This window comes from Sapajus apella, unplaced genomic scaffold (assembly GCF_009761245.1).
Source record: "Sapajus apella isolate SASKATOON/1434 unplaced genomic scaffold, GSC_monkey_1.0 scaffold40, whole genome shotgun sequence".
NCBI lineage: Eukaryota > Metazoa > Chordata > Mammalia > Primates > Cebidae > Sapajus > Sapajus apella.
The window spans coordinates 13,492,521-13,564,609 of record NW_022436980.1 but is presented as its reverse complement, the minus strand read 5'-3'; the positions used below and the strand labels follow the sequence as shown (position 1 = coordinate 13,564,609).

The 72,089-nt window shown below is 38.3% G+C and overlaps 1 protein-coding gene and 2 long non-coding RNA genes across 3 annotated transcripts; 2 read left to right on the top strand and 1 right to left on the bottom strand.

Annotated features, from left to right (window-relative positions):
* The first annotated feature begins 28,069 nt into the window (after positions 1 to 28,069).
* On the top strand, positions 28,070 to 28,545 carry LOC116565521 (cytochrome c-like). The gene has a single exon (XM_032299207.1). The coding sequence runs from the start codon at positions 28,136 to 28,138 to the stop codon at positions 28,451 to 28,453; it is 318 nt and encodes a 105-aa protein (XP_032155098.1). The 5' UTR covers positions 28,070 to 28,135; the 3' UTR covers positions 28,454 to 28,545.
* An 11,826-nt stretch (positions 28,546 to 40,371) lies between these two features.
* Positions 40,372 to 46,231, bottom strand: LOC116565520. Its single transcript, XR_004275480.1, has 3 exons — positions 46,032 to 46,231; positions 45,318 to 45,486; positions 40,372 to 43,680 (listed from the first exon to the last, which is right to left on the bottom strand). It is a non-coding gene; the product is annotated as an uncharacterized LOC116565520 (long non-coding RNA).
* Positions 46,232 to 46,266: 35 nt separating this feature from the next.
* Positions 46,267 to 53,785, top strand: LOC116565519. Its single transcript, XR_004275479.1, has 2 exons — positions 46,267 to 46,659; positions 51,392 to 53,785. It is a non-coding gene; the product is annotated as an uncharacterized LOC116565519 (long non-coding RNA).
* Positions 53,786 to 72,089: the final 18,304 nt, after the last annotated feature.

The window sequence follows — 72,089 nt, the reverse complement described above, 5'->3', positions numbered from 1 at the left end:
CTCCTGTAGCAGCTGGAAATGATCGTCTTGTAGCCACAGAAGCTGAGAACTAGGCTGTCCCATTTCCCCACAAGTCCCCTAAGGAAACACCAAACTGTAGCTGGAACATCTCAGCTTCCAAGCTCTCAATAAAACTCCAGGCCATTTGTCTCACATGGCATATCTCAATAAACACGATTTAGAATGCACAATTTGGTATTCCTAAACTATATTATCAAGTAAATTCATGGTACTGGCAAAAGAACAAGAGCAGCACAGGAGTTCCTGCCTAGAGAGTCTACCATAAGCGTGTCTCTGCAAGCTTACTGAATGATCACTTTCCCCATTTGGCCCTTTCTTTTGCTAAAATATTTTGCATCATAATAATATACCATTGTTCTGGCACTATTAATATAATAATTATACAATACCTTTAAAAAACTTGGTCAAAGACAAATGAAATCATTTGAAACTTAAAAACTTTTTTTTATCTTGAGTCTGGCTCTGCCACCCTTGCTGAAGCGCAATGGCATGATCTCGGCTCACTGCAGCCTCCGCCTCTCAGGTTCAAGCAATTCTCCTGTCCCGGCTTCCCAAGTAGCTGAGGTTACAAGCGCCCATCACCACAGCCAGCAAATTTTTGTATTTTTGGTAGAGATGGAGTTTCACCATGTTGGTCACTCTGGTCTTGAACTCCTGACCTCAGATGATCTACCCGCCTCAGCCTCCCAAAGTGCTGGGATTACAGGCATGAGCCACCGTGCCTGCCCCATACCTTTTAAATAATTTTAAATGAAATGGATATGTCATAAAATTTCACAGCTACAAGTGACACCAAGTCAGTACCCATATCTCTGAATGAAATATCCATTGTCGCATTTCAACAAAGTAGCGCAGAATAATATTGCAAACACAGACTTAGAAATCCCAAAATCTGTCATGCTGACTTTATAAAGTTCCTTCTTAGAGTACTTTATAAGTAACCATAAATTCAGCTTTTATAGAAATCACTGTAAACCAAAGCCTCTTGCCAGTCACAGTGTCATTGCTCCATTTAATGTTGTATGGGTGACACCCAAAATTTAGTCTCTCAAGCCAAAGGGAGGGCAATTTATTTTTAAAATCCAGTAAAGTGATTTTGAAAAGCTAGGAGAAACTTCCCTGTGGAGACACAGACATGAGATTAAAGTCAAACCCACACAAGGAAATTAACAAGATCTCACAAGTCAGAGCATAAAAAGTTTCCTACAGATGGATGTTACTTTGCTGGACATAATAATCCTTTCACTATGTACAATGATATTTGATATGTATATTAACATATCATGTTGTATACCTTAAATATAAATATAGGTATACAATAAAACCTATCATGTGCTTAAACCTATCATGTTGTATACCTTAAATATAAAAATAGTTATACAATAAAAAAAAAGTTGGCCGGGTACAGTGGCTCATGCCTGTAATCCAAGCACTTTTGGAGACTGAGGCAGGCAGATCACGTCAGGTCAGGAGTTTGAGACTGGACTGGCCAACATGGTGAAGGTCTCAACTAAAAATACAAAAATTAGCCAGGCGTGGTCCCAGTTACCTGGGAGGCTGAGGCATGAGAATTACTTGAACCCAGGAGGTAGAGGTCGCAGTGAGCTGAGATCGCGCCACTGGACTCCAGCCTGGGCATCAAGACCAAGACTCCATCTCAAAAAGTGAAGTTTCTGACGGTGCAGTTTCATGGTTCTGTTGATAGCACATCAAGAATAAACGGTGGCCAGGCGCGGTGGCTCAAGCCTGTAATCCCAGCACTTTGGGAGGCCGAGGCAGGTGGATCACGAGGTCAAGAGATCGGGACCATCCTGGTCAACATGGTGAAACCCCGTCTCTACTAAAAATACAAAACATTAGCTGGGCATGGTGGCGCGTGCCTGTAATCCCAGCTACTCAGGAGGCTGAGGCAGGAGAATTGCCTGAACCCAGGAGGCGGAGGTTGTGGTGAGCCGAGATCGCGCCATTGCACTCCAGCCTGGGTAACAAGAGTGAAACTCCGACTCAAAAAAAAAAAAAAAAAAAAAAAAAAAAAGAATAAACTGTGAACAGTGTATTGATTGGTCCTGAAATAAGCCTGAAATGTGAGAATATATATCCAAAGAGCACAGATACCCAAACGTACATTTCACTGAAACATTTTTTAAAGACTAGAGGTTTTCAGGGTGAATCACCTCTTGGGCTACTAAATTGCATAAATTTATCAAACACATTTTCAATTATTGTGCTATATTTACCTCTTTCAAATTTAAAAAAATAACTAAATATATATAATATATATTATATATATAACTAAATATCCTAAAATATAACTAAATATATTATCCTTTCCAGTGCTTTTATTGATTGATTGATTTTTTCCATTTTAACATTCTTCTCTGTGTCTTTCGAAACTAACTAACTAAATAAATAAAAGGTGTGTCCTAGTGCTTAAAGCTATACTATCTGGGTTCAAGACCCAGCTCTGGCACTGATTAGATGGAGTCCTTGGGCAGGTAACTTGACCTCTCTGTTCTTCAAACTGGTCACTTTAAAATAGGGTCATAACAACAAGCAGCTGTTACTACTGTTGTGAGGACTTTAAACAGGCTGAAACATGCAAAACTTCAGCAACAGTACCCAGCACATCATGACATTTGCTGTGTATTAGCTATGGTTATTATGAATGTGGACCTTTTGCATCTGGTCTTAAAATGAGCCATATTTTCTGAAGAATGAATCTCTCCTACTTGTTCATTTTACTATTAATACCATGTTTAGGCTGGCTGGATCACAAAATAATTTAGTTTCAACAAATCATTTGGAGGCCAAATGTAAAAAGAGCTAACTCATTAGGAGAACCCGTTCCAACCAGGCGAGAGACAAGCAAAGGGAAGGATGAACATGTGCTATGATGGCTGGCTGCTTAAAGACAAGAGCCACACAAGTTTGAACAGAAATATTAGAGATATTAACAGAAAAGAAAGCTCTGTTTTCTGATATTATTCTAAATAAACAATGCAAGTCTTTTTTTTTTTGAAGAATCCAAGAATGGCTTAGAAAATTGTCACATTTCATCATATTATGGTATTTGTTACTCAGCAAATTATTTTCTAGCGATTAATAACACTAGAAGTTACCAAATAAGCTCTCTCCTCAGAACTACAAAGTTTTTCTTTCTTGTAATTCACAAATGTTTCAATAATATATCTATTTTTTAACTCTCGGATTTACTCTCCTGCAGAATACAATATTTTCTCCATGTCCCATCAGGGTGGCGGGAACAGCTGCTGCTGGAAATTCTGCCCACAAATATACATAAACATAACACCCTGATGTCGATAGAGCCCTCAAGAGTTATCAAAGCACCTTCACTTATGTTATCTCATTAATGTTTACAATGATGAAACAGGAGCGGGGAGGTATATTTTTCCAATTAAAAAAAAAACTGAAGATAGATGGTTTCTCTGGTTTCTGACACAACTGCTGCTTCTACCAGTGAGTTCCCAAGACAGACCACGAACCTTACTTTTAGGATATCTCCATGATCACCACACAAACTGCAGTGTGGTTGCTATCTCCCACCTGAAGCCGACAACTATTTCATCTCAGTGACAAAATTTCTTTGCCCATGTCATTTGTTAAATCTTAACCCAATGCCAGAGTTCCCAAAGTAAGATTGTCAGGGGGGATTTAACCTAAGTCTATCAGCTTATTAATTACAGACATTTGCCCCAACAGACAATACTAGAAACCAAAATAACAACAACAGCAATAATAATAGCAACTCTCAGGTAGCACCATGATACTTTTAATTTACATTATATTCTATCCTCAAAATGACCCTAAAAGGTAAACTATTAGTATTCTTATTTTATACATGAAGAAACTGGGTCTCAGGGAAGTTGAGAACTTTAGTGGGGCCGCAGAGCTGGCGGTGATTATGACAGATTTGAAAGCCAACTTCAGCTGTATTCAATGTGCACCTACTTTTCATAGTGGTGCATTGTTTTAAATCTCTGAATTCTCAATATCTGGCATGAGGCCTACCACATTGTTATTGCTCATTGACAGTGTCTTAGTAATTAAAGACAAAACCAACGTATTAGTCTGCTCCCACACTGCTTTTAAAGACATACCCAAGACTGGGTAATTTATAAAGGAAAGAGGTTTAATGAACTCACAGTTCCACATGGCAGGGCAGGCCTCCCAATCATGGCAGAAGACAAATGAAGAGCAAAGGAACGACTTCCATGGTGGCAGGGGCAGGTAAGAGAGCGCTCTTGTAGGGAAACTCCCCTTTATAAAACCATCAGATCTCGTGAGACTTATTCACTATCACGAGAACAGCATGGGGGAAAAACCCGCCTCTATGATTCAGTTACCTCCCACCAGGCCCCTCCCATGACACGTGGCAATTGTGAGAGCTACAATTCAAGATGAGATTCCAGTGGGGACACAGCCAAACCATATCAACCAAAATGAGAAGTACGTTCTCCTGACTGCACTGGAAATCTCAATTTTATAATTCAATGCTCACGCCCAGTTTTCTTTCCTGTGGGAGCTGCTATCTTGCATTCCTCTTAATTCAGGGGCCTGGAGGAGTTGGTGTTGCATATTCTACACTGCTGCTGTCAAAAAATTGCCCTTCATCAGCCCTGAGCATCCTCAGCTGAGGCACACGTGCTCACTTAGGCACTTTCCTACATCTTTATCGCCACCATCTGGTGAGCTCCAGGACGCATCCTAAATTCCTTAATAGCTCTAGCACCTAAGACAAAATCTGCAGCTCCCCATCTGCCACCACATTTTTCTTGACCTTCTCAATGTCAAACAACTACAGCTGTGATCCACTTCAACTACTTTGCAGTCTATCATCTCTTGGACCTGTCCCAGCTTTAAGGTTTTCATCTTTGTATTTCCCTTTTCTGGCTTCTACCACCCTTCTCTCCTTTACTGAACCTGGTCATTTCTCTTCCACTTCCTTCAACAATCTGCAGCCTAAGAAACAATCTCTGGCTCCCTCATACCTTTGCTATTTCCTTCACCACGTCTCTATTCTCTCTACCACAAATATGCTCAATCTTCCATCACCTACAAAATCTTTCCCACAAGCCTACTCAAAATCAATTATTCCTCCATATCTACATTTAGTACTTTTCCATTTACTTGAAACTTATAATTTAATTAAGTCCACATGTAGAAATTTACCCTTACTGTATACAACTATATAAAAAGACATAAGAATGCAATTACAGGTATGACTCCTGCATGTTTCTGTGAAAATTCATCAAGTTTCAGGGATAAAATGATGACATAACAATATCTCTTCACATTAGCAACTGGTTAACCAAATGCAAGCAGATCGGGATAGCTGCCTAGCCATATGCAGAAGATTGAAACTGGACCACTTCCTTATACCATATACAAAAATCAACTCAAGATGGATAAAAGACTTAAATGTAAAACCTAAAATGACAAAAGCTCTGGAAGATAATCTAGGAAATGCCATTCTGTACATAGGCCCTGGCAAAGATTTCATTACAAGCATGCCAAAAGCAACTACAACCAAAACAAGAGTTGACAAATGGGACCTAATTAAAGAAATTCTGCACAGAATGAAATTATCAACAGAGTAAACAGACAGGTACAGAATAAGAGAAAATATTTGCAATTATGTATCGAACAAAAATCTAATATCCAGAACCAATAAGGAATTTAAACAAATTAACACAAGCAAAAAACAACCCATTAAAAAGTGATCAAAGAACATGAACAGACACTTCTCAAGAAGACATATACATGGCCAGTGAGCATATGAAAAAATGTATAACATCACTAATCATTATAGAGATGCAAATCAAAACCACAGTGAGACACCATCTAGGTCAGAAAAATTATTATTAAAAATAATAAGAATTATTAGTAAAAATAGTCCAAGTGGCCATTATTAAAAAGTCAAAAAATAACAGAGGCTGGCAAGATTGTGGAGAAATGAGAACACTTATACACTGATAGTGGGAATGTAAATTAGTTCAACTATTGTGAAAAGCAGTGGGGTGATGTCTCAATTTAAAACAGAATTAACATTCAACCCATTTTGGGAATTCCAAAGTGGAATTATAACAAGCAATTCCATTTTGGGAATATACCCAAAGGAATAAAAATCATTCTCCCATAAAGACACACGCACACATATGTTCACTGCAGCACCACTCACAGCAAAGACACAGAATCAGTCTAAATACCCAGTAACAGTAGAAAAGATAAAGAAAATGTGGTATATATACACCATGGAATACTATGCAGCCATAAAAAAGAATGGGATCCTGTCCTTTGCAGCAAAATAGATGGAGCTGGAGGCCATTATCCTAAGCAAACTAACACAGAAACAGAAAACCAAACACTGCATGTTCTCACTTACAAGCGGGAGCTAAACATTGGGAACACATGGACACAAAGAGGGGAACAGCAGATGCTGAGCCTACTTGATGGTGGAGGACAGGAGGAGGGAGAGAATCAAAAAAGTACTTATCGGATACTATGCTTATTACCTGTGTGATGAAATAATCTGTACACCAAACCCCAGTGACATGCAATTTTTCTGTATGGCAAACCTACACATGTACCCCTGAACCTAAAATAAAATTTAAAAATTAATAACTAAATAAAAATTATTTGAAAGAAAAAAATTAGAACAATACAAGCAATTACCTTTAAATTCAGGTTGGTAACTCTAGATTCACTTGATTCTGTTTTCTTAAGTCTCATGGAGAAGAGCTGCTTTCAATGTTTTCCAATCCTTCCTTTTTCCTTACTCAGCATGAAACAGTCCCTTTGAACTTATAGTATATGAAAGCCAGACATGTTGCTCTTTTGCAGTTACATTTCTCCAAACTACGTTTTTATCATTTCTGATGAAAGACAGTGTGTGTTCTTTCTTAGATATAACTCAGCTTACAAATAAAAATATATACACTTATGCCTTAAAATGGGATACTGCTACTTTATACTGTAAGCCTATTCATATTTAGTCAAGAATTCTTTTCAAAGGTGGATAGCCCAATTGGGATTTTAGTATATATTTGACGAAAAAAAAAATTAAAGTTCTTATGTTTTGGAGTAAAATATAAAGTTCTATCTTATCACTTTAGATAATTGAATAAAAAAGAATAATTTTGATGTGAGATACAAAATTTAAAGATTCTCATATGAATATTCTATATTCATGTGGGTTTATTTATATTTATTTTATTTGCTTATATTATGAGGCAAACACATAACCAGGAATGCTGCAAAAAGGGATGCTTTTTTAGTCAAGTTACTATGCAATACCTATTACTTTAGAATACTATTACATCCAAAAGAATATTTCATTTATATGAGTAAATATAAAATTCTTTCTTGGTTCCTATCAAATAAATACTATACATTCTACATGAACATCTATTGAAAATACAGCAAATTAGTAGTCTCTGTTCTCTAAGATTGGATCCATCTTTCTCTTCTCTATGATTCACCTCCAGGGGGCAGTACAATTCTGATGATGGCCTCTGGAGTTTGACTGACCTAGCTAGAATCTCCTCCCTGTCAGTTTCAGTTATATAAACAAGGACAACATATTTAACCTGAGCCTTAGTTCCTCATGCATAAAATGAAAAAGAATAGAACCTGCTTCATAGGATTCTTATAAGGATGAAATGAGAAAATGTCTATATAACAAGTACTCCTTCAACACTTGTTTTGATTTATTAGCTCTCCCTGTGACATCATCATTAAACATAATTCATTAAACCCATATATTTTAAGCACCAAATGCATGTAAATCACTGTAGTTTATAATGCTAAACACACAATGCAAGCACTCTTCTCCATAAATTCTGTCAGGTGGGGAAAAACACGCACGTAAATTATAAACAGAACAATAGAGTAAGTAAGACCAATATATGAAGCACTGCAAAAGCACAAGGAGAGTAGATGTCATTACCTCCAACAGGATAAAAAAAAAAAATCAGGAGCTTCTTATCGCTGGAGGATGAATACATGGATCAAATAGAGGTGGAAATGAGAATGCCCACCTCCCAGTCTCCTTCCCCTCAACCCTCCACCCCGTCCTGGGCACCATTCTTAGCTGTTTGGAGAAAGGTGTATGACCCAGGATCAACCAATCAGATGCTCTTGACTAGACCTTTGATTCCTGAGAGAGAGATGCCAAGTTGCTGGAAGAGTCAGAGATATTCTTGGCCCCCATAGCAGGGGCCAGAGGCCAGTGGCCAGCAGTACACTGGTCCATTGCCAGAAGTAGCACTTGAAATGACAGCAGGAATAGTGACTGATCCTAAAAGGCTGCTTCAATGGGGTGATCTCAGCTGGATCCTAAGCTGTTTACCCTCCCTTGATTTCCAGTCTCTTTCTGAATCTGATCACAAGCCCTCTCTCCAATTTAAAAGAAACCCAATATCCTTCCAACAAATTATTTTTCTGCCATGTTGGACAGAGGTTTTCCGTTATTTATAACTAAGAATGCAGACTGGTACCTTGAGACATTAAGTAAAACTTTCCAGTCTCATTGGGACACTGTCTCCAGCTTTCCAAATGACCTCTGATTACCACTTTCTTCTGTGTTAATTAAGATACTATTATGTTGCCTATTTCAGTGTAAACAGACTTCTTGTGACATTTTATCTTAGCAAAACGTGTATCACAGAAAGTATTGTCCAAATTTTCATTTAGCAAAAGGATCTATTGTTTCTACTTGCCACAAAAAAAACTTCTATTATTCATCCCTTCTACATAAGACTCCCTTAGTCTTCTTTTTATGATAAACAATGAAGAAAAGAAATAATGTACAGGGAAGAACAATGCGAGGAAATGGAGAAACAAACAAACTTTATTGGTTTCCTGTAGAAATCAACAAGCCTCTCTTATCTTTGTATTCCTCTTAAGTTGATCAAACTGGCATTCTCGTAAAAGGTCAAATGTCAGTAATTAGTTGTTTGAAGCAGAAGCTTCAGACACAGGCACTTCCCAGCCTGTGGGCCGCTGCTGGAGGATGAACAGGTGAAAAAGATTGAGTTGACAATGTCGATTCCTCTGGGAGGCTCTCGAGGACCACCAACCAGGTAGGAAAACAACTCTTGGAGAATCGCTTATGTGAACACAGTAAAGAGAAAGATCCTGTACCCTGAACTACTGAAAAAAAAAGATTAACTGTCCTTTATTATTTGTGCTGTAAAGTATATAGGCAACAAAACCCAGTGAGAACATTTAATAAAACATCGTCACTTTCATATCCCCAAATTTCTTTCTTGCCCTTTATCACTTCCCAGCTGTCTCCAGATTTTATTTTGTATCCACTTGAGCTATGAGGTCAGAGTTAAGCCTTCAGGAATGCATCTCTCTATAGGCAGAAACCTGACTCTTCCTGAAAGAAAGAAAAAAAAAAAAACCCTTAGTAGACCTTGGGAAAACTGCAGTTGCTATCACATGTACAGAGAGAGCTTTTGCAGTCACTGGACTTTAAATGTTCTTTTTGTTGGACTGCCAAAAGGTTACTGCTCCCTTGAGAACTGAGCCAGTTCCTCTAAACCCCTCCCACTGACTCATATGTTTGTCTGGCTGCAGCTGCTAAAAAAGATGGGAATTTTAAAGCTTCTGCACAAGTGCAAAAGCGATCACCAAACAGTGGCAATATCCTCAGGTCTTGGACCGAAAATATCCGTACTGAGAAAGGCATAGGGTTGGGAGAAGAACATTACATACAAAGTACTGGAATACAGAATGGATAAAGATGAAAAGAAACAGGAAGGAAATCATGGGGTTCTCAGGGCCAGAAACTATTCTCCTCCGTGACCTTGCTAAAGGCAATCTCATGAGTTTATTTTTTTCGGCCCGGTGGTTAAGTTTTCTTTGACCTAGATTTACATGAAAGTTGGTATTGATAACTTATCCACTATTGCAATGTTATAATCATATTTTTCAACAATGCTCAGAGAACTTTAAAATGATAACGAGGTATTATTATCATTATTATTTCCTCATTACTTTCATCCCAATAATATCCCAGTGGGTACTTCCTAGGCAGAGTAAACGCAGGTGCTCTCGAGTTCTTGTACACAAATCCCATGTTTCATTCGGCTGAGCCCTGAAAACATTGATAAGCCAACACTGTTGTCGCCTGGGACTCTAACACCATGTCTGCAGCCTCTCTTCGCCCCTCTGCCTTCTATACTAAGAAGTGTTCTCAAGTTTTCCCATCTCTGTCATCAAACAGGAAAGTGGTCTGATAAGCACTGATCCAAGGTGTGATGGAGAGAGGGTACTTCCATTCTTGGCAATTACTCACCTTCAAAGAGAGACAAAGGGAAATGATGATGGTCACCACACAGAGATTGCTAATAACAGGACCTTTATTCAGAAGTTTGACAGAGAATTAGATAGTGGAAGCCTTCCTAGAGACCCCTCAAATAACACTTTAGAGACACATAAAAGGTACGGTCCTCTAAAATACTAAAATATTTTCCACGGATGCCTGTTACATTACAAATCCTGAACAACTCATTTGATCCAAAAACAGCTGTTAACGCTCTTGGCTGCACCCATTTAACCCATGTGAAAGCCCGTGCCCATATATCAGAAATGTCATCTCTAGTGTGAGAGAATGCTCTGCCTTACCAGAATCTGTCTCTTCCATAGCCTTTCCTCATCTGCTATAAGAGCAGGGTGTTCTTTCTTAAGGTTTATTCATCCTAAGAGAGCACTTGAGAATTCCACTAACTGTATCTCACTTTCTTGTTGTGACTGTAACCCTGTCACCACCTAAGCCATTAATTTGCATGAATGTCTCTGACATTACGTACATCATCCACAGACAACTCCATTTGATGTTGTCTTTAGATCTTGCTTACATGGGTCTTGTCAAAAGCTCCATGGATTCATTTTCTGCCAGTTCCTCTGTGTATTTCCACAAAGATCTGAAACTATTTATAAACTGCTTCACTTCCTGGAAAGTTTTTGCTACTCCAAGGAAACTTCTAAGGTTTTAAAGCATTGCTTTGGAACTGGTGGCTTTGGCACTGATTCTACTTTTTTGATTCTGGGGAAAATGTTCCAAAACTCGTGTTTAAATAATCTCAGCTAAATTGCTTATGTTATTTTGTAAAATCATTCCTCTGCAGCAAAACTGTAAACTCTTAGAGGGTAAGAAATATGCCTGCCATTTGTTTGTTCACTCATTTAATTATCATCATTGTCATCGTCCGTCCCGATGCTTACCACAGCTCCATTGCACACAGTGGGGTCTCAACAACATTCAGGTAATGGATTCTGAACTGGGTCATTCAATATTCAAGCCTGTGTCTTAGGCAGCCACACGTTTTTGTCTATACAGACAAATGAAAATGGAGATGTGAAAATAGCTTGGTTTATGACATACAAACTGACACTTGTCTCCTAGCTAAGAATTGTATCAATCTAAAGCTGGTGAGGAATTATTCACTTTCTAGAACACTGGCTAATGACACTCCAACTTGTCAGCAAATAGTTATGCGTCTCAAGGAGCTAGATCTCCTTGCTCTTTTAAATCTCCAGTGAAGATGTAGAACAAATCTTTATGTTTCACATTCTTTATTTAGATGCATTATAGCATCGGATGTTTTTTTCTGTCCTCTTTTTCACTTTACCCATTACTTCTCACAGTAGCGTTTGTAATATGCGCACACAAGAATTAACTTACTGTCCAGCTTTTTAACTTAAGCTGTTATTACTCATTAGCCATCATTCTTGGTGTACGTTTAAGAATTTTGACTTTAAATCTTTCTTTTTAAAATGTAAAATTACCCTTGTTAGAGTACCCTATGCATCAGCATTCAGTAAGGTATTCCCTGCAACTATGCAGTCTTTTTTTTCTTTTAAGACAAATAAATCATTAGACTTAATGGCTATTGGATAAATTAAACCCATTTTTACCTCATTATACTAATTACATTTTCAACCCTATTATATTTTATTTTTATTTTTATTTATTTATTTCTTTTTGAGACAGAGTCTCGCTCTGCCACCAGGCTGGAGTGCAGTGGCGCAATCTCATCTCACTGCAACCTCCGCCTCCCAGGTTCAAGCAAGTCTCCTGCCTCAACCTCCCAAGTAGCTGGGACTACAGATGCGTGCCACCATGCCCAGCTAATTTTTATATTTTACTAGAGACGGGGTTTCACTATGTTTGCCAGGATGATCTTGATCTCTTGACCTCGTGATCTGCCCGCCTCAGCCTCCCAAAGTGCTGGGATTACAGGCGTGAGCCACTGTGCCTGGCCTTTCAACCCTATTTTAAATGAGATTTGCAAGACTCTATGAACTAGATTGAATCTTAATTTTGAGCAGTAACATTTAGGACATGGCTTGGCTCTTTTCTGCAATATTAATGAAGAATATATATTTATATATGCATATACTTGCATAAGTGCACATATATGTATTCATATTCAAGATTTTGTTGATACAGTCCTGTAAAGATCATCTCTGTCACTTAAATCCCAAACAGATCCAGATCCCTTTAAGTATAACAGAAAGCAAACTGTTTACAGAAATATAAAACATCTGTATTGAGCACTTCTACAAGCCAATGTACTCTGACTCCCCCAGCAGCCCTACCAGGTGGCCATTATTATTCATATTTTATAAAAGAAGAAATTGTATCACAGAGGAGTTATTTTCTCCAGCTCTCATGACTAGTAAATAAAAGAGCAAAATTGCCTGACTGCAAAGCCAGTACTCTTTCCACTACACCAGACTTTTAGAGGACACAACTGAGAATCCCAACAAAGGTAACTGCTTGCATAAAACTCTGTGACCCTGCAAAGTGCTTGCAAATATTTATTTGTGAGATATTTTCTGGGAAGAATAAAACTCATTTTCCCATAAATGTAATACTAATGTTTTTGTCACAAGCTAGAACACAAAGCTTGTTTTGCTTAAAATGTGTTTAAATAACTCACACTTTAGGATTAAAAAACTAATAGTGCTGCTAATGTACATAAAATATTTTAATCTAAGCGACTTACCCTGTGGCCATATTATAAACGTCACCAAGTACTGTTTCTCAAAATACAATCATGGAATATGAGAATGAGAATTGGCCATATAAATAGGATGGCCGTCAGGGGCGGTGGCTCACACCTCTAATCCCAGAACTTTGGGAGGCCGAGGCAGGCAGATCACCTGAGGTTGGGAGTTCGAGACCAGCCTAACCAACATGGAGAAACCCCATCTCTACTAATAATACAAAAATTAGCCTGGCGTGGTGGCACATGCCTGTAACCCCAGCTACTCAGGAGGCTGAGGCACGAGAATCACTTGAACCCAAGAGGCGGAGGTTGCAGTGAGCAGAGATCACGCCACTGCACTCAAGCCAGGGCAACAAGAGTGAACTCCGTCTTATAAAAAAAGGATGGCCAACCCAATTCATTTTCCCAGGACTCTGGGGGCTCCCAGGACAAGGGACTTTCAGTTTGAAAACAGAGACTAAAAAGATTCCTAGGACATTTCACTGCTGTAACTGGGAAAGTACCAAGCAAGTTCAGGACAAGTTGATCATCCTGCATACCAACTGGTCTAACCTCCTCATTTCACAGGTGAGGAAGCCAAGATTCATAGAAAACACACATGCCTTGATAGGAAAAACCCATGCCACTTCTCACTTCTTCTGTTTTAGTCTTTATACAGACTCATTCAGCCTTCAGATACACAGTCACTTCTCAGACTTAGTCACTAGTTTAATTGCTCATCATTTTCCACTATCTATTAAGAGCTGTGTGTCAGGGACCAAATCTGTGTTCCCTTTGTATTTTCAGCACGTAGTCCAGTGCCTGACTCAGGGTACGCAACTTGATGTGCGTTTGTTGAATGCCCCTTGAGCGACTAGATTGTATGCTCGGGGTACTGAGCTCTTTATACAAGTCGTATTGGATTACAGGGACAATAGTGTAACAAAGATGGAAAGCTGGAAGTACGTAACATCTTTACCAATTAATTTTTCCCTTATTTCATCTCATAGGCATGTAGTACTTTATAATAAAAAATAAAAGGCATTTCTAAAAGAAAAATTAACAGTGCCTTGAGTTCCCCTGATTAACCAGGGGAATGCTGATTCAGGAGGTGAAGATCATCCCACAGGTTAAATTACTGTCTGAAGGTTTCTGCCAACAGAGCAACACCACTGCTTTGTATTTTCCTCCCTCATTGTCCTTCACTTGTTGTCCTCACAAATTATTTGTGAAGAAAAAAAAAAAAGAGACAGAGAGCAAACCAGTGAATAGATTCCAATCTTTGATTTATTATGATATCAATGAATGACCCCAGTTCCTGTTCAAACTGAAACCTGAACGGACAGGGCAATGTGCTTAAAAATGGATGTAGCATTTGAGATATGAGATTTCAAAGCAGGGAGTTTTTCTCCAGCTGTGCTGCATCTCCACACTTGCCAAAATGCTTATGTTTCAACTTAATGCTGCCGAGTTACATTTTTCCCTCTTAAAAAGATGAGAACCATGTGCCAGAACTCATTAAGAAATAACCCAGTAATCAGGCTGTTTCCCAAGTAGCTTTTTGACACCAAGTTAACTTTCTTTAATCAGTAGAAATGGTACATTATACTCACTATAAACCTTCAAGTGGGAGACACTGCCAAGAAATTCCAAGAGATGAAAACACCAGAATTTTGAAGTTGACCCACAACTGTTTCTTTATTTCACAGTATACTGTAATTCAAAGAGTTTCATTCATTTTGAAAGTGTTTCTACCCCCACTTAAAAACATCCTCTTTCATTCCCCCCTCCTTGAAATCCACAGAGTATCATTGTCCTACAACTTGAAACTGTGCCCTAGAATTATTTTATTACAGTGCAAAAGTAGATGTCCAGAGATCGAAAGGCTGCAGTTTTTTACTTGATGGTGCACAAAAACACACAAATGCTGCTGTGTGTTCAGCCCCTTCCCTCTCAGCCCTCGCTCACCCATTTCCAAAGTTTAAAATAAGCAGTGAATGTAGATTGGCAGAGAAAAATTCATTACCAAAGGACAGTACAGAGACAATGTTTGATATGTAGGAAGGGTGACTCTACTCTGTCTTTAAGAAAGGCTATGAGAGGTTTGTGTGTATTTTCTTTATGTAGACCAGAGATATTTTTAGCATCAGTTTGTAAGGCCACTTTCTTCTGCTCTACTGACTACTTTCCTTAGAACTGCCAAGCACAACAAACCCCAAAACCACAGTTCCCCTTATGACAGTCCTGATTAGCTCAATGCCAAATTCAATCCTCAGAGCAGCATTGAACCATTTGGTCAGAAAACACAGAAACAAACTTTAGTACAGGCATACCTCATTTAATTGCTCTTCCTTTTATTGCTCTTCACAGATAATAGCATTTTTTTCTTTACAAATTGCAGTTTTGCAGCAAATCTGTGTCGAGCAAGTCTATCAACACAAAATTTCCACAGCACATGCTCACTTTGTGTCTCTGTGTCACACGCTTCAGTAATTCTCAAAATATTTCAAACATTTTCATTACTATTTATGTTGTAGTGATCTGTGATCAGTGATCTTTGATGTTACTACTGTAATTGTTTTGGGGCACCACAAATTGCACCCATATGACAGAAAGTTTTGTTTTGTTGCAATGGAGTCTCAATGTGTGACCCAGGCTGGAGTACAGTGATGCAATCCCTGATCACTGCAACCTCCACCTCCTGGGTTCAAATGATTCTCCTGCCTCAGTATCCTGAGTAGCTGGGATTACAGGCACTCACCACCACACCAGCTAATTTTTGTATTTTTAATACAGACGGGATTTCACCATGTTGGCCAGGTGGGTCTTGAACGAGTGACCTCCACCCGCCTTGGCCTCCCAAAGTGCTGGGATTACAGGAGTGAGACACCACGCCCAGCCATGACGGCAAACTTAGTAAATGTTGTATGTGTTCTGACTGCTCCACCAACTGGCCATTCCTACGTCTCTCTCCCTCTCATATAGCCTCCCTTTTCCCTGAGACCCAATGTTAACAATAGCCAAGTAATGACTCTATAATGGCCTATAAAACATAAAAGTGCAAGGGGAAATGCTAAGGTAGAAACTGCAGCAAATAATTGAGAAGATCTAGCAAAGATCATTGATGAAGATGGCTAGAGTAAACAACATATTTGCAACGTAGACAAATCATCCTTCTATTGGAAGAAGAAGCCATATAGGACTCCATATGGCATAGGGAAAATTTCACATGCCACTTGCATGTTCCAGGGAGGAGAAATCAACACCTGGCTTCAAGCTTCAAAAGACATGCTGACTCTTCTTGCTAGGGGCTAATGCCCCTGATAACTTAAGTTGAAACTAATGTTCAGTTACCACTCCAAAAATCCTAGAGCTCTTGAGAATTAGGCTAAATCTACTCTGCCTGTGCTTTACAAGTAGAACAACAAAGCTTGGATGATAGTATATCTGTCTGCAACATGGTTTGCTGAATATTTTAAGCCCACTGTTGAGACCCACTGTTCAAAAAAAAGAGGATTTTCAAAATATTACTGCTCATTGACAAGACATTTAGTCACTCAAGAGCTCTGATGGAAAAATACAAGTAGATTAATCTGTTTTGATGCCTGCTAACACAACATCCATTTTGCAGCCCATGAATCAAGGATTAATTTTGACATTCAAGTCTTATTATTTAAGAAATATATTTCATAAGCCTATAACTTCTACAGATAGTAATTACTCTTATAGATCTGGGCAAAGTCCATTAAAAACCTTCTGGAAAGGATATACCATTGGAGATGCCATTAAGAACATTCATGATTCATGGAAGGATTTCAAAACACCAACATCAGCAAGAATTTGGAAGAAGCTGATTCTAGCCTTCATGGATGACTGTGAAGGATTCAATAATTCAATGGAGGAAGTAACCACGATGGAGTAGAAATAGCAAGAGAACTAGAATTAAAAGTGGGGCCTGAAGATGTGACAATTACTGCAATTTCATGATAAAACCTGAACAGATAAGGAGTTGTTTCCTATGAATAAGCAAAAGAAGTGGTTTATTGAGGTGGAATCTATTCCTGATGAAGATGCTGAGAACATGCTAAAATGACCACAGAGGACTTAGAATATTACATAAACTTCCCTGATAAGACAGTGGCAGGGTTTGAGAGGATTGACTCTAATTTTGAAAGAAGTTCTAGTGTAGATAAAATGCTATCAAACAACATTACATACTACAGAGAAGTCTTTCATCAAAGGAAGAGTCAACTGATGCAGCAAACATCATTGTTAAGAAATTGCCACAGCCACTCCAACCTCCAGCAGCCATCACTCTGATTAGTTAGCCGCCATCAACATCAAGGCAAGACCTTCCAGCAACAAAAAGATTACAACTTACTGAAGGCTCAGATGATCATTAGCATTTTTAGTATAAACAATTTTTAATTAAGATATATACATTGTTTTTTAGACATAACACCATTGTATTCACAGCAGTCTGCAGTATAGTGTAAGCATAACTTTTATAGGAAGTGGGAAATCAGAACATCCCTGTGATTTGCTTTATTTCAACATTCACTTTATTGCAGTGGCCTGGAAATGAATCCATGGAAGTAGTGCCCGTATCAGAATCCTTAGTCAACTTCCACATCCAGGACACACTGAAATACACTCATCCTCACCCACCTGCATCCCCACTGTGAACCACTTCTCTAGTACCCACAGCCTTTCACTGGGACCGTCATCAGCTGTGGCCAGGATCCCCTAATCAACCTGCCACTTCTGGTAACAGATATCCATATTTGAATTGTGCACAGCCTGTGTCCCAGCAAGCCTACTCGAAGGAATTTATTCTACTGATATTTGCACACAAAGGAAAGAACATGCAAGCGGCAGTGTGAAATTTTACCATTGCTCATATAATGAAAAAGGAGGAAAATAAACTAAAGAATGAACTGAGCAAATTAATTATGTTTGAAACAATGGGATTCTATTCAGTTGTTAAAAAAGGAATAGGTACATCTACATTTGTGGACATGTTAGAGAGAAGACTAACTCAGCTCTGTACCAGTTTTGACTGTCTTTGAACAGGCTTTTAGTCATCATTTTAGACAAAATGATGTTGAGAAAAGGGATTTTGGAGTTGGGCCCATATAACACTTTCATAAGAACACTGAGAAGGTTTTGTTACATCAAAACCACTAGATTTGTTGGAGAACTTCTTAGTCTGTATGGCATAAAACACTGGGCTGGTGCACATTTGTTATGGCTGTACCAAGATATTTCCCTCAAAGTAGCCAGGCAGGGCCCAGAGCCACCTGGACCCGTTCCTACCAGCAGTGAGCAGCTTCTTCTCTTCATTCCAGAGTGCTGTACAAATATCAACATCTGCATATGTGCCATACAGGTTTGGGAAGTGATGAATGTCAGGAACTGCTTTTAAAACATCAAAGGTTAGCTGGCCCTGGTGTCATTGCTTGCTTCAAAGGCAGATTTCCAAAGCAAAGGAAACGGATCATTGGCTGTGACTAGAGCAACGTAAGTAAAAGACGAAAGATATCTTGGGCTATTTGAACCCTTTACCCTTTTTACCGTAAAGTCATTTTGAAATACTAAGTGAAAGAAACCAGACACAAAAAATTATATGATATATGACTCCATTTATGTGGAATGTCCAGAAACAGTAAATCCATAGAAACAAAGTAGATTAGTGGTTGCCTGAGGCTGGGGCAGGAACACAGATTAAAGGCAAATGGACATGAGGAATCTTTTGGGAATGATAGAAATGTTTTAAAACTGGATTACAGTAATGGTTGCACAAAACTGTAAATTTACTAAAAATCACTGAATTGTAAACATGAGTGAATTTTACAATATAGAAATTACACCTCAATAAAACTCAAGAAATACTTGGAAGTAACATTAAACAACTTATAATTTTAGGCATATTACTTATACTTCTAAACAAAAGAAGTATATATAAGATATAAACAACTTATGCATATATATGTGGTTTTTTTTTTATTTTAAAAAAGATCCTATATTTTAAAAACAAAATGAATGTATTTTCTCTTAAATAGACACAGAAAATTACTAACAGGAAATATAAGGAATTTTGTTTTGAATGGGTGAGAATGGAATTCCCTTGCAGGGAAATTCTGACTTCTTACTTAATAGATTTTATACCATTAGATATTTTTACAGGCAAACATTCCCCTTATTTAAAAATATAAACACTATCTTTAATGTCTGGGTTTTTCTTTTGATCTCAAATAGGCTTATCATCAAAGTTCTCAGAAAATATATTGTTGATTAAATATTTCATGTCCAGAATAAAAAGATAAAGTATTTGCTGATTCTGGAAAAATGTTGTCGAGGATCTAACATAGACTGTCTCTTGATAAATGCACTGGGTGACATTTTGCAGAGTAGGTTTGTGTTCCGTTCACAGTATGGAGATAATTTAAGTTCAGGGGTCGGCAAACCTTTCCTTAAGGAGCCAAACAATAAATATGATTGTTTTCGCAGGCCATATTGCCTCTGTCTCAAGAACTCTGCTATCATAGCTTAAAAAGCAGCCATAGAGAATATATTTTAAAATGGTTTGGCTGTGTTTGCCAACTCCTGTATTAAATGGTGAAATAAACAATTTTTTATTTTAAGATTTGCTTGAAAATATACTAGAAAAATATAACCAGCACATCAAGCCCATGACTTCACAACTATTATTACTGGGGAGGAAATTAAATTTGTCTGTTTTTAAAAGGTTGGACACTTTTAAAAATTATTAAGCAGGTTACAGAATAGATGGTCCATGGGTATGACGAAAATAAGAAAAGATATTTGCAAATGGGAAACATTTGGAAAAACTTCACTTGAACATAAATAACAGCTTCTTACTAATAATAAACCACGGGATGAGGAAAATCTCTCCACACTAGGTAATCTTTCCAGGTGATCTAATTCAGTATTGGAGACAATGCTCCTTGAAAGAAATATTAAAATGTAGATTAAAAATTCCCAAAGGGAAGGGTCCCTAATATTTGCTAGATTATGGAAGCTATGGACCTGCTCCCCAGAAAAAAAAATTCATACTGAAAAACTGCTCCCTAACACACATCCAAATTTAGAGACCTCAGAGTGGTGAAAAACAGGACAGAATACGCAACAACATTATTCAAAGGCTTCTCCAGACACTCTAGTGCACATGACCTGTGCACAGCACCGAGCTCAGGAAAGCGCACAGATCAAGAATACGATGCCTTTTGGGAGCCTGTGCTCTCTTCGAATACCAATTGTGATGACATAGGAAGCTGAGCAGGGTCAAAATAAGGGATGCTGCTGTTAGCCCAGCCCTCATTAAATTCGACAATCGAGATCAGAAACAAAACAGACTTTACATTCAAACACAGGGCCATAATTTCCAAACTGAATAACTTAGTCATCACAGGGTGTTTTCATTATTTTTTCCTTTTTTAAAAAATTATACTTTAAGTTCTGGGATACATGTGCAAAATGTGCAGGTTTGTTACGTAGGTATACATGTGTCATGGTGGTTTGCTGCACCCATCAACCTGTCATCTACATTAGGTATTTCTCCTAATGCTATTCCCTCCCCTACCTCCACAACCTCTGACAGGCCCTTTTGCTTCAATGTGTTCTCGTTGCTCAACTCCCCCTTATGAGTGAGAACATGCGGTGTTTGGTTTTCTGTTCCTGTGTTAGTTTGTTAGTTTGCTAAGAATGATGGTTTCCAACTTCATCCATGTCCCTGCAAAGGACATGAACTCATCCTTTTCTATGGCTGCATAGTATGCCATGGTATATATGTGCCACATTTTCTTTATCCACACTATCATTGACGGGCATCTGGGTTGGTTCCAAGTCTTTGCTATTGTGAACAGTGCAGCAATAAACATACGAATGCATGTGTCTTTATAGTAGAATGACTTATATTCCTTTAGGTATATACTCAGTAATGGGATTGCTGGGCCAAATGGTATTTCTGGTTCTAGATCCTTGAGGAATCACGACACTGTCTTCCACATGGTTGAACTAACTTACACTCCCACCAACAGTGTAAAAGCGTTCCTATTTCTCCACATGCTCACCAGCATTTGTAGTTCCCTGACTTTTTAATGATCACCATTCTAACTGGCATGAGATGGTATCTCATTGTGGTTTTGATTTGCCCTTCTCTAATGACCAGTGATGATGACCTTTTTTTCATATGTTTGTTAGCCACATAAATGTCTTCTTTTGAAAAGTGTCTGTTTATATCCTTTGCCCACTTTTTGATGAGGTTGTTCATTTTTTTTCTTGTAAATTTGTTTCAGTTCCTTGTAGATTCTGGATATTAGCCCTTTGTCAGATGGATAGATTGCAAAAATTTTCTCCCATGCTGTAGGTTGTAGTTCACTCTGATGGTAGTTTCTTTTGCAAAAATTTTCTCCCATTCTGTAGGTTGTAGTTCACTCTGATGGTAGTTTCTTTTCCTGTGCAGAAGCTCTTTAGTTTAATTAGATCCCATTTGTCAATTTTGGCTTTTGTTGCCATTGCTTTTGGTGTTTTATTCATAAAGTCTTTGTCCATGCCTATATCCTGAATGGTATTGCCTAGGTTTTCTTTGAGGGTTTTTATGGTTTTAGATCTTACATTTAAGTATTTAATCCATCTTGAGTTAATTTTTGTATAAGGTTTAAGGAAGAGGTCCAGTTTCAGTTTTCTGCATATGGCTAGCCAGTTTTCCCTATTTATTAAATAGGAAATCCTTTCCCCATTGCTTGTTTCTGTTATATTTGTCAAACAACAGATGATTGTAGATGTGTGGCATTTTTTTCTGAGGCCTCTGTTCTGTTCCGTTGGTCTACATATCTGTCTTGGTAGTAGTACCAGGCTGTTTTGGTTACTGTAGCCTTGTAGTAGAGTTTGAAGTCAGGCGGCATGATGCCTCCAGCTTTGTTCTTTTTGCTTAGGATTGTCTTGGCTATACGAGCTGTTTTTTGGTTCTGTATGAAATTTAAAGTAGTTTCTTCTAATTCTGTGAAGAAAGTCAATGGTAGCTTGATGGGGCTAGCATTGAATCTATAAATTACTTTGGGCAGTATGGCCATTTTCATAATGATTCTTCCCTGTCTTTTGCATTTGCTGAGGAATATTTTATTTTCAATTATTGTATTTATTCTAAAATTATTCAATTTTAGAATAAATACAATGTGGTGCTAAGAAGAATGTATATTCTGTTGATTTGGGGTGGAGAGTTCTGTAGATGTCTATTAGGTCCACTTGATCCAGAGCTGAGTTCAAGTCCTGGATATCCCTGTTAATGTTCTGTCTCGTTGATCTGTCTAATATTGACAGTGGGGGTTAAAGTCTCCCACCATTATTGTGTGGGAGTCTAAGTCTCTTTGCAGTTCTCTAAGAAATTGCTTTATGAATCTGGGTGCTCCTGTATTGGGTGCACATATATTTTGGATAGTTAGCTCTTCTTGTTGCATTGATCCCTTTACCATTATATAATGCCCTTCTTTGTCTCTTTTGATCTTTGTTGGTTTAAAGTCTGTTTTATCAGAGACTATGATTGCAACCCCTGTTTTGGTTTTTTTGTGTTTTTGTTTCTGTTTTTGTTTTGGGGTTTTTTTTGTTTTGGTTTTTTTTTTTTTTTTTTTGCTTTTATTTTGCTTGGTAAATACTCCTCCATCCCTTTATTTTGAGCCTATGTGTGTCTCTGCATGTGAGATGGGTCTCCTAAATACAGCACACTGATGGGAATTGACTCTTTATCTAATTTACCAGTCTGTGTCTTTTAATTGGGGTATTGGCCCATTTACATTTAAGGTTAATATTGTTATGTGTGAATCTGACCCTGTCATTATGATGCTAACTGGCTATTTTGCCCATTAGTTGATGCAGTTTCTTCATAACGTTGATGGTCTTTACAATTTGGTATATTTTTGCAGTGGCTGGTACTGGTTTTTCCTTTCCATATGTAGTGCTTCCTTCAAGAGCTCTTGTAAGGCAGGGCTGGTGGTGACAAAATCTCTCAGCATTTGCTTGTCTGTAGAGGATTTTATTTCTCTTTTGCTTATGAAGCTTAGCTTGGCTGGATATGAAATTCTGGGTTGAAAATTCTTTCTTTAAGAATGTTAAATAGTGGCCTCCACTGTCCTCTGGCTTGTAGGGTTTCTGCAGAGAGAGCCGCTGTTTGTCTGATGGGTTTACATTTGTGGGTAATCCAACCTTTCTCTGGCTGCCCTTAACATTTTTTCCTTCATTTCAACCTTGGTGGCTCTGATGATTATGTGTCTTTGGGTTCCTCCTCTCAAGAAGTATCTTTGTGGTGTTCTCTGTATTTCCTGAATTTGAATATTGGCATGTTTTGCTAGGTTGGGACAGTTCTCCTGGATAATATCCCGAAGAGTGTTTTCCAACTTGGTTTCATTTTCCCCATCATTTTCAGGTACACTAATCAAAAGTAGGTTTGGTCTTTTCACATAGTCCCATATTTCTTGGAGGCTGTGTTCATTCACTTTCATTCTTTTTTCTCTAATCTTGTCTTCATGCTTTATTTCATTAAATTAATCTTCAATCTTTGATATCCTTTCTTCCACTTAATCAATTTGGCTATTGATCCTTGTGTATGCTTCATGAAGTTCTCATGCTATGATTTTCAGCTCCATCAGGTCATTTATGTTCTTCTCTAAACTACTTCTTCTAGTTAGCAATTCCTCTAACCTTTTTTCAAGGTTCTTAGCTTCCTTTCATTGGGTTACAACATGCTGCTTTAGCTCAATGGAGTTTGTTATTACCCACCTTCTGAAGCCTACTTCTGTGAATTCGTCAAACTCATTCTCTGTCCAGTTTTGTTCCCTTGCTGGTGAAGAGTTGTGATCCTTTGGAGGAAGAGAGACATTCTAGTGTTTGGAATTTTCAGGCTTTTTGTGCTGGTTTTTCCTCATCTTTGTGGATTTATCTACCTTTGGTCTTTGGGGTTTCTGCATGGACGTCCTTTTTGTTGATGTTGATGCTATTTCTTTTTGTTTGTTAGTTTTCCTTCTAACAGTCAGATTCCTCTGCTGCAGGTCTATTGGAGTTTGCTGGAGGTCCACTCCAGACACTTTTTTCCTGGGTATCACCAGCAGAGGCTGCAGATCAGCAAAGATTGCTGACTGTTCCTTCCTCTGGAAGCTTCATCCCAGAGGGCCACCTGTCCATGCCAGCCAGAGCTCTCCTGTATGAAGTGTCTGCCAACCCACTGGGAGATGTCTCCCATTCAGGAGGTACAGAAATCAGAGACCCACTTGAGGAGGCAGTCTGTCCCTTAGCAGAGCTTGAGTGCTGTGCTGGGAGATCTGCTGCTCTCTTCAGAGCCAGCAGGCAGGAATGTTTAAGGCTGCTGAAACTGCAACCAGAGCCCCAACTTCCCCAAGATGCTCTGTCCCAGGGAGATGATAGTTTTATGTATAAGTCCCTGACTGGGGCTGCTGCCTTTCTTTCAGATATGCCCTGCCTAGAGAGGAATCTAGAGAAGCAGTCTCTGGCAACAGTCACTTTGCTGAGCTGCAGTGTGCTCCACCCAGTTCAAATACCCCGGTGGCTTTTTTTACACTGTGAGGGGAGAACTGCCTACTCAAGCCTTAGTAATGGTGAATGCCCCTCCCCAACCAAGCTGGAGTGTCCCATTGACTTCAGACTGCTGTGCTGGCAGCAAGAATTCCAAGCCAGCGGATCTTAGCCTGCTGGGTCCTGTGGGGGTGGGATCTGCTGAGCTAGACCACTTAGCTCCCTGGCTTCAGCCCCCTTTTCAAAGGAGTGAATGGTTCTGACTTACTGGTGTTCCAGGCGTCACTGGGATATGAAAAAAAATCTCCAGCAGCTAGCTCAGTGTCTGCCCAAATGTCTGTCCAGTTTTACGCTTGAAACCCAGGGCCCTGGTGGTGTGGGCACCTGAGGGAATCCCCTGGTCTATGGGTTGTGAAGACCATGGGAAAAGTGTAGTTATCTGGGCCAGAGTGCACCATTCCGCATGGCACAGTCTCTCATGGCGTCTGTTGGCTAGGGGAGGGAGTTCCCTGACCCCTCGTACTTTCCAGGTGAGGCGACTCCCCAATCTGCTTCAGCTTGACCTTTGTGGGCTGCATCCACTGTCTAACCAGTCCCAATGAGATGAGCCAGGTACCTCAGTTGGAAATGCATAAATCACCCACCTTCTGCATTGATCTCACTGGGAGCTGCAGACCAGACCTGTTTCTATTTGGCCATCTTGCCAGCCACCCCAGGCGTCTACCTAGGAAAATTAAGAGTGAGTAAGCGCAAGAGAAAGGGTGGGCGGTAGGAAGATAAAGGAACTGACATTGTTGAACATCATGCATGGGCTATGCACTAGACATAGGCTGTTTTATTGAGTGCTCACAACAGATCCACAAGGTAAATATAATGATCTCCATTTTAGAGAAAAGGAAATGGAGACATTTGCCTAGATTTATCTCCTTTGTTTCACCAAGATGAAACGTTTGTATCAGTAATAATGAACAACAATTATTGATCTGTAAACATGTTTTATTATTTTATGTTTCCCTGTTAGCTTGTTCACGCTACTATAATTTTCTTTCTACATCTATATTCAACTAAATTATACTTGGCTTTAAGACTCAGCTTAAGCATTGCTTTTCCCAACAAGCCTTCCCTAACACTCTCCCCCATTCTGAATTCACATGTGCCTTGGTTTTAAGTTCCACAAGAGTCTACCCTGCTACATAATTCCATGGTAACATTCCACTTTAATTGCTAACTTGCTTGCCAGTCTCCCCCAACAGACTAAAACCTCTGTGGAAGTTCAGAGATAATTTTTACTGACATCTCTTCTCAGAGCTTAAAACTATATGGGGCAAAGTAAGGACTCAGTAACATCTGTTGAATGAATGAATGCATGAAGAAACTGCATTGCCCAATGTCTAATTAGCATGTAAGTTGTTGGAGAAGGATTTGAACCTAGTCACTCTTTCCATTATACCATAATGTATGAAAAAGAATTATTCGCCATTTTAGCTTTAGGATATGAAAAGATAGTCCATCAATGACTCAGTTGCTCCAAATTGCTTTGGAAATCCTCCAGGAAGTACCACAAACTAGTCTATAAGGGACAAAAGAACATTTAGAAAGTAATTTTTAGGACAGAAATTATTAAAATGTCTGAAATTCAATGAAAATTAATATTCTGCTATACAGAGGAGCTGAATTTTTTTCAGAATTAAACTCCTAAAGAAATGGGAAGTGGCTCAAAAATAAAAATACTCAAAAATAAAATATTCAAAGTCAAGTAAGTTTATCCTTGCTGTGCAGTTTCTCCAGCTTCATAGTGGGTCAAAGTATTTCTGTTACTGCATTTTTAACAAGCTCTCAGGAAGGTACTGAGGAGGAAGCTGGTTCATATCAAATTGCCTCTGAGATTTCCCTAGAGTAGTTCACAATCCTGGAGTACCAGGAATCTACACATACCCGCATCTGAGAAGGAAGCAACGTGAGCTCACAATGAGGGCTAAGTTGTAATTCCTACATCTCTTGAGATTTTTCAGATGGTGTGGAATGTGAAGGGTCCTGGAAGTATGCCAGAGTGAATCTCCATCCTGCAGGGGCTGAGGCACCCAGCTGCTACCAGCACTACCATCATGGAGAGCTCTGGGTCCCAAACAAGAGTTTGGGAACTGGCCCTAGGCAACAAGAAGCTATTGCAAGGTTACAAACAAAACAGTGATTGGATTGGTATTTGAAATATTCTCGCTATAATATTATTGTTATTATTATTTCTTATTACTATCACCTCTATGATAGTGCATTTTCAGGCACATTTCTATATGCTTCCAGAGTGGGAGGCAGAAAGTACAGCTACAGTTGCTATACATAAAATGAAGCATAAACTTGCGTTGGCGAGTGGAAATGTATTAGAAGGTTGGAGTTACATCTGTCATGTGTGTCATAAAGAGAAAATGATTGACAACTGTTGCTTTAGAGTACTATATTCTATTGAACTGACAAAATAAAATGAAAGTATTTGTTAAATGTCCACTGTATCCAGAGCAATGTGCCAGATACTGATGGATCTATCTATACAGAAATATTAAGAAAAATCTTATTCGCTTCTCAGGCAAGAATTCTGGGGGAAATATTTTAGATGTGTCACCGCTGTCTAAGTCAGGTAGGTCCTCAGCTTTTCTGCTTCAACTTTTTAAAACAAAGTTAACAAACTCATAAATAATTAAAATATAAAGACTCATCTTCTATTTTGTGTAGAATATAGATTTCCTAGTGACTGAAATATCTACTCTCTATGGTATTGGCTTTTAAGTATCAAGGTATTTGAATAATGCAATTATTAATCAGAAGGTTGTTTGGAAAGTACATATCCAGGAAAAATAGAATTGGCTAATTTTAAAGAATACCGTAGGAAACTCTAGAACATGCCTGCTCCCAAATTGCCTATAGAACAAATACATTCCTGCCTTTAATACACAGGATCTCTTTTCCATGAATACAGGCATCAAGTGCTTACATTCGAACATCCTTTGTTAAATGCTATCACAAATACCATCACATCATGAAAGGTAAGTGGTGGTACAAATTTTTTAATTACAGTTTTCGTTTATATTGTCATTTTGCCTTCTTGAGGATCTACTTTGACTTCACTGGACTTCGGTATTATTCAACTCTATAACAGCAACACATTTAGGAAGTAATTTTTAGGATGGACAGTGGCCACAGATGCTTTAACTCACTTAATAAGCATTTATGAAGCTATGTGCAGGTAGGCTATTGTTCTAGGTAAAAGGAGTTCAAGCAAAGATATTTGGGAGACACACAGGTTACAGATAACTACCGTCAGTGTGGTCAGTGCTATGACAGAAAGACATGTCTCAGGAGTGAGCCTAATCAGACATGAACAGTTATGAAGCCTTCCTCATCTTGAAGAAATAGACTGAGGTAACCAGTTGAAAAATCATGCTAAGCTTATCCCCAGTGGGCTAATTTTAAAAAACGTTTCCGACTTAAGAGGGTGGGACGTCCGGCTTCCGAGCAGTAACCTTTGTTGTGCTAGCGACGAAAAAGAATTAAATATGGGTGATGTTGAGAAAGGCAAGAGGATTTTTATTCAGAAATGTTCCCAATGTCACACTGTGGAAAAGGGAGGCAAGCACAAGACTGGGCCTAATCTCCATGGTATCTTTGGGTGGAAGACAGGTCAGGCCTCTGGATTCACTTACACCGACGCCAATAAGAACAAAGGCATCATCTGGGGAGAGGATACACTGACGGAGTATTTGGAGAATCCCAAGAAGTATATCCCTGGGACAAAAATGATCTTTGTCAGCATTAAGAAGAAGGGAGAAAGGGAAGACTTAATAGCTTATCTCAAAAAAGCTACTAATGAGTAATAATTGGCCACTGCCTTATTTATTACGAAACAAATGTCTCATGACTTTTTTATGTGTACCATACTTTAATAGATCTCATACACCAGAATTTACATCATGAATGATTGACAGAATATTTTGTTGGGCAGTCCTGATTTAAAACTAAGACTGGCTTGTGGTTAAATGAATATGTTCAGTTTTTGGATTTTAATAGTAATTCCAATTTAGTAAATTCTATCACTGTTTACCCCTTTTAAAGATATGATTAGACTTCATTGGTAATGTTAAACTTTTCGCAAAGATGGTGAGTGCCATCTTAAAACTTACTGGAGATTGGTTTTATATTTAGATTTACATAACTGGTTATGTGAATATATTTAAATATGGGGGAAATTCCTTCACTGTCTCAGAATCGAGCAAGATTCACCTGTGTTTTGTGTTCATTTGCCTCTTAAAAAGGCAAGGGTTGAAGATAAGTGGGTAGCAACGGCTATTTTATGTTTTCAGCCTTAACTATGCCAATCTAATTAGAATTCCCTGTATTTAAAATGGTTCCTTTTACTTATTGAAAGGCATTTTGTGTGGTTTATGTGTAATATCAAAAATTATTTAACACTTTACACATTTTATAGATGATCTATAAGGTCACATGCTTTTAAAATAGAAGCCAATTAAACTTCACTCTTGGATTCTTTACAATCTAAGTCAAACTAAGTTATAATTTAGGATTGTCTTTATAGTATCCAATTAAACTTCACTCTTGAATTCTTTACAAGCTAAGTCAGCCTAAGTTATAATGTAGGATTGTCTTTAAACAGCCATTCAGAAACAAAACTGTACAACTGCTGTGTATTTGTGATTGGGAATGGTGCTTTTGCCAACTTAAAAGGATTAAAGTAGAGGAGATATACACAAATTTTAAAATGATGTGTGATCATAAGACTTAAGATAATTAAAAAGAAAACCACAGATGAAGAAAAAAAAAGTTTCCACTCAACAGACCACCTTTTTTTGACTTTGACCGCTGATGGGTGCCTCCCATGGGGGATTCACTAAAGCTCTTATTCATACAGGCCTATAATCTAATTAATGCAATGAATATACGTCTTAGATGATGCTTTGACAACAAAAATCTTGAGATCAAGACGTAGATCTGTTACTTAACACTTGTGTGATTTTGGACAAGTTAGCATCTCAAAGCCTCAAATTCATCATCTGTATAATGGATAATGATAGTATATACTTCATATAAAATCTATAAAAATGAAATGAAATAATGCAAGTAATTCACTTAGCCCAAGTGCTCAAAAACGTTAGCTATTACAAAAACATCATTTACATGATTACTCTTACAATAAATGCATGCATATTCAAAAGAGCAAGCATTTCAAAATTATTTTTTTAGAAAAGAGCAGAGATGCTGATATTTAAGCTAAAACTTGAAGACAGCATCAAAATGTTTATACATGATGGAACAAACAGCAGTGAGAAAATCCAAGAAAAGGATAATTTATTCAGATGGTGATGAGAAGACAATGCTGAGTTGGGCAGCGTTTCTGCAGGAAGTGAGAGAAGCAGGGCCTGAGTGGTAAGCTGCTGCCAGATTCCAAGAGGCCTATAGGTGCCAGGCAAACGAGCTTGGCTTTGTCCTGTATGTGATGGGGAGCCACTGAAAGTTCTCGTTCAGTATTGCAAGATGATCAAATCAGCACTTTATAAGAAGAACCAGAAAGGGGGAGACCAGTTAGAATGTGACTGCTGGAGTCCTGCTGCCCAGCAATGAGGATACACAATGAAGTCATGACACAGTAGAAAAAAAAAAAAAAATGCAGACAGGAAACACTCTGAAGGACAAATAAACAGGACATATTTACTAAATCCCAGTATTGGTCCCGATCCTAATCTAAAAAATGTTGCTAAGTCATATTTTCCTGATGAGTATTTAAGTCTGAATTCAAGTTACGAAATTCCAGAGATTCATTCCCCTTCCAGATATTTTAATGGCTAAGAAGGGGACTTTGCTCACCATGAGTATTAAATCAGTTTTAGTGTTCAGAATAATGGGGATCAGTATGTATATCGAAGTTCATAGCAGCATTATTCACAATCGCCAAAAAGTGGAGACAACCAAATGCCTATCAATGGATGAACAGTTCAACAAAACATATATATATGTGTCTGTGTGTGTGTATGTGTGTGTATATATATACATATACACATATATATAATAGATTATTATTCAGTCTTAAAAGGGAATGGAATTCTGACACCTCATACAACTGAGATGGACCTTGAAAACATTATGCTAACTGAAATAAGCCAGCCACAAAGGGGCAAATATTGTATGGTTCCACCTAGATGAAGTACCTAGAATAGTCAAATTCTAGAGACAGAAAGTAGAATAGTGGTTAGCAGGCAATGGGGATACGAAGGAATAGGAAGTGGTAAATTTTATGTCATGTATGTTTTATCACAATAAAAAGAATGTGAATCTGATATCCTGATGTTCACTCAAAACAAGAGAAAGGTAAGGCTGCCAACCACTTAGCCTAGTGGCTCAGCCAAGTAAGACTCCCTGGGTCAGACACCATTAGTAGTTTTGTCCAATTGGAGAAGCAATAAAAATGCCAATCATCCACCTACATCAAAATGAGAATGATGGCATGCTGGCTCATGGCTCCCTGCTTTTCCTCTGCTCTGGTCTGACACTAAAGGAAAAGGAGAAAGGAAGTCACTCTATCAAAGTAATCCCTCACCTTGGTACTTGGTACTTAACACTAGTTGACAAACTCCTTGCGAAAGAAAAAGTAACTTGCCTACCTCTGCCCCCATATCCAGAGGTGCTCCACAGATATATTCACTGATATTTGAGGGACTAGAACTCAATATGCGTCTATCAATTAAAATGGCCCCAAGTGATGGCTATGCTAGTTGGAATGTGAATACAGAAGTGTAAGATATGGTCCCTGACTTTTAAGATCATATAATCTACTTAAGGGGATGGGAATTTACACTGATATAATAATGAACAGAATATAATTAGGTGCTAAATTGTGTAGTACAGATTCTAAGTACTCTAGGAGGTCATAAAAACGTCTAACATCATGTAGAAATGAATAATAGGTTGGGAAATCTTCACTTACCGGTACTTGTAGAAGCGAGCAGAGAAACGTATAAAATGAACTAAAGGCTTTTAAAAGTATCCATTCTATTTTAATTTTATGCGTAACACACCTTGTCTACAAAACGGTCCCTTTCTTAAAGTTTTTTCTGGATTTTCTTTATTCCTCAGCCTAGCTTACAAGTAATTAGAAAATGCCTCAAAGGAAAATAAGTAAGTGTGCCAACAACCATTCAAAAGAACGTGTAAATTACTGTAAAACAGAAGTACTCAAAGAAAATTAGTAACTTCAATCTTCATAAAAATAAACCTCTTATTCAAAGCTTGATTTGTTCAGACATAGCCAAGAAGAAATAGGTAAATTGACACCCCTCCTTCCCAAATGAGGGCTAATGAGATCCAGGGAAAACTTAATTCATTTAGCATCAGAATTCAGACGATTTGCTTGAAAATGTGAATTTCACAGCACTCTGCATGGCATAGATCGAAAGAGACATGAGTTTTGTTTCTACAAAGACTCCAACTGTGAGTGTGTGTACCTTTTAGTTCTAGCCAACACATTAAAAGTTGTGTGGCTACATAGCTTAGGCAGGTAGAAGTAAGGTATTAAATTCTATTTCCTAGACTGCTACCCACTACAATCTCTCTCATCTCTTCCTTCATCCTTTCACCCCAAGGAACTATCAAACATTCAGCTCTATTAAATTTCAATAAGCAGAGAGCAACTTGGTATTTCTCAGTCAACTGTTAGCTTCACATAATACTGGCAAGACAGGAGGGTGTTTTAGGTAATCTATTGTGGCATAACAAACTACCCCAGTACTAAGTGGCTTAAAAAAGCAATTTTGTTTCACTCAGCATTTTGTGGATCAGTTTAGACAGGGTCAACTTGGTGATTCACCACTGATCTACTTGGTGCCGGTGTTAGCCTGGGCTGGGGGACCAGTGTTCAAGATGGCTTCCTTCCTTACTCTAATGTCTTGCACCTTCCATGGTATTTCTTTATCTGTCTATCTCAATCTCTCTCTAGCTCAATCTCAATCTCTCTCTCCCTTCCCCAACCCCCCCAGCAGGTCCAGAACTAGTGTGAGTTAAGAGAAGTGCCTTGGGTACAAAACTTAAGGAACACTTCTCAATGTCATGCAAATGCACCTCAGAGCACCTCCTTAAATTTTGTACAAGGCACTTCTCTTGCCTCACCCTAGCCCTGGCCCTGCCTCCAGGGCCTCTCTACAGAGCTCCATGGCCCAGGCTTTTCACAGCGTGGTGGTCTCAGGGTAAGAAAGGGGCAGGAAAGGTCTATGCATATAATAATTGGCAAGGTGTCACTTTCACCCTATTCTATTGGCCAAAACAGTCAGTGGGTCTGCCCAGATTCATAGGTAGAGAAACAGATACCACCTATTAATGACACAGTGAGAAGGTCTCATTACAAAGAGCAAGTGGTATGAGAGAAATTGCTGCAGCCATCTTTGAAAAAACACATTCTTCCACATCTTCCCTTATAAACTTTCCTTCATTTTATCCATGGAACACTGCTGTGATATCCTCATTAATATTCACACCTCTAAACATCATTTTCAGGTCAGCATGCTATAGCATACCTCTATCAGACCTTCCTATAATAACTATCTTATTGGCACCCTTACTTAAAGTTTCTAGTGGCCCTCTGACTTATAAATAAAACCCACACTCTTCCACCTTCATTTAAAGTGTCCATGATTTGGTCCACCTCACCTGTTATGGATTGAATTGTTTTCCCAAAAAGATGTGTTCAAGTCCTAACTCCTGTCTATGGCTTGAAAGTGTCTCCTCCAAAATTCAAGTGCTGCCAATGTGATAGTATTAAGAGGTATGGCCTCTAAAAGGTGATTAGGCATGAAAGCTCCTCCCTCATGAATGAGATTAGTTGCTCTTATAAAAAGGCCTGATGGAGGGAGTTCATCCTTTTTTGACCTTTTTTCTTCTGCTGTGTGAAGATACAGCATTCATCCTCTCTAGAGGATGCAGCATTCCAGGCGCCATCTTAGATGCAGAGACTGGACCATCACTGGACAATGAACCTGCTGGCGCCTTATCTTGGACTCCACAGCCTCTAGAACTATGAGAAATACATTTCTGGTCTTTAAAAATTATCTAGTCTGCGGTATTTTGTTATGGCAGCACAAATAGACTAAGTTACCCAGCATCTGTAAATGTGAGCTTCTTTGAAAATACAATTTTTGCAGATGTAATCAAGTAAAAGTGAGGTCATACTGGATTAAGTCAAGCCCTAATCTCATGACAGGTGGCTTTATTAAAAAGAAAACGAAAATAAAAGGCCAGCGCAGTGGCTCACACCTGTAATCCCAGCCCTTCAGGAGGCCGAGGCAGGCGAATCACCAGATCAGGAGATCGAGATCGCCCTGGCTAACAAGGTGAAACCCTGTGACTACCAAAAATACAAAACATGATCCGGGCATGGTGGGATGTGCCTCAGTCCCAGCTACTCTAGGGGCTGAGGCACGATAATCGCTTGAACCTGGGGGGTGGAGGTTGCAGTGAGCCGAGATCACTGCACTCCAGCCTGGGTGACAGAGGGAAACTCCGTCTCAAAAATAAAAGGAGAGAGAGATTTGGACACAGAGATACCGAGGAGAAGATACAGGAAAGAAGGTCATGCGAAAAAAAACGGCAAAGATTGGAGTGACGCATACAAAAGCCAAAGAATGCCAAGGATTGCCAAAGATAGGAAGAGACAAAGGGAGATTCTTCCCCAGAGCCTTGATAGGTAGCACGGCCCTGTCAAAAACCTGATTTCAAACTTCTGGCCTCCTGACTATGGAAGAGCAAATTTCTATTGTTTTCAGCCACAAAGTTTGTGGTAATTTGGCATGGCGGCCCTGGGAAACTAACATACCATCTATCCAGGTCTACCTCTCCGTCTGCTTCCAAACATTCACCCTTCATTCAGACAGAGGTCTCTTCCCCGTCTCCATCTTCCAATTCATTACTACACTGTTTGTCCTCTCCTTTCTCTATAAGTAGCAAAGCATAGCAGTGTGCACAGCTATAAATTGTCTCTGAGTTATAACTGGCTTCTTCTAGTGTTCTGCTAGGCAGGGCACTTGTCCCAAGTGCTGAGTCAGAGTACACTTGGTACAAAGAGGCATTTCATGCATTTGTTAACTAAAATAAAAAGTGAACAGATATTAAAGTTTTTTAGTAAGTGCTTAGAGTTATAAGTAGAATTACTTGTCACATTGTTTATTGAAAAAAATTGTTTACCTGAGACAGCAATTTATACAAACAAATCTGCAAAGCTATAGAAATCCTTCCTTAGCAACCTACCACCTATCTGTCATAAATTGTATGAATTACAGATGCTTTAATTAATGGGACCAAAAATGACTTCCAAATGGTAATTCAATAACCTAGAGCTCTTCATTGTCATTATCATTTTGATGGTTGGAACAGTATATGAAAATATGAAAAGCTCCTTAAGAAATTACAGAGATCATCTATCTTCTTCCAGAAATTACCATCTATGGTAACATGTGAAAAATAAATACAATTTTTAAAACAACAATAGGGAAGAGACAGTTTATAGTACATATTGATCAGACAGTTACGAGTATAAATCATGCCACAGATTTGAAAGACAGTGTCTGAAATGCAGAAAGTGATTGTTCTGTGATGGCTGATCTACAGCTGGAGCCTGGAGACCCTGGTGTGTGCCATACCTTAGCAGACAACCTGGAAGGAGTTCACAGGAGTGAGCAAAATGGTGCAGTAGCTTGAGGAACCACAGAGGAATGCAGTGATGTTTTGCATGAAGAACAGATGTCTCAGAAGAAACTCAATTTCATTCATGTATAAGAAAGATGTTTCTAAAAAATAAACATGCTTACTTCTTTGTACCCTAAATAGAAAAGCTAAACGAATAAATGAAAGATAGAGAAAGATTTTGAATTGCCATAAGAGAGATTCCTAGAAATAAGATTCATAAGTGTGAATTCTCCCTGGAAATGTTCATGCAACGCCCTGTAACTTCTCAACAAGTCGTCATGCATAGCGCAGTTCCAACATACAATAATCGATCAATATATATCTGATAAATAACGTGAAATTCAAGAAACTGATGGTAGCTCAAATTAAATGTTTCCTTCCAAACCTAGGATTCCAATATTTTAGCATTCCTAAATAAGCCCAACTATGAGTCACTAATTTTTCCTTTCAATGTGTCACATAGTCATAATTTCCTTTATACTGGATGTGCACTCCTCAGGAAATTAAAGGATCCCAAACATCTTATTAGGAACATTTTAGGTAGTACCACGCAGTAATAAAGTGCAAAATATGAAACACTTAAGAAACTTCAAAAGCTTGTATTTACACGTGTAGTATTAATCTTAAATTCCCCTTATTCAAGGCAAAAATGAGCAATGATATATCAAACCTTTATCACAGACATTATGCTTAGTGCTTTAATATTCATTCAAAAGTATTTATTGAACACTGACTGTACACCATACACATCTAATATTTATAACCAATTGAGCAAGGTGGACATTAATATCTCCACATGAAAGGTAAAGGAGTTATGTAACTTGTCCAAGTTCAGGCCACCACAAGTCCATACACAGCGTTTGTACAAATTTTAAAAACAATGTACCTCTTCATCAAGTTTTATTCCATCTGTAATGAAATTGGCCATTACTGACTTTATTAAAGCAAGAAAATATACTGCTCATAAAATTATCTTAATAAATATTCAAATTTATGTAAGTAGTGTGCACTTTAGATGTGTTTCTTTGTGCAATGCACAATCCACTCAATAGTAAATGACAATCCTGTATGAGCAATCCTGTAAGGACAGAACCAGAAATTTCACTCCAAAATACCACCATTTACTCCCACCTAAATGAGAATGATCAGTAATTTCACATAAATTCTGGCTGCATAAGACTACTGTCTCCATTCAGTACTGTTTCATACTCAAAGTACTAATAAAATGTATTTATGTGAATATAAACCCACTGAATACATAGAAAGCAACTAATGCTGGATGGCTAGGAAGGGTTTCTCAGAGAAATCCTCATCAGCCTCTCCAGACAAGAACTGCATCTTCCAAGCCTGATTTTACCTACCAGGAAGTTGAAAAATATTCTTAAGATTAGTATAAAATAGTTGTTCTCATAAATAGCACTCCAATAACTCACTCTAAACCTTAAGGTCTAATTATTACAAAATGACTTGAATAAGACTTCACTGTGATGTTAAAGTGGTTCGGGTCAATATTCAGTCAAATTATGGATGATATTAAGTTAACAGGGTTTTTTTAGGAAATCATGTTGCCTTTTTCTAGAGATGATATTTCAGAGTGTGAAATGGCCTTAACACCCAATGAGAATAAAAACGTCCTCAGATAGAGCAGTCCATGTACACATGATGCTTTACTTATTCAAGCCACCCTTTTGGGGTTTCTATTGTGTTGGAGGTTTTATGTTAGGTGAAGACACAGTAACAATCAGATTGACCCAGACCATGCTCTGTTCTCATTCCAGATGACAGAATTAATGTCAAAAAAGAAAAAATGCAGTAAGTGCTACAACAGAGATCTAGACAAAGGGTAGCAGGCTCACTTGGTGGATCCCTGCTTTGTCCCCCACACAGAATTTATTGGAATTCAGGTAAATAGAGCTCACGATAATGTAAGTAAGCTTTAAAATTAACTGCAAAACCAACCCCTACCATCATATTTGGCTCATAGTAAATGTATAATAGATGTGAGATGAATAAACAAATGGACTTTCCAGCTTACAAATTAGACTTAGGCTATAAGCAAACATCCACATCAATTATAAAAGAAGTGCTCATGAATACAAAAGATTTTTAAATTACCCAAAAGCCTACAGCAATTTGAATTGAGGAAAGATGCAATTTAAATACAAACCTCATACTGACCAACTTAAAAGATACATAAATTATTTATGACGTCTATTTGGGCTATTTAATCACATATTTTCAGCATCTCCATAAGACATTTTTTTTCAGACATGTGGACTTTTTTTTTAATTCCTAAATCTCAACCATATTATCTATCTGTCTTTGCAAGGAAGACCAATTAGGAGGAGCTCTAACAATTTCCATTGGTTTTCAGCAATCCAAACAGAGATGATCAGGCTTTAACCAGATGTAGGGGCCCAGGGATAGAGAAAGGCTGATTCTTTGCTGTATGTACATAGGAAATCTACACTTATGAATTCCAGCTTTTCAGGTGGATAATTTGAGATGGTTTGTTCTTTGAACATTTTAAATCATTCTGGCCTGCCTCCCAAGGCTCCCAAGAGACATTTTACTGAAATAGAAGTAAAATGCTAAACACTTTACTCACCTTTTCCTCTAATTCTGTGTTTTGACCTTTTTTAAATTTTCATCTCACATTCTATTATAAATAACCTGGGAAGAGGAACGTAGTCTGTGCAGTTCTCTCTAATCAGCATCTATTCCAACACTCTATGTGATGAAACACTCACAAAATATTTCCTAGTGATTGAATTAGACAGCAAACTACTGTCTAATTGAAATGAAACTCAAAAGCCGGGACCTTTTTTTAATATACTTTATGCAACATCTGATGTGATGTGAAGGAGAATCACAAAATATGAGATTTTAAAAGAGGCCTTGAAACTATTTTGTTGTTATCAACAATGTATTTTTTTAACCCCGTGAACTTCCTTCATCAGAATTTCTACCACTACCATGTAATAGAAAAGAGTTTCAAATTTTCTATGAGGAGTTCCTGGAACTGTAGAAAGGGAGGAAAAGAGAATATAAATATAACTTGATAGTATACAACACAATACACTTGCAGAGAAGATCCACTTCTCAGTAATTTAATGAAATTTTGGAACCACTTTGGCCTACAATTTTGTTAGATATTAGTAATCAATACAATTTAAAACAATAGGAGCAGACAATTTGGGTTAACAGTTAAGAAGGTGGCTCAAGTCTATAATCCCAGAACTTTGGGAGCCGAGGTGGGCAGATCACAAGGCCAGGAGTTCAAGACCAGCCTGACCAACATGGTGAAACCCCGTTTCTACCAAACATACAAAAATTAGCCAGGTGTGGTGGCGTGCGTCTGTAATCCCAGCTACTCAGGAGGCTGAGGCAGGAGAATTGCTTGAACCCGAGAGGTAAAGGTTGCAGTGAGCTGAGATAGCACTATGGCACTCCAGCCTGAATGACAGAGTGAGACTTCGTCAAAAAAAAGACAAACAAACAAAAAACAGTTAAGAAGGCAAAACCAGGTTTCAATTAACTGTAAAATTTTATAGTGAAACACTGGTAAGTTAGTTCTTGATTCCAAAAAAAAAAAAAATAAGTTTAAATTTCTTTTTGAGAAACAGGCCTCATATTCATCTATTCTCTGGGATTGGTAGAAGATGCAAGTTTCCACCCTATCTGTGGTAGGTACCTGTACACAGAGCTGATAAGGAACTACACAAAGGGAAATGTTAAAAAGTTGCTACTTCTTAGCAACATAAGAAAACCACTAAAGAGAAATATTTCTGCAGGTATTTACAAGGTGAAATTTTTGTGTTCTAGCTTTTTCCATTAACAAACTTTCTCATCGCCCCTAACAGTCTGAATACAAACAAATATTTCTAATTCTTCCTTTAGGTATACATAAATCTCCTCCAACTACGCTTCTCTCCTTTCCTGAAATCAAACATACATCTGTTTTACGTAGGAGCAGAATAATGCTAGGCAATTAGTAAGTGTGTTGGTGTTCATGCAACAGAGATTTATTGCAACTATATGCAAACTTTGTACTATGTCCTGGAGTGCTACGGATTGAGCAAAATTGCATAAACAGAATAGCCAGTATTCTTGATTTGAAATTTAAGTATCAATACAAATAAAATGAAATAGTAAACAGAAGGGAGAAATGGGAGGGGATATGGATGTAATGGGGAGGGGAGGAAGGGGATAGAATAAATGGATAGAATAAAAGGCAATGGGGAGATTACTTTCCTACTCTTTCCCACACCTCATTTTACATGATTATCGTGGTATGGTTGTACATTTTTCTAAATTACTATAAATGTCTTAAAGACACAGCCTGTCCTATATTTCTCCACATCTTTAGCACTGCCCAAGTGGAGAATATAAGTCTGAGAAAATAAATATTAATATGTGATGTGGAAATTCAAGATGAGATTTGGGTGGGGACCCAGTGAGAAGTAACTTAATCATGGGGGAAAGTTTTTCCTGTGCTGTTCTCATGATAGTGAATAAGTTCCACGAGATCTGATGGTCTGTACCCACATTGTATCTAGGAAGTAACTAACTTGCTTTTGAATTTACAGGCTGATAGGCAGAAGGGACTTGCCTTGTCTCAGATGAGACTTTGGACTGTGGACTCTTGAGTTATTGCCGAAATGAGTTAAGACTTTGGGTGACTGTTGAAAAGGCATGATTGATTTTGAAATGTGAGGACATGAGATTTGGGAGGAGCCAGGGGAAGGATTATATGGTTTGGCTGTGTCCCTACACAAATCTCATCTTTAATTCTGACGTGTTGTGGGAGGGGCCCAGTGGGAGGTAACTGAATCATGGGGGCAGGTCTTTCCAGTTCTCATGATAGTGAATAAGTTTCATAAGATCTGATGGTTTTAAAAAGAGGAATTCCCCTGCACAAGCTGTCTGGTTTTGCCTGCTGCCCTCCATGTAAGACATGACTTGCTCTTCCTTGCCTTCTGTTATGATTGTGAAGCTTCCCCAGCCATGTGGAAGTGTAAGTCCAATTAAACTTTTCTTTCATAAATTGCCCAGTCTCAGGTATATCTTTATTAGCAGCATGAAAATGTACTAACACAATATGTTATGCAAGAGAAATAGAAAATGATAGTGCTAAACACAATGCTATGAAGATAACAACCCCAAGCATTAAGGAATCAGGTTATTAATTGTTATCTGAAGTAAACCATGTAACTGTTTGCTCAAAGTTTTGTTTCTTAAAATCCATCATTGTGCCTTTAAAGTAGGAACTTCAGAAGTTTTAGAAGTGACACTCCTATATATAGTATTCATACCACAAACTACATCTTTCAAGAGTAGTTCGAACTCGATTTCTAAGTTTATCATAACACGATATGTTCAATTTTCCAAATATTGTAAGTTTCTTCTCCAATCGTCTTCCTCATGGAGAAAACGTCCCAGCAAAAAAAAAAAAAAAATGCTTAGGCAAGGCCCCAAGCTTCTAACTACTTTTACTGAGTGACAGGGTAGGCTGGCACCTCATTACCTAATCCCAAGGTGGCATGCAGGAACTAGCAGCCCACAGAGGTCTAAAACCTGGAACATGTAACATCCAACTCAAATGCTCACACGTCCGCATTTCCACACGGGCTGACTTACACCCAGGAGACAGCCCCTGAGCGCTTTACAAATTGCAGAGTAGGCCAGGAAATCGGCTCCAAAGGTGATATGCCTCAGCTCTGCTTCAGAGGCCCCAACTCACATTCTAACAGTTCTGAGAGGTTTCCGTGATCAAATCCAGGAAGAGGAGCTGGAGGAGCTGAGGCTCACAAACGACCATCCGGGCTTTTTCGTGGAGCCCGTTTCTGCCCGACCCCCCTGAGGAATGTAAACGATCTGTTCAGGACTGAAATGCTTTACCCTCGAGGATGTAAATAATTCATTACCCCCTCCTTCTTGCACATTTTGCCTTCTAATTTCTCTATCTACTCATTGCTCTCTCTTTGCCAGTTTATCTCTTAACTACCACAATTGCCTTCTGCTCTTTTCCCCTCAAAAACTTAAAAACGAAACCGTATTCATTAGCCAAATAACTGGATTAGATTTCTTTTCAACATATTAGAGAGTAGAAAAGTTGCTTTGTAATTTCTTTGATATGCAGCCTTTTAGAAAGCAATTCCTTAAATCACTCTGTTTAAATCTTTGAAGTACGTAACTTTCTTTGCTAGCACGCTAACACTTCACTAAAACCTGTGCAATGTTAGGAAAACTTTAATTTCTGTAGTCAGTGCTTCCACATGAGCAGCAGGGGGCAGCAGGACACCAATAATTGAAGAAATTGTCCTGGGCTGACAAACACTGTTGAATTACTGCAGTGGGTCAGTGTACTCGTGATGATCTCAGCTCTCAGATGAAGTCTTTTGTGTCCTATTTTACAATGCATTGTTCAGTTTTCTATAGGAGTTGTGGCTTAGTCACAGTATTTCACTGTGACAGCTTAGCTTAAGAAAAAGAAAGGTGAAGGAGAAAAAAAGGAGGAAAAGAGAAAGAGAACATGGAAATGCTTCCAAATAAAACACATCATGACAGGAAAAAGTAATCCTGTGTACACATATAAAGTTTGTCCCTTCTCTGTTCCCATCCTGGACACAGTTTTTCTAGATTACAAACTAAATTCATCCCTATTCCTCCCTAACACACACACACACACTTGCCATATAGTTTTCTGTCAAAACAGATTTCTTATAAAAAGAAAAACAACACAAAAAAACTCTTTTAAAACAAACACTTGACATTTTTTCAAAAATTCAGAGAAAATCTGTCATTTTCTGTCAACTTTAATCAAGCTTCTGAGTATAGAATTTTATTTTAGTGTTTTCATACTTTTTGAACATGTATTAGTCAAAATACCTTTCATTAATATGAATGTTGCAATAAAATTCTTCCTCTGTAAATGTACAGCTTCAGATAAATAGCCAAAAGCTATAGTTGTTATCTATATCTGTTATGTTTGGAGACAGAATATGAGTACAAACTGAAATATGAGAAACTTGAAGAATATATTCAAGGACTGTTGCAATCGTACAGGTTGGGAAAGGTGCTTAGTAATCCAACCCTCAAAGTTAACAAATATGAAACTACTTTCATGCATAGTTTGAGTTGTACCCAAAATATCATACCTGCAACCCTAGCTTCCTCTCCTACCTAGGCTGGGATTCCCAGGGTTATTAATGTGTTCTCATAGGGTTATTAATTTATTACTGTGTTATGGCAGATGTATTATTTCAACATCTGGTACCAAATTCCTCTAGAAGGAGGGATTCTTTGCTCACTCCCTAAGGCTGACAGGGCCCTATCTGATTCTGTTGGCATGTCGGCTCTGGCCTTATCTCCTACTATCTATTCTTCTGCTTACCAACTCTGATCACAGCCGCTTCCTTGCTATTCCTTAGAGTGCACTAGGTACTCTATGCCTCAGGGCGCTGACCCTAGCTGTCTTCTGTCTGGAACAATCTCACCTCATTTATCCACATGATTCATTTCTTTGCCTATTTCAAGTGTTTGTGCAAAAATCACTTTCTCCATGAGGCCTTCCCTGACCACCTATTTAAAATAGAATATTCTCCCCAACATTTTTTATGCCCCCTCTCTCCTTTATTTTCCTCAATAGCACTTATCACCATCAAATATGCTACATATTACACAGGTAAATATAATACAGGACATAACTGAAACCAAACACGTAAGCCAACAGACAGCTCAACCTCAGTATGAAAATAACAAGAAAAACAGGTCGATTTCAAAGGAAAACCCAACTCTATGCTGTATATAAAAGATAAAAACACACCTAAAACAAAACAATTCAGAAATGCTAACAATGAAAGGATGGATAAAGGTATACTAAGAAAATGCAAATTAAAAAAAGAAAGAATTGAGATTCTGAAATTCAAGAAAATAAAATTCAGACCAACAACCATTATTGAGAAAAAGAACATCTTATAATCCTAAAGGCTGCAATTCACAGTGAAAATAAAAGATTTATGAAAAGATATGCAGTGAATAACACAGTAACTACTTTCATACAGTGGGAATTACAAGAGATTCAGAGAAACTGAAATACACAAACAATAGTAGACTATAGTACATTTCTCTTAATTAGACAAAAATGTACGAAAACACTTATGAAAATTGACTCCAATTTACAATACAAACATGTATTTCTCAACAAATTACATAAAAATAATACAAATATTCACCATAATAATATAAAACTAGAAATTTATCATCAAAACATAAGAAAGCCCCATCTTGAAATTTTAAATTTTTCTATCAAACATAGCTTGTCCCAAAGGGAAACACCAATTGATATTGAGAATTTCTAGAAAAAAATGCAAACATGACATTAGAATTGACAAAATGCAGCTAAAGAGGGTTCAGAACAAAACTGATAGATTTAAATAAATAATGAAATATATGAATTAGATATTTCACTCAAAAGGAAAAAGTTCAATATACTTAAGATTCTTTTCCATTTTAGATTTAATTTTCTTCTTGAGAAACCTAGTTGTTGTTTTTTTTTTTTTTTTTTTGAGATGGAGTCTCCCTCTGTCACCCAGGCTGGAGCTGGAGCACAGTGGCGCAACTGGCCAGTCTGGTCTCGAACTCTTGACCTTGAATGATCCACCTGCCTCAGCCTCCCAAAGTGCTGGGATTACAGGCGTGAGCCACTGCACCCAGCAAGCAAACTAGATTTTAAAACAACATGAGATAAATAAGCCCACTGTATTTAACTGCATTTAACACTTGTACTTATAGCTGTAATACTGGTAGATTTTGGAAACTATGACATATATCATGGAGAAAAGTAAGTAATTCTGTTAATATCATTAAAGAGCCAGGATTTTCAGCACAGAGAAAAAGAGATGCCATATAACATCAAATAAGTGAAAACCTTATAATCTTTTATTCGAATTAGAATATCATCACAAATTTATGATTTATTTTCATCTTTCTTTGAAAAACTACATCCTTTCTAGATCTTGTTTTGAAGAGTCTGGGAAATAATGATGTTCACGCCATTTAGCCATGAACATCTTTAAGTACAGACTGTAGCATCCAAATCCCTTTTTCACTGGAAGCAATGAGGACACCTTTGAGAAATGGCTGATTCTAGGTCTGAGGCAGTAAATGTACAATACGAGACTGGAACTCTTACAGTGTCAGAAGGCAAGTAAGCTTTCAAGACATTTGAGCTTGTTTCAAGTAAACAAAGGAGCCAAAAATGGCCAACGATGGGCAATTTGAACTTCAAAATGGATAATCACTGCAATTATATAAAAGTGTAAGCAGAGATGCAAATAGAATCAACATGAAACTCCCAGAAGCAACAGGAGATTCAATATGGTAGTGAGATAAACAAAATTAGACATAGAAATCAGTACCTTCACTTACATAAGCATCTAGCAGTTATAAGGAAAAGTGGAAGAGATAATCCCACTTATGACACCAACAAAAAAGAGCAATACTATAAGAATAAACAACAAGCGAGAAACCTCTATGATGCTTTCTTGAAAGACACAAAGCTGAAACTTGAGCAAGAGAAAAAATAAACCTTGCTCTTCAAAATGAAAATGCAACATCATAAACTGAAAAGATATGCAGAAGGTAATTTTTAGAAAGTATTTTTATGGAGCTATATTCTATAGTTTCCATGAAAAAATAACCAAGAATATAGAAAAATAAACACTTAAAAAATCAGCAATGACGCAGACTAGCCCTACCAGATACTGAAATATGGTCTCTGTAATAAAAACAGTATAATATTAGCCCATAAGTAGACAATAAAGTCAATGGGGGAAAAAAAAGAAAATATATCTTGGACCTAACTACAATGTGGAAATTTATGTATGTGATACAAAAATTTCAAATCGCTGGTGGTGGGTGCTTTACAAATTAAATGTTATGACAGCTAAAAAGTCATTTGATATATCCAATAGATGAAATTGGATACATCACCTAGGTAGAATTGCTGCATATGTTTGTGTGCTCATATATATTTATTGTGAATCTTATAATGAGGAACCAATCTGACATCTCCAAATTGAAGGATATTCTGGAAGACCACTGGGCCAGACGTTTGAAAAATGGCAATGCCAGGAGAAACAAAAAAGGCGAGGGAACCGTTCTATATTGAAGCAAGTGAAAGAGAATTGACAACTGTAATGTGTGATTCTTGTTAAATCTCCAATTTCCATTTTACAAACTATAGGGTAAAGAAGGACATTTGGGGGACAATTGAGGAAATTCAAATGTGAAATATATCGGAATATTGTAATGTAACAATGTTACATTTCCTAAGAATGACGATGTGCATTGCGATCCTGTGGTCCTCAACTGAGACAATTTTGCTCGTCTCCTTGTTCCCCAACCCCTTACCAGCACCCCTTCGCACCCTCACCCTCCACCACCACCACACCGGCTGGGTTTGGCAGTGTCTGGAGGCATCACTGGTTGCCACAATTGGGGGAGGGAGTTGCTACTGTCATCTAATGGGTAGAGGCCAGGGATGCTGCCAAACAGTGACTGTTCTGCACAGGACATCCCCACCCCACCCCGTCACCCCCACCATACGGACAAAGACAGCAAAGACTCATCCTGCCCACAGCGTCAATAGCGCAGGGTTGAGAAACCCTGATGTCAAACGATCCCTTATTCTTAGGAGATACATACTGAGATATCAGGCTGAATCACAAGACATTGTCTCTTGCGTAGGTCAAGTATCGGCAGTATTTAAGGACGTTCACCACAGACTCTCAAAATAATGAACAAACCCTTCCGCCCCGGCTGCCCCGCGCCCTAGAGAACCCGTGAGGGGCGCACTCGCCCGCGCGCGCGGAGGCCAACGCCGAGCCTGCGCTGTGGGAGGCGCCGAGAGCGCACTGCGCACGCGCCGGCGGCGGGCCGCACCCACTCAGCGCGGCTCCCAAAGTTGCAGACGGCTCGGCCGGCCGTGCAGTGCGCTGCGTCTGCGCCGCGCAGAGAGAAGTAAAGAAAACTCCGGGGGCTCTGCTGGCTTCTTCGCGAGTGACCGCGATGCTTCCCCAGATGGAAGACCGGAGCCCTGCTCCTCTGCGATCCGCCGAGGGCTACAGGGAGCATCCTCATCCATTTGGGCACCCCCGTCCAGGACGAGCCCGGCCATCCCTGTCCAGCCTGGATCCTTGAGAGGTGGATTTTCTTCTGTGGATTCCGTTTGCTCGGTCTGACCCGCCTGGGCAAAACAGCATCGCGTGGAACCAGTGCCGCTGGGCACGCTAGCTTCACGCCGGCTCCGCCTCGCCAGCAAGCGCGTTCCCAGGTAAAAATTTTAAATACCTTAGAATTCTTCTGCCTAGAGTCTCTAATCAAGAAGTTGACCCACTTTTTCTGGAAGGATCTAGAAACAAATACTCTAGAATTCGGGACTGGAACTGTGTCGCGTATTCGCCTTTGTTTTGACAGTCTTTGTTTTGAGAATGCAAAAACCACTCTTAGCTGCCGGACCTTACAAAAATAAAATCATGTAGACTGGGATGATTAGAACCTAATCATTAACTTCACCCAGCACAGAGACTAAAGCGCCAGTGAGTCCTCCACCCCTTCCTCGGCCCTAGCACAGTTTTGCAGTTAGGACCCAGGTTTTGTGAGGACTGGGACCCACCCAGGTTTAGTTCACAGTCTCTTGAATCCCTCCCTGCACCTGCACCTCTGCTCCTCCTCCTCCTAGGCCAGTGGCCCGTGCGGAGTTCTTGGCAGTCTCCGAGGCCACCAGGAAACCCCCAGCCTAACTGCCACGCCCTCCTTTGCTCTAAAATGACAGGCGCTTTTCATCTGGGAGCAAAGGCTGAAATCCCCACATTTGGACTAAATTAGTTTAATGTAAAAGTAATACAAGATTGTCTCAGACAATTGTATTTTAATATTTTTTTCTAGTGATGAATGTAATATATGTCTACCATGGTCATTTGGAAAATACTGAGACGTATATAGGAGAAAATAAATTCTCCATAACCCCAACCCATAAATAATAACTTTTGAAATGCTTGTGTAGTTTTTAACTCTTTTTTCATGCAAATTGTAGGACAGCTTACTGAACAATTTGATTTTTTAAAATATTTTTAATAATCTTTTGTTGAAGTACAGCATATAGAAAAGTGTACAAATTATAAATACAGTTCAGTAAACTTTCAAAGATTAACACAAACATCCCCTAGGAGCCACCACCTAGCTCAAGAAATAAATTAATAATAGCATTCTTCATCCCCCTGTTATTCGTGTCTGTTTTGACATTTCACATGAAATGAATTACTTGGTAAATATTTTATAGTATTTGGCTTCTTTCACTTTATTTTAAATTTGAATTCATCCCCGTTGTTGCCTGTAACAGGTCTTTTTAAAAATCTTATTCTATGCTATATGAAATTCAGTTATATGAGTATACACAATTTATTCTTTCTACTGTTTTTTTCTTAGTTACAGATTTATTGAGATATAATTCACCATACAGTTCATCCACTTAGTGTGCAATTCATTGTGTACAATTCAGTGCTTTTGGCATATTCACAGATATGTGCAACCATCACCACAGTCAATTTTAGAAAATTTTCATCACCTGGAAACTTCATACCCTTTAGCTATCACTCCCCAACCCCAGTTCTCTGTCCTTTCCAGCCCCAAGCCACCACTAATTTTTCTGCTCTATAGATTTGCCTATTGTGGACATTTCACAAAAATTGAATTATATAATATGAGGTCTTTTGTGACTGGTACTTTATGCTCATATTGGACATTCAGCTTCTTTCGAGGTTTGGAACTCTTACAGATAATACTTGCATGAACATTATTCTGTGAATTGTTTCACCCAGATACACATTTCTATTGGGATACATATCTAAGGTATGCATGTACCCAGCTATAGTTACAGTACCAAGCAGTTTTTCAAATTCACAGGCCCCGCCATCATTGTATGATGAGAGTTCTCTTTGTTCCACATCCTCTCCAACATTTGGGGTTTATATGGTTTTAATTAACACTTCTCTGATGAGTAAAGATAAAAAGCATCTTTCATGTGGTTATTGGCCACTTGGATATCCTCTTCAGTAAAGTGCCTTTTAGGCATTGACCCATTTTTCTATTGAGTAGTCTTCTGCTTGATGTGTATATTCTGGATAAGTGCTGCAAACAGACACCTTTTCCTAATTAAAGGCTTGCATTTTAATGCTCTGATTTTTAGATTTTGATAAATGGAAATCTTTCATTTTTATTGAAGCCTAATTTATCACTCTTGTTCATGGTTAGTGGTTTCGCTGCCCTGTAAGAAATCATTGCCTACCCCAAGGTGACAAGGGCATTCTCTTATGTTACTGTCCGGAAGCTTAAGTTTTTTCTTTGAACATTTAGATGTACCAGCTACCTACAGTTAATTTTGGCGTATGGTGTGAAGTGAGGACTAATTTTTTTTCATGTAGCTATCCAACTGACCTAAGTTTTTTTCGGAAAAGAAAATCCTTTCCCCACTGCTCTGCTACATCACCTTTGTCATAAATCACTGGGAACAGAACTACAGATGTTAGAAGCTGTAGACAAGGAATTTAAAATATATTTATGGTTAATTTACATTATTAAAGATGCTTACAAAGTGTAGATATGGTAAGTGAAGACAGGAATTTCAAGAGAAGTACTAATTGAAGAAGAACAAAATGGAACCCCTAGAACTGAAAAATATAATAACTAAAATTATTTTATGAGATTATCAGTAGACTGGACACACGATAAGGAGAATGAGGAAACTTAAAGATGGGTCAGTAGAGAGCCAGGCACAGTGGCTCACGCCTGTAATCCCAGTGCTTTGGGAAGCCTAGGCGGAAGAATCATTTGAGACCAGAGGTCAGAAGTTCGAGACAAGCCTGGCCAACATGGTGAAACCCAGTCTCTACTAAAAATACAAAAATTAGCTGAGCATGGTGGTACACACTTGTAATCCCATCTACTCTGGAGGCTGAGGCAGGAAAATCACTTGAACTGGGGAGATGGAGACTGCAGTGAGCCAAAACTGAGCCACTGCACTCCAGCCTGGGCAACAAATCGAGACTCTATCTCAAAAAAAAAAAAAAAAAAAAAAAAAAGATAGGTTAATAGCAATTATCCAAATTTAAAGTGCACTTAGAAAAAAACGTATAATAAACAGAACATTAGTGACTCGTGAAATAATATCAAGACACCTAACCTACGTGAAATTGGATTTTCAGAAGTCAAGGAGAGAAAATATTAGGCAGAAAAATACTTGAAAAAATATTAGCAGAAGTTCCCCAAATTTGATCAAACATATTTATCCAGAATGTTTACTTGCTTAATGAAGAGTTGATCCCAGTAACCTATTTTGCCATTAATGGCGTTTAGAAGTTAGCATCAAATGTTATAAAGTTTACATCTCCATGAATGAGCAGCAGGCAAAGTCACATCAAATGTAGAAAAAAGACTTTGCCCGGTGGCAGGGTCCTGAGCATGGTATTCTTTTAACATAAATGTTGCCTGCCGCTAATGGCCATTACCACCACCCCAATCATAGTAATACCACAATTCCTCACAATTTTTCATCATATCCCCTTGGTGCATGGTAGGGCCCTGCATCCACTGAGAACCCTTTTCTCCTGTGATCTGCCACTGTCTCTCAGTTCCATACCTTTCTAACCTCATCTTCTAATGCTTTAGGTATCACACCTCCCTGGCCTCCTTCCCTATCAGGCTTTTGGGAATTGCTTTTCCCTCTTCCAGACTGGTCCTGCCCCCAGATATTTATATAATTGACTCTTCCTCAAGTCTTTGTTCCAATGTCATTTTTCTCAGTGAAACCTTTAGATTAAATACACTAAAACAAAAAGCTTGTACATTCTCTTAGCATCTTTATTAGTTTACAGGGCTGCCATGTGAAAGCACCACAGACCCCGTGGCTTAAACCACAGAAATTTATTTTCTTAGCTCTGGAGACTAGAAGTCCAAGATCAAGATGTCAGCAGGTTTGATTTCTCCTGTGGCCTCTCTCTTTGGCTGGCCATTGGCCACCTTCTCTCTGTGTCCTCCCATGGTTTGCCCTCTGTGCGTGAGTGCCCCAGCCTCTCTCTGCATTCCCAAATTTTCTCTTATAAAGACAGCCTTTAGATTGGATTAGAACCCATCCAAAGGACTTCATTTTAACTTAATCGCCTCCTTAAAAATCTTATCTACAAATATAGTTACTTTATGAGGTACTAGGGGTTAGGCCTTCAACATATGAATTTTGGGGGTATGTAATTCAGTCTATACACCATCTCTTGTTTATTTTTATCTGTAGCCCTTATTTTAAATTCAATGTATAATGATTTACTTGGTTTGTTGTCTTAACTTTCTGTTCCACTGGAATACAGGTTCAATAAGAGAGGGATTTTAATCAATTTCTCTGAAATGTCTTCAGAACCAAATGAGAAAAAATTATCATTGTTAACATTTTCACTTAGTGCTAGCATATAGGCAACCTTAATGTATTTCTAATAACTCCCTATATCCTTCAGAGCATTCCTTCATTCCTTCATGAATGAAGAAAGCCCTGATAGTGTTCCAGTAATTTATGTTTTTTTAATGTTTGAATTTCTTAACAAATTATAGCACTAAAAGATGCAATATTTTTGTTTGTTTAATTTTTATATTGTTAATAGAGACAGGGTCTCACCATGTGGCCCAGCCTGGCCTGGAACCCCTGGACTCAAGTGATCCACCCTCCCTGGCCTCTCAAAGTGCTAGGATTATAGGCATGAGCCACCATGCCCACCTATGATCCCGTTTTTTTTTTAACCAAGGATAATAGAAATTTAATATGCTTGTTTCCAAAGCAACAAAAGCTTTACATGATCGAGTAGACAGAGGGCTCTTCCATATTACACAGAAATATACAGCCAAACTGCCAAGGACTCCCTCATGCAAAAAAAAAAAAAAAAAAAAAATGCTTAGAGCCATCCTCACAAAGCAATTTGCCTGTTTAATTGTAAACTGATTGTGACAACTTTTTTTTTCTTTAGGTGGTCAGGCTCAGGATGGACCATGAGGTTTCAAAAAGGAGAAAGGTGGAAATTCTCAGCTATGCTGCCATCTGAATAAATGTTTCTTTGCAGCATGCAGAGTCAAGGAAAATTACATCTCTGCATTATGTAATGTACCAATGCACTTACCCACTGTTTTAATCTAGGTTATTCCTGAAAGCAGAGCTTGAGACAAAGGTAGACAGTAGACACATTCTATTTATGAGTCTAATACCAAGCAGCAGGAATGAGAGACAGGGGAGTGAACGTGGGGAAAGGGAAAGTAAGTCCAAGCAAAACCAGATACTGGTGTTATCAAGTGGTCTGCTCCTATTAATGGCTACATAATGCAGAACTTTCTCAGGATTCCTCGTAAACTTTATCTCAGAACTGTCTTCCTCAGGGAGAATGGAGAAGTATTTCTCCATCAGCAGCCACATCCTGTGTGTTGAGGGCTGCTCCTTTGGGGCATTAACCCACTACCCCTGGCCCCATCACTCTGGGCTGCAAGGAGCTGAGAGCCCAGCTGGTACCACAGCATCACACATTACTGCATTAGAGAGGTCTTAAGACAGGAAGCTAGAGTCTTGGTGCATGCTTGAAGTGAGACAGTGTTAGCACAGAGCAGGGGAAAACCTTCCGTAACTGTTCACCAGTGCTATGACTGGAATCAGAGGTTGAAAAGATGTGAGACTATACACAAGAAGCATCTTATAAGCCTACATAATATACTGTTAGACTCATCTAAATCTGTTTCCTTCCCTCTTTATAATCAAAACTTTAGTGACCAGAATAAGGTTGGCAGAGGGTTAAATAGGAAAGTTAAATGTGTTAGAAAGTATACATTGCTAAGTTTTAACCTTGAGTCATGTTCAAGGAAAAAGTGACACTGGAACTTAGAAAATTAAAAAATGATTCTACTTGAAAAATTTGACCATTGCATAGAAATATTAGCTATTGTCTAATTTTTTGTAATCTCAGAAACAATCATGAATTGTTTGGTGAAAAATGAAAAAAATAAATTTAATCATTTCTTGTGTCTCCGTGAGCTTTATAGACCAATGTCACTAACTTTTCCTAAAATAATTATTTCCTACTGCCAAATAGCTCTAGTGATACAAAGCTTACAACCAATGAAGGGAAAACCAATAGAAACATAGGAAGAAAAATACTGGGATAAGTTTCATCACATAAAGTGTTGTTATTAATATTGGTTGGAATGGGGGGGAACTGCATGACTTGGCATGACATTCCTGTATGTTGTATGAAACTCTGTCTTAACAGAAATAGCAATGGCATCATCGTCCTCTCTTACTTGATCTTGAATTGCCACCATTCAGATAAAACCTTTGAATTATTTAACTCAATATATGTTAAGTTTCTACTATGTGCTATATACTGGTACTATAAGCACGAATAGGACTTAAAATATTATTTTCAAAAACATCAGAATACATGTTCTTTTAAACTGTACTGCAAAATATTTACCACATGTTCTGGCGCGCACCTTAGGCTAGATCACAAATCAATTCTCAAGAAATTTCAAAAAATTGAAATCATATGGAGTATGAATTAAACCAGAAATCAAGTACATAAAGGTAACAAAAAAAAAAATCCTAAATGCATGTAATTTAAGGAACATACACTTCATGACCCATGAGTCAAAAAATAAATCACAGCAAAATTGCGAAAATACCTTGAAATTAATTTTAATGAAAATACAGCATATTAAAACTTGTGTGATGTGAAAGCATATGATGGGAAACATACAGCTCTAAGTACATATATTAGAAATTTTACAGAAAGATTGGCTATCAGTGTCTCCAGAAGCCAGGGAAAAAGTTGAGACAACTTGATGGCTGAGGAAGGGAAACAAATGTGAGATCTCTTATCACCCTGCCTTTCCCGGGTGAGCACACTGGATCCCATCACAGGAGGAGGAGCTTAAACAGAGGTCTTGCTGAGTTGAGGAGAGGAAGACTGGAGTTGAGACTGAGACAGCTTGAATTTTCAGGACAGAATATCAACAAGGAGGAAGGCAGACAAGGAAAAATTCCAGAAATCTACGTAGAGACCCCCTTGTGTACATTGTGGAGCACTAGGCCTAATAATTCTCAAAATTAGTGCAAGATTGGGAAATATTTCATTTCCATCCAGCCATGGTGGAGAGTCCTGACCGAAAACCAGGCGTTCACTGAAAATCCCGGAAAGGTTACATGTTACATAAGTAGGGCTAAACTATCCTGACAGAAAACTACACTTCACTTACTCCCCACCCACACAACAAGCTTAAAAACAAGCCTCAATAGTATAAAGCTGACCTGTAAGTAAGTAAACTACCTTCTAGAACAAAGTCCAAATTTATTAGTTCCAGTCCTTAAAAAAAAAAAAAAATGTAAAGACAGGATTAATTTACAAGACATTTATTTGGAGGAAAAAAAAATGACTGAGTGTTTAAATGGAAAGGAAGCCAGACAGACAGAGTGCTCAGACTACATAAAATGCCTGGCCTCCATGGAGGTGTGATGGTTACTATGCGTGTCAACTTCACTGGGCCACAGAATGCCCCAAATCTGACCAAACATTATTTCTGGTTATGCTCATGAGGCTTTTTCTGGAAGAAATTTGCATTTCAATTGATGGACTGAATAAAGCACATTGCATTCCCTAGTGTGGAAGGGCTTGATCCAGTCTTTGAAGGACCCAAATAAAATACGTGGAGGAAGGTTGAATTTTCTGCCTGACTGTGGTGCTGGGACACCCATCTTCTCCTGCCCTTGAACCAGGAACTGACACCATCAATGCTCCTGGTTCTCAGACCTTTGGACAGCAGATTGGGGGACTTCTCAGCCTCCATTACTGTGTCAGCCAATTCCTTATAATAAATATTCTACACTGATTAGTCTTACTGATTCTGTTTCTCTGGAGAGCCCTAATACAGAAGGAGAAAGGGAAGAAAGGAGGGTTGAGTAGCAAAAACCGTAGACATAGCACAATTCCAATGAAATTGAAGGTCAGCTGATAAAGAACACGCAAACCAAAGTTGCCCATTGGAGGAGCCCCCTCCCTCACAGGAATAGGCCTGCATTAGTAGTATGCCTTCTTCAGTCAGTCATTGCTGTTCTGATGGAAGCAACCCATGGGAAATGTAGCCTTGGCCTGACTATCAATGGATTCAGAGAGCAGCATCAGGGACCCCCCAGTCAATTAAGCTCCACAGCAAGAGATCTCAGTGGTGCATTTGCATGGCTGGCTTAGTCCACCCATTGGGCTGCTTAGCTCCATTCAGTCCTAGCTGCCAGGAAGATTACTAGGTGTCATTGTCAACTCAGGCTCTGTGCCCAGTAAACCTAGAAATGTCTGGATATTCTTCCTTGCCAGCATATAGTCATAAATCTATCTGGGGAAGAACTTGCCATTTCATCAAAGTATATACATGTAGAGCAGGGTTCTTTCTCCTAGTAAAGAAAGGGTTCTTTCTCTGTGACCTAGTAACCCATCGCCTATGAGTTCTTCCATCTGTCAGCTCCTTACCTGAAAAGTGCTTCAGGTCTGGGAACTGAGAAAGGGATTGTGATGTGTCATTGGAGCCATTGTGGTTCTGTTCGTACCTTATATGGTTATAGGCATTACACAGCATTCTTGTTATTTGCCCATCTATTTTGCCTGTAAGGGTGTTACTTTCAATTAATTATCTCCTAAACACCTGTGAATCAACCCCCCTTAACTACCGCTCCAATTTCACCAGTTGTTACAGTAATTATGGCCTTTTGACTTTTGGTAGTTAAGCACCAGTCCTCCAGGGCCCTCTATTCCTTGAGGGCCCATTACCCCTGAATCATATTAAGCTCAGTTCTGTGACCGCCTCATTTACCATCAGCCCTGGTCTAAGGAGTAAAGCCACTATTCCACTTAGTGATACTAGTACCCTCCCACAGGCTCATTCTTGGTGGCCTTAGTGAATTGTCACTATTTCATGACATATTCATCACATATATCCCTCATATATTCATTTGTCTGACCCCTATGAAGCTGTGATGGTTAATTTCATCACAAAACCTGTATGCCATTGTATAGCAGGTCCTTCACTAATATAGCAACACCAAAGTTTTCAGGCAGAACTGATAGACCCTGTTGAAGGACAGGCAATCCTAGAGTAAACCATCTGTATACAGTTCTTTTAACAGCCTTCAAGGCACTGTAAGACTAGGGAGAGACTTATCAAATTATATTCAGCAGAAAACTAGCTCCATAGGATATGAATTGATGTTAGGAGAAAACCTAAATTAGAAAGTTTCTTCAGTGCCATATTCTCAAAGCCATTTGTGAATGTTTAGTACAACTCTCCAAAACAGATGATTTGATACGTTCCGTGTGGCAGTAGTAGGATGTGCAACCCAGATCCCCCTTAAAGAACAGCTTGCACCCCACTTGCTGGGTGTCCTGTTAGCGGGCAGCCTGCAGCTGTCAGCTCTCTTCAGGAATTGGCTTAGCTGTAGAGAACCATTTCACCTAAGGTCACACTTTTCTGTGGAGTGGCCCATAGCCAAGGATTGATCAGTGTGGATATACAAAGTTGTTCTCTTGCCCATCCCAGGACATCTCTGAGGGCCGTTTTAACTCCAGCGTTCCCTGTGGGGTTGGCCAAGGATCTCGTTGGACCTGCATTACAACTCAGCTTCTCCCTCTACCCAATTCCACTTCCCTCTCTCTCTTTTAACAACTTTTGGCAAAAGGAACTTCTTAATAAATATCCTGCAATTAAGCTTTATCTCAGAATCTGCATCCTGGAGAAGGCTGTCTGAGATGCCCCACTTTCTAATTTTGTTTGCCCATCAGAGTCTCCCCATTTTTTTTTATGGAGTTGTCTTCTTTAACCCAGAAGGGAGTGCAGTGGCACGATCTCAGCTTACTGCAGCCTCTGCCTCCCAGGCTTAAGCAATTATCCTGCTTCAGCCTCCCGAGTAGCTGGAATTACAGATACCTGCCACCACGCCCATCTAATTTTTTGTATTTTTAGTAAAGATGGGTTTTCACCATATTAGTGAGGCTGGTCTCAAATTCCTGACTTCAAGTGATCTGCCTGCCTTGGCCTCCCGAAGTGCTGAGATCACAGGCATGAGCCACCGCACCTGGCCTAAATCCCTCTTACATAGAGTTCCTAACAAGTGTAAGGCTTAAGAAATACGTTCTGAATGCTGGTAAGTGCATATGTGAGAACTAAGTACCTGTGTGGAAAGTAAGGGGAGGGGTACCCCAGACTTAAATCCCAGCTTATGAATGCCTTTGAGATTTGCAACTAGCTTAATTTGGATATTTAACTCTAATGCTTAAAGTACTACAGGATTTACTATCTGTGAAGGTGCTATGGAGAGGATCTAGATATTGTCTGACCTATGCAAATAAATTTTATTTTCTCTGTAACAGTGTTTAAAACTCTAAGACAATCCATGGTTGTCGGGTAAAATGCACTCATGTCTATCTGACAGATGGAAGTATTTTGCATTCCAGCTGCTTTTGGATATTTAACAGGAGAAGAAAAGAGAAAATATTATTAAAGCCTTTGAAAGTCCATTTCCAAGAAATAAAAACTACAGTAGGAACTCTACAAAACTGAAGTCTTCAGGACTGGAAGATCTATCCAGAAAAGCCCAGTGGATTATAATAACTTATTAAAATATTTGTTTGGCAAGCCACTGACTAATACCATTTTAAGATATGACTGTATTATCAAAAAAATTGGAATGAGTAGTTTTTACAAATCTTTGAAATAATCGTACTTGTATTTTGACACTAATTTGAAACAGGAGCTGGCTTGAAATACTAATCCTAAGTGATCAGAGACAGCATGATCAGCATAGAGCAATTTCCAAATAAGATGAGATGCATGCAGCCTCTACAAATTTGGCTTGGGGAGGAGTTTGCTTCGCTCGCTTGAATAAGCCACTGTCTATGGCTCACAAGGGTCCCGTTCTTAATGAGGTGGTGCGTAGCAGCAACACACTGTGAATCCAAATAGCAGATGGCAACACTGTTGAGTAGGCTGGCAGTCTGATGTCTAGCCACCAACTGGCAGCAATCATTATTAAACTGATTCATGTGCCCAGGGAAAATCTTCATAAGAGTCTTAGCAAATGTGAGCAGCAAGAAGCAAATGATCTGCTGTTCCAACTGCTATGAGTTTTACCTATATTTCTTAAAATATTATTCCCCAAAGCAATCTACACAAATGGCATGATATGTGCACTGGAGGCCCTATTCCTTTCCTTTAGATGCATTCATGTATACCTTTAAACATGATAGCTGTGATTTCTGTATTTGGTGAATAGCTTTTCCTTGAAGGAAATAGCTTCATAGCATTCACCCTATGGATCTGTGGCACATATTCAGTGACAGGCCAGCACTCAGATTCTCTAAATAAATAACTGAGCACATTCTCTCTCACATAATGAAGCAATGGCCTATATTGCTTATGGTCCATCTACATGAGACAGGTAACCCATCCTTGGGTGAAAAGTTTGTTATACTCACACATGGTTAAGAAAGCAGACTAAGAAAGTCTCTAGCTTTAGAAAACTTACATAAGGATCTTTCCACAAGAAAATATTAAAGGTATCTATTTAAAAGTTCTGTCTTTATAAACCAAAATGCTAAACAAATAGCATTTTTTTCAATGTTGAAAGTATGTGTTATCTGTAACCAATAAAGCCCATTTCCACAACTTTATATATTAATAAAGATGCCTTGAGGTAAGGCTTTTATTGAAAAACAAAACCCTGCTTTATTCACTTACAAAATACTTACACTTAAATTTAAAAACAAAAACCCCTAGCTATTCTCTAAATCTTCATTACAATTTCTTAAAGTTCTTAAACTGTAATCTTTAAGATGCTAGAATTCTTTTATGTGTTCATAATAACAAGCAGAAAACACTACAGTTAAATGTCAGATATTCCACATGTTACAATCAGATTTTATTTTATATTCCATTTATGGTAATTTTTTAATGGAAGTAAAATTTAAAATTGGTTTTAAGAAGTGATAACATCACTCAGAATGGATTCTTTTTGACTTTATCAATTTGATAAATCAATCCAGGCTTAAATATCATTTATAACTTCTAGAGAGAGTGCCCCTGCCCTTGTGTCAAATACGAGAGTGATTATCATCCACTGTTAGATACCCCAGCCCTGGCAGTGGAGCTCAAAAGCAAGCTTGCACGCTGGCTCTCAAGTTTCTCGGCATTCTCCCCAAACAAGAAATCAAATGCCAGAGCTTATACACTTTAATATTTGAGACCAAAAAACACCCCAATGAGAGATTTACTCAAATGTGCTTGTCTCCTGGCTACTTTATAAGAAATAAATGCATGTCAGAAGAAAAGGTGTCCATGTCTTGTTCTGCATGGGAAATAAGTGCCACATACTAAAGGAAGCCTAAAAATGGTGTCATGAGTTTCTTAAAATGGCTGAAATCTCTTAACATACTGAACATCCTACCATAGCATTAAGAGTTATGTTTTTATCACACATTATAAAATTCTAGATGTCCCAGCCTGGGCTATATGGGAAAATCTGGTCTCTACAAAAAATGAAAAAATATCCAGGTATGGGGCCATGTGCCTACCAAGTAAATAGCCTACTTACTTGGTAGGCTGAGGTGGGAGGATTGCTTGAGCCCAAGAGGCAGAGGTTGCAGTGAGCCATGATTGTGCCACTGTACTTCAGCCTGGATGATAGAGTGAGACTTTGTCTGAAAGGAAAAACAAAAATCTAGATATTCAAAAAATAAGGGTGATGAATATTTTTCACTGGATATTAGGCTGCATGCAGTGGAAAGTATAAAGGCAAACCAGCTATAGATAGACTAGTTCAAAGAATGTATTCTATCTCCAGATATTCTGATAAAGACTTGAGGGTGAATATGTACGTCAATACAGTACTGTAGATGCTCAATTTGAGTAAGTCACCCACACTACCAAAAGGTGAATTTTCTTTTTGAGAATAGAATAATTCTAGTGATCATGAGCTAAGGATGCTAGATATTCATTCATAAAAATGTTTAAATACCAAGTATTTATTTTTTGTTCTCCCATTCTTCACTACAACTGCCCTTAGTAAAAACACTAATGATGTCCATACTGTCAAAATGAAAGTTTCCTTCTCAGATTCTCAGTTACTCTAATTCCCAGAGGCATTTAATGCAATTGATCACTACCATCATCTGGAAACACTTTCTTGGCTTAGTTTCTAGAATAACAGTGTACATGCCTGGTTTTCCTCCTTCCTTACTGGAAGTCCATTGTCTGTCTCCTATTTAGCTCCTTATCAAAGTCCTGACCTTTGACATTTGAATGTTCTTAAATACACTGTGTACACTCTGAGATCTGAATGAACTAGACATTCTGCTGTGTACACTCTAATGAGGGCAGGGACTGTGTGTGTCTGGTTCACTGCACAGTGTTTAATACATATGGACATTCAAATATTTGTTGAAGGAATGAATGAATACTAGAACAATATATGCAGTGTGAATAGATGACTGTAAATCTAATGAAGATGATCTGGATATTAAATAGTTCCTAACATTATTTCATTGACGTAGGTTTTAAATATTAGAATCCTCATCCTTTTAGAGTATGAAATTGAGATTTAGATAGGTCAAGTAACTTGCCCAAGAACATACAGCTACACACAGTGTAAGAGCTGGGAGGTGTGCTCCTGCTGTGCTAGTCCAAGGTCATGCTCTTGACTCAGTGCTACGCTTATGGATAAGTACAAGAAAAAATGAGGAATAGGAACCCTAGTTCAGCTTACATATCTCATGGTCCCCTGCTACAACAATATTGTCTTGAGGTTGATGTTTCTGATGGTAGCAGGACTGAAAATACTGTTTTGTTTTGTTTTTTCACATTCAGAAAGAAAAGGATCTGTGTCCTCAACTGTAAAATAGAAATGAATAGGTTGCTATCAGTCTACCTTCTTTTAATGGTTATTTAAGGCTAAAATAAGATCATCAATATGCCACATATAAGTAACAATACCAAAATCATGGGGGATTTTCATGTATTAATTATTACTACGGGAGGTACTAAAAGAAGATCTGAAGTGGAGAGAGAAAATTTCCTTACTGATTAGAGAAGCAAGAATGAGGCAGACAAGAAAGAGCTAAAACACTCCATACTTACCTAACTCAAGAAAATCGAAAGAAAGACAAAAACAAAGACAGAAAGAAAGGAAAGAAAGAAAGAAAAAGAAACAAGAAAAAAGAAAAAGAGAGAGAAAGAAGGAAAGAAAGAAAGAAAAAGAGAAAGAAAGAAAGAAAGAGAAAGAGAGAAAGGCAATATTCTGTGGTTCCCATGTAACATATAATGAACACCCACTACACAATTAAATAACTAAAAGTTCATTGACTTAGCCATACTACCTTTTCTTTTAAAACAAAAATTATCAGGACAAAAATCTGCTGATTCTGTGAAATAAACCCAGTGATTCTGCGGTCAATTTGTTTTGTACTTGTGTGGTTTTACCTTCCATTGACCCACCGAGACATTACAATTAGCATATCCCAGGGATGACTGGAGATAAAGTAGGCAAAGGAAATTAGGTTAATGAGGAAGCATAAAAAAAGGCAATCCTGGGACCTCCTGTTTTTCAGAATATACAGGTCTGTAAACTGTAATCAGGTAGCACAGTTAGCATATTCTCAAAATTCACTTTCACCACTGGATTCCAGGTTTTAATATTCAATTACTACAGAAAATGATGTTCAGAATGCACTTAAATTTGGAAACTTCACTTAGAAGTTTTATTCAGGGTATCTTCTTCCTTTGTTTGCAATATAGCCATCACATCTCCATGAGGCAGAGTAGGGCTTGCCACTGCAGACACCCAGATTTCCTGGTCATGTTTGTGTCTCCACTGTGAGTATCACACAAGACATTTAACTTGGTTAACAAAAACATTTCTTAAATGAACGAATGCAGATGGCTGACTGGGCCGAGCTTTGGAGTCACTCAGATCAATATTTAAATCTCAGTTCAGGTACTTAGCAAATAAAAGTCAGCCTCAGCCTCAATATGCTCATTATTTAAATGGATGGAGTCCTCACAAGGTAGTTTTAAAGATCCCATGCTCATTTACTTAAAGTAATTAGATTGCCTGGCACAGTTTTCAATAAAGCATGGATGTTGTTAGTATCAAAGTTGCTAATCTTTGAAATGGCAATGCCAACATTGGCCATAATTTTATTTTCAGTAGATTTTGTTTGTTTGTAAAAAGATAGATCTGTATGCGTGGTTAGAGATAACCTATTCTAGAGATTTAGGAACCTATCCAACAATCACTTTGTCTTTTGTGCTGCTATAGCAGAATGATTGAGACTGGGTAATTTATAATGCACAGAAATTTATTGGCTCACAGTTCTGGAGGATGGGAAGTCCAAGGTCAAGATGCCAGCATTTGGCAAGGGCCTTCTTGCTGCATCCACATGTGCTGAAGAAGAGAGGGCAACAGGGGGCTGAATTTGCCCTTTTATAATGGTACCAATGCCACTCATGATTGGGGAGCCCTCATGGCCTAATCCCCTCTTACAGGTCAATGGTACTTAAATTTTAACATGAGTTTTCAAACCATAACAACCTCCAAGGTGGTTTTTAACTTTAATTATTAATGAATGGGTCCAGGGACAAATACTAAGCATTTACTGTGTGCTAAGACGTATGAGTAATTCATGCTTTTCTTCATTTCAAAATCTTCTAATAGCTTTAGTCTCTGGAAATCAGCCCTCATGGTGTCTATACTCTAGTAATGGGTAGCAAGGCCATATGAAGTTGAAGAGACATGAACAAGAAATGTGACGTGCTTCATGATGGCTGAAAGGAAGAATGGCTGCTAATAAATTTGTAGTCAAATCATGGAAGGCTTTAAATGATGGGGTAAGGCCGGGCACAATGGCTTATGCCTATAATCTCAGCACTTTAGGAGGCCGAGGCAGGCAGATCACAAGGTCAGGAGTTCAAGACCAGGTTTGCCAATATGGTGAAACCCTGCCTCTACTAAAAATACAAAAATTAGCCAGGCGTGGTGGCAGGCACCTGTAGTCCCAGCTACTTGGAAGGCTGAGGCAGGAGAATCTCTTGAACCTGGGAGGCAGAGGTTGCAGTGAGCCGAGATCACACCACTGCACTCCAGCCTGGGCTACAGAGCAAGACTCCCTCTCAAAATTAAAAAAAAAAAAAAAAAAAAAATGGACGAGATAAAATATTTCATCCAAGCCTTTTGGAGAGAAGTGTCAAAAACATTAACCCTACATTGAAGTTAAAAACAAAGCTAGGGGTCTGGTTGTAGATAACAAACTGACTCAAGGAAAGCTCATATTGTTAAGACTGGAAGAATGGCATTTAAAGTTCTTTCCAATAGTGTTTGAAATCTATCAGAAGAAAGGAAGTCTGAAACTAGGGGCATAAAAGGAAGCTATTTCAATAGGTCAAGGTTGAGGTAATAAGAGCCTAGACCAAGGCAGAAGAAAGACACATGAGAGGCTGTGGTAGTGCTCCACAACTCTTCACAGCTTTGGGCTAACTCCTTTAAGCCAGGGAATTGGGTTAAATAAAAAAAAAAAATGAAATCTATATCTGTCTCATCATTTGTACTTACAGAGGTAGAAATGTTTCCATTTTAAAATGATACATGAAACAAATAGCAAGGTGATTAAAACCACAGTTAATCTAGCATACTGTCATGCGAGCCAAAAATGTGTGTGAGCGGTTTCGTAAACTGTGCTTTCTTTTCCATTCTAGCATTATCCTGTCTGTCTTTCTCCATGCTGCCCTTGTCTTCCTCAAGGATTTTCACTTAACTCCTCCTTTAAACTTTAGATCAGCTGCACGTACAAAACCCCTTTCATAGCTGCAACCAGCAAGGCATATCCTTCTTTGAATCTGGCAAATTTTTGTGTGACGACACTTTCCTAAAGAGACTAGTATTATATCTGTGAGAAAAAGTCCTGTGTGTGACTTTTCATTACAAAAATATCCACTGAGTACATAACATTAGTCAAGAAAACAAGAAAGCATGCAGAACAAGTAAACAATGAAAAGGGCAGTAAGACAAGACAAATGTTTCCCAGTAAAAACATGAGAATGCATTTTGTTATCCTATGAAATGTAGAAAGGTTATCCCGAGAGATAGTTAAGGTTAAAAAATACTATGAGAGATACAGTCACACACAATTATAGATAAATATACTAATAGAGATATGTAAATACCAAATTCATCATATTCACACTTCCCCAGTGGCTGCTCATTTCTATCCCACCCCAACTCCACTCTATTATTCATTGGCTTATTAAAATCAGAGACCTGGGAAGCACACTGAACTTGTCCCTTCCCATAATCTCCCATACTTAATTACTAAAAATCTTCTAGTTATATTCTACTAACTAAGTTTCCCTTGCCCTTAACTAATTCCTTTGCCCTCACCAAATTTGGATAGGATAAAGTACAAACTGTTTAGTATGGCATAAACGTCCATTAGATATAGCCACATTACAACCTTATCTCCTGTCCTTCCCCCCTTATATACACATGTACTTGCTGTTCCGTCTGCTTGAAAGAATTCCAAGAAAGAGCAAGGATCATTTCCTCTTAGAAGCCTACGATGCTCTCTGCAGCCCAAGCATACTTTCTTAAAGCACTTATTACTTATCCTCAATATTTTCTATAATTTGCCTGCCTCTACCAGTAGACTTAATGAAATTCTTGAAGTTAGAGATATCGCAGCATCTATCACAGTGGGAATCAAAACCACCTAAAGCATTCACACACACACACACACACACAATTTATTTCACTATTAACATGACTTTACAATTCAAATACCATTATTAGCATCACTTTACTATTTCAGGAGACTTCTGCCCAGGAAGATTACAAGTAATGATACAGTATTGTTCATCCCAGGAACTTCTCTGAAATTCATCAGTTCTTCACTAGAAAATATTAATCAGGAGTTTACACCCTGAGATTCTTTAAATAATAAGTGTAGATTAAAAGAATATATTTAAATGTGTTACGATTGTAACTATGTAATAGAGACTGGAGGAGACTTATTAATGAATAAAATGTACAAATTAAAGCACATTTTACTCTCTTTTTCTATAGTGTCTGACAATTATTCCCACTACTCAAAGTAAGGAGAATACCATGACAATGAGAAGGAGAAAATCTTCACAATTTTCTGAGCTCTGTAAATCAATGTTTTTCAGGTAAATCTTTGATCAAAGCAAAGGCATCGTCAAAAAATATCCTTAAACAGCCAATTCCTACACAGTGCTTGAGTCTATGCAACTAACAGTGACATGGAAATTGATTGATGGTGATTTTTAATATACCAAAAATTCTTAGAGGAAAAAATAACTGCACATATGCTAATCTGCTTAAAATATAATACATATTAGTATTTACTGGGCTTTCATTCACCTCATCTCCTTTTCTTGTTTTACACAATTCATTTTACCTAATCTCTCCTACCCTTTGCTTACTTCCAATAATCTTTCTCTCTGCCCTGTAGCAAGCATGAACGGCTATCAGAAATATTGCCTAGAAATTTGGCTTTCCCTTTGGTTAGTCTCTATTTTTGCTTTAACTGAAACTTGGCAGTGCCCTGAGAACACAACTTAGCCTTGATCCTTCTCTCATAGTCTATCTTTGTTGACTCCAGCACTAGAGAGAAAAAATGTACAAGATGAGCTTGGACTATATTGTCATATACATAACAAAGAAGATAGTAAAGACACCCAAGGTCATATTAAAAGGACCCAGAAGCTAACTGAGAGAGGCTTCCAGTGGTCAGAGATAGGAACATTTTAGCATCATTAAGAATAACACTACAATGGCCAGACATGGTGGCTCATTCCTTTAATCCCAGCATACTAGGAGGCTGAGACAAGAGGATCACTCGAACCCAGAAATTTGAGACCAGCCTGGGCAACATGGTGAAACCCCATCTTTATAAAAAATACAAAAACTAGCTGGGTGTGGTGGTGTGTACCTATAGTCCCAGCTAATCAGGAGGCTGAGGCAGGAGGATTGCTTGAGTCCAGGAGGTTGAGCCTACAGAGAGCTATGATTGTGCCACTGCACTCTGGCCTGGGTGACAGAGCAAGGCCCTGTCTCAAAATAAATAAATAAATAAAAAGAATCATATCTACAAAGGATTAAAGCACAACAAATACGTTTAAATCAGAGTTCCTAAGTATACTAAACAATTATCGGCGGAGCTAGGGAATCATCTTATTATTTTGAAAACATGATTTTTAAACAATCATGTATTTAAATGAACTGTAACACTGTTGTATCAAATAGGAGATGAAGAAAAATTTCTGTCTGTAAAAATGTTCTAAGGGATTTCCAATCTCAGCCATGCATGATAAAGTAGCTAGTACTGAACTAACCCTTCTGCCAAAAACAACTATAGAAGCTGGATGACATATACAAATCAACTGTTTGAAGGCATTGGCAAAAAAAATCAGTACAGGCCAGACTTTCTTAGTCCATAAAAGAAGGAAAGCACATATGGTGAGGTCTACATTCACGTTATGACTTTTTTTCTGAGGGTATTTTTCAAATTGTGACTAAAAGGAATATAGGTAAAACCAAAAGTGACAGTCTTATTGGACTGAGGGGAAAGAGGTCTGAGTTCAGAGCTGCCAACAGGGCTTGTAACTGAGCCTCAGATTTTCAGATAGTAAAGAAATTGAAAGAAGGATACAAAAATATACATTCAAATTCCTCAATTTGTTAATATTTCATGGTGTTAAAATATGATAATGCTAGCACAAATGGTGACATATAGGTAAATGGAGTTAAACTGTTGAGTGTTCTTATATTTGACAGTAACTGGTAAAGTGACTAATTTAAAACTGCCATAAGATATGGATGCGTATTTTATAATTACATGGAAGGCACTAAAAGAATATTTTTTAAATGTGTAACTAAAAACTGACAGAGGGAATATAGAATAATAAATGACACTGATTAATTCAAAATAATTCAAGAAAGGAAAAGTAAAATACCAAGAACAGATAGGACATATAGAAAACAAATAGCAAGTTGGTAGACTCAAATCCAACTATCTTAGTAGTTATATGAGATATAAATGGACCAAAGACTTCAATTAAAAGACAGAGACTGTCATACTGAATTAAAACAAACAAACAATCACCAGCTTGGGCAACATGGCAAAACCCCATCTCTACAAAAAATATATATAAAAATTAGCTGGACATGGTGGCATGCACCTGTAGTCCCAGCTTCTTGGTGGGGCTGAGGTGGGAGGATCACCTGCATCCAGAAGGTCAAGGCTACAGTGAGCTGTGTTCATGCCACTGTACTCCAGCCTGGAGGACAAAATGAGACCCTGTCTCAAAAAAATTTTTTCACTATATGCTGTTTACAAGAGACATACTTTAAATACAAGGACACAGAAAACTTGAAAGTAAAAATATATACCATGGAAAGGTATGGAAAATATATATACCGTGCAGAAACTAAACAGGAGGAAACTAGTATAATTTTATTAATACCAAGTAAAGTAGACTTCAAGGTAAGTGTACTAGCCCAATCTCAGGCTGCTATAAAGAACTTTCCAAGACTGGGTAAGTATAAAAGAAAGAGGTTTAATTGATTCACAGTTCTGCATGGCTGGGGAGGCCTCAGGAAACTTAACAATCATTGCAGAAGGAGAAGCAAACATGTCCTATTTCACATGCTGGCTGGAGAGTGAAGCAGGGAAAATCCCCTTATAAAACCATCAGATCTCATGAGAACTCAATTGCTATCATGAGTACAGCATGGGAGAACTGCCTCCAAGATCTAATCGCTTCCCACAAGGTCCCTCCCCCAACACATGGGGATTATAATTCAGATTACATTTCAAGGTGAGATTTTGGGTGGGGACACAGCCAAATCATACCAATAAGTATTACTGGAAATAGTCAAAAGGATAAATAGAAAAACAAAACATTCCTAAATTTGTATCACCTAATACAATATATAGGCAACAGACACAAATCCACAATCATACTTGGAAATGTTACAATCACTGACAGAACAAGCAGACACAAAATTCAAAAAATCAGTAAGAATATAGAAAATTTGAACAATATAATCAACAACCTTAACCTAATTGACATATAGACAACACTATAGCCAACAACTGCAAAGTGCACATTTTTTCCAAATGCACTTAGACATTTACCAAAACAGAACAAAGTGAATCTCAAAAATTTCAAAGAATTGAGTATGTCATCTGACCAGAGTGAGATTATGCTAAAAGATGGTAATAGAAAAGTGCTAGAAAAATTCCTAAATGTTTGGAAATTAGCAATATACTTCTAAATAACCTATTTATAAGAGAAAAAAATTACAATGGAAGTCACAAAAACAGTACAAGTTCTTACAAATCACTTTTATAAGTTGATTTGTTTTTGAATTATACATTTCGTAAAACAGATTTTGGAAAACTTTAGAGGAAGCTTATGGTCTTACTCTATTTCTCTAAACTTTTTTTTCCCCCAATTATAATTCCAGCATTTACTAGACTTAAGTTTTTAAAGAACTGTGAAGGGTCTGTCTGAGGTTATTTTTCCACTTGCTACCTAAGAAGCTAGCCTATCACAATTTTAAGGATACTAGAAGAAGGCTCAAGACTCCTGGGTCAGAACTAAAGAAATTATTTCTCACAACACAGCAAGCAGCATGAGCTTTTAATTGGTTTCCACATCTTCCAAATCTCATGGGAGTGACATGGTGCATCTCAGATGGATGTAGTTCCCTACGGTGACCACCTCCCCCATTTACCTAAGGTCAAAGGATTTCCTAACATACAGGATTTACTGTACTATAAGCAAGAAAGTCTCAGGCAAAGCGGGACAAGTTGGTCACCCTGTACACATAAGACTTACATAAGAGCTGAGATTCCCTGAGCTTAGGAGATAGCAAACTTTTAAAGGGAATGCCAGTAACTTGCCCATCCTTTGCTCTGGAAACAGACATTATCTTTATTATCCTAAATAGCAAGTAAATCTGTTCTTTGTCTTAGAAGAAGACATCATCTTTATCTTCCAAAACTGTTTGCCATGCAAACACACTTGAAAAGACATTTCAGAATAAAAGCTGTCGATGTATCTGCTCTGAAGATGGACAGAAATGCAAAAGATCTATGGAAAATTGTTTCCCAAAAATATTTTTATAAAATCATAGTATAATTATATACTATACATAGCACACCCATCTCTGTACTAATCTGTATCCTGGGTTCGAAGATGAAAATCCCATACTATTCTATATTTTCACAAAGTTTCCTTTCTTAACAATCCAAAACAAAATGTTTGCTCATTATTTTTAATAGGAAGTTTGCGATAAAGGCACCTAAGTATACTGAAAGAGATCATCTTGTCTCTCAAGAATAAGTTGCTATTTTGTCTCAGTAGCAAAGATTTAACAGAGAAAAAGATATCTTCTACTATCACAATCATCCAAGGACATACTAAATCCTTCCCTTGGCATCCAGCAAAGGTCAGGGTCTGTGAATAAGGCAAGGGAATTTAGGAGTGTGGAAGAGTAAATCAGAAAATAAAAACAACAACAGCAAAAAAACACCCGCTGTTCCTTTTGGCAAACGAAGCATATACGAGGAGATCAAACTAATCTAGACTTTATAAGGAAATGTGTGCAGTCAATTTACCTGGAATTCATCAGCCTGTAGGTTCTAGTCACTCATATTGACTATAATAATACAAATTTCAGTGTTCTTTGTCCCTATCCAGGAGAATTTCTAGGAATTTTTAGAAGAGGTTTCGCAAGCACTCATCAAGTCTGTTCTTACCATATGCCATCTTTTGCCACTGGGCATTCACTGCATACCACAATTCTCTGGGATGCTGGAGCCTCGTACCACAGCCAAGGCCTGGAACCCACAAAATACAAAACTTCATCACATCGTGTTACTGTATTAACTTGCTATTGCTGCACAGAAAACTACCACAAACATGGTGACTTAAAATAACACAATTTATCTCACGCTTCTGTAGGTCAGAAGTCTGGCATAGCTCAGCTGAGTTCTCTGCTTAGGGTCTGTCAAGGCTGAAATGAGATGTTCCCTGGGCTGGGCTTTTTAATCTTGAGGCCCTAGGAAGGAATCTGCTTCCAAACTCATTCAAGCTGTTGGCGAATTATGGACAGAGGTCCATGTTTCTCTGCTGGCTATCAGCCTGGAACCACTCTCGGCTCTTTAAGATCACCTGCATTCTGTGGCACAACCCGCCCCTCCCTGGTCTTCAAGCCAGCAACAGTGCCTCTACTTCCTGTCATGTTTTGAATCTCTGACTTCCTCTTCCGATCCTACAGAAAATGCTCTGCCTTAAAAGAGGTCATCTGATTGGATCAGGCCCACCTGGATTATCATCATACTTTAAGGTCAATTAATTCGCTTGAGACTTTAATTACATCTGCAAAATCCCTTCAGAGAAGTACTTGGATTTGTATTTGAATGAAACAGCAGAGGTCAGAAATCTCGGGCATGGCTGCATCTTTAGAATCCTGCCTGTTTGAAAAGCCTCCTTCGTCTCTGCTTCCCGCTATTTTAGAGAGGTCGAGTAAAGCATTGTTTGCACATTTGTAGGTGAGAATTTTTAGAAGATCAGATCTTTGGAGATTTATGTACAGATTCATTGCTCTCCACAGTATTTCAACCAAAACATAATGGGGCCTTTGCTACAAGTCAAATCAAAGTGCAAATTTTGAAGCTATATACAGAATCGCACATCCACGCAGACAACTAAGGCTTTATCACAGTTAGACTCATCCTCTCTTAGGACAAATACTTTATCGGAAATCTCAATCCTTCAGGAAAACTCTTTTAGGGAGATGGCCTTGCGGTACACCAGGCATGCCCAGACCTGTCTGAATTCCAGTTAAGTCTACAGCCTGTTCTCTTGCTCCATTTACTTACTATTGATATGGAATCTCCAAGCTTCCTTTCTCAGAGAACATTGAGCACTCTGAGCTGCTGCTCTCAGAGGAACACAGAGAGCATGTTTCTTGCTGAGCAGCTAAATGTCTGACTTGTCATTTGAGACAAATGGGGATTTATGCTTCCCTCGCTTCTGTGCTTCCTCAAAGGACAAGCCTCAGAGTTTTTGTGCTTGGGAAGAGTAAGGGCAAAGTACTAATTAACCAAACACATTGCCAGAAAGGACAGGTAGAGAAATATTCGGTGTCTTTTCTGCAAGAAGGTCTGCAGGTTCAGAGCCAAGTAAAAAATTCGGCCTTGTTTTCTAAATATAGCACAGAGAATAGCAAAATCAAAGCAAGAATGGCATTTGCATTATGAGAAAGAATGATTTAGGCTTCCTCTTTTACTTTTTTCATCCAGTTTGCTTTAAACTCCCAGCTCAATTGTGAACTGACTGAATTGTGAAGAAGGCAGACAGAAATGTAAGTGGGAAAGATCAAGGCCACCAACCAATCTTTAATATTTTTCAACTTTGATTGGTAACTGGTGTTGGGTAAAATCACCCTTGCCAGAAAGTAACTTCAAAAAGCAGGGCATAGCACTAGTACTAAGGCTACATAATATGTGTCATATATTTTTTTCAAAGTCTAAGATCCACATAATGCTGTTCATTGTTTGACCAAAAAATGTTTGATTTTGTGTCCTGACTTCTGAAAAAAATGTGGAAAATAGCCAAATAGATTAGTCAATGTATTGTATGTTTCTAAGGAGTTCTTCTATTAAACCACCCATTCAATAGACAGCTGATAAAATCAGCCAACAAAGGCAATGAAGAATTTAATTTCAGAATTTTATTTTCCTTTTATGAGTCTCAAGATAATTTATGTGGAAGAGCACGATGGGCGTGAGGAAAGATGCCTTCCAGGTTTATATTCTACTCCCCCTCAAAACTAAGGACTCTGAGCAACAATCAGGTTATATGTTTATGCTTAACAAAGGAAAAATGGTAGAATCTCCTGTAAGAGGTATAATAATCCTATAATAATTGCTATTTCCAACTCTGTGGTTTCAAATCAGAACAAAAATGAAAAATAAAGGAGGTGGATACATGGGGAAAAGGAGAGTCTATTTTTTGTTCATGAAGAATTAGGGTAATGAATTTTCACAAGAAGAAAGTTGACATCGAATCTAAATTATTGGGAGACAAGTATATATAAATAATTTCCACATTTATACCTAGCCATGGCTTCCAAAAAAATATGTGCAAGTATTAAAATTCAGGTAAAATGAGGAGTAACAACCCGAATCGTTTAAATCTTAGCTTCTGCTAACCACAGATAAAGATGTAAATAGTGCTTAATGGCTGGAAACTACAAAAAGAGATTTGAGATGTAATGGTAGGTGTTGGGACTAGAAGTCACATAGACTCATGGTTGGTGCTTAATTCTGCCCTTTTTTTTGACTGGGTGGCTACAGGCTATTTTCTTAACTTTTCTGAGCCTCAGTTTCTTTGCCTATAAGGTATACATAACACCTTTCCTGTTTTTCTACTGCGTATGTCTTGCCTGGCCTCCTTTCTTCATTCCTCCTATTCTAAGGTAATGTGGCAGAGACTGACTGCATATTTCCCAAACCTGTTTCTTATTTCTGGGCCAACAGCTGAATGACAGTGTCCAATAGC

Excerpts from the sequence above, each read along its gene's own strand:
- LOC116565521 (XM_032299207.1), top strand. The coding sequence starts at position 28,136 with ATGGGTGATGTTGAGAAAGGCAAGAGGATTTTTATTCAGAAATGTTCC.